The following is a 72,089-nucleotide window of genomic DNA, read 5'->3' as shown; positions in this document are numbered from 1 at the left end:
ACATTGCCATGTCCACATAGTTCAAGAAACAGAACTACTAGTCATCTTGCATTGTAGTCGTCTAACGTTTTCTATGCGTCCATCTTTATAGAAAACTCCGACCAGGGACCATTCTCAACTTTTGATATTCAAGTTCACTTGATAGACATTTCTTAGTCACAGGAATGGTCCTGACAGTCTATCTTGAATATATCGTCAAATTGAAGTGACTCATCATTTAATACTAAACCAAGATTAAATGGAATATGAAAATACATTTCATATATGATAAATGTTCAACCCCAATGTTTTACAACCATGGGCCTCGAACCCATCTTTAAAACAACTAGTGGAATTCAAAACTATGCTTTGATTTCCAGTGCCACAATGTGAGTGTTGTTTCTCACTTGTTGCATAGGTTTAGTTATCATGCTTTGCCAATCTTAATATCCTTATCATTGAATGTTCTTCGAGACAGGACGATAAGATCTTTTGAGTTTGTTTATTAAGTGATCTAGTCTTTCTTACTTCAAGAGTGGTTCTACGCATTTTGCAATGAAGAACCATAAAGTTAGCAGACATGTGATCTACCCAAGTTCAGTGAAGAACACTTAACGTAAACAACCCTGTTTTATTGCTTCTTAGGCAATACGTACTTTTACTTCAACTGTTTAGGTTGCTAATGATGCTTTGTTTGGATTTTACTTATCCAAGCAGTTCACAGATATGTGGAAGACTTTCTAGCTGTGTCTTAGAACATAAAAATTAATATTTAATTTCCCACGCAACAACTCATGGTCTCCAATCCATGTTGCCATTTCAAAACACGATGCTCTATAGCTCGTCTTTGCCAATGGTTAACTCCAAAGGGATCTTTCTTGATCATTTGCCAGTGTTTATGCGTGTAGCATCAATATTTAGCATATCTTTATTTCCTTGGGTCAAGAACTGTTCCTATGTACGTTTTCAAGTACCATAAGTTTTTCTTGGTCTCAATCTAGTTGATCTTCACTTAGATCAATAGAAATTGGTATATGTTCGTCATGCCTAAAGTCATACGATACGTTTTTGGAGATCCTCATATTATGTCATGCATGATAAATTCTTTTGCAGAATAATTCCCAATTGAATTCTATTCATGTAGCTTTAGCTCATCTAGTTTCAGTAGATACTAAATCCAGCTAAATTCTTTGACATATAATATAGGTTAAGAATCTTACTTAGATCCTTTGATGTTTAACTTAGTAAATGCTTATACATAGTTCAAACATCTTTTACTTAGATTTATTCATATAGGTCGAATATCTCCAATGGAGTCTTTCGTGTTTGATTTAGTAAATGCCATTACTTAATCCAGAACAATATCATAAGATCTTTGTAATAGATCTTAATACCTAGTATGTACTAAGTTTCGCCATGGTCCATCATTGAAGAATAATTTCAAATCTAAGTCATTAGCATTTGAATGTTATTTCACAATAGAGAGATATGTGTGTGATACACATAGGACCAATTAAGTTTTACGTACTCCCACTAAACTTCTTATATATCTATAAGAGTCATGTACATTTTATGAAACTAAAATACTTATTAGCTTCACTAAAATACATTTCTAATTCCCAATTGCTTGCTTAAATTTGTACTTAGATTTCATAAGCTAGCTTTCTTTTTCAAGTATTTATTTGGATCCACAAATCCTATGACATGTCATGTACATAGTTTCTTCCAACATTTTATTGAGGAATACGTTTTGTCATCCAATTGCCATATGTACCAATATGCAATCATTGCTTGAATTATAGACTTAAGCATTACGATTATGCATGAGGTTTCAACACAATCCACGCCGTGAATTTGCTTGTAACCTTTAGCAACTAATCTAGCTTTGTGTGTGAACACAATTTCATGTTTGATGGTTTTTATCCTTAAAACAAACTTGCAACCAATAGGTGTGAAACTATTCTTGCAAATCAACAAAATTTCAATTTTGTCATCAAAACATTGAGTATGTTTTATGGCCTCTAACCATTTAAAACATTTGAGTCTATATATGGCCTCTAACCATTTTAGGGAATCTGGGTTTCGTCATATCTTTCTTACAGGTCACAAACTCATTAATCTACATGATAATAGTTTGACTGCAAGTTGTAGGTTTCTTCACTATCTAATAGAAGAATCGCATAGCTTCAGTGACCTGAACTCCATGTTTCTTCACTATCTAATAGAAGAATCTCATAGTTTCAGTGACTTGAACTCTATGCCTACTTGGGTATAGAACATCAAACAATAGAATATCAATAGCCACTTGAAAGTCCTTTGAATATTCTGTTCTCCTTGAAGCACTTGTAAAGTCTTCTAAGAGATGTCTATTCTTTATAGCCACTTCTAAAGTCCTTAAGAATATGTGTTCAGATTTTCTGAAGAACTTCGAAAAGCCTCCGGAATGTCCGTTTATGTTTGTTGTTCGCCTCGAAGACTTTCGAGGTCTAGTTTCTCCCACTTGTCATTTTGGAAACGAATCTCCAAAAGGACATCATTTCGAGCAAACAAACATTATGTTCTCAAATATTCGTGGTAGAAACAATACCCTTGTGTCTCATTTGAATAAATCACAATGAAACATATATCTATACTTGGGCCTTAGTTTGTTGAATAACAAACATTAAACTCCCACTGAGTTTAGCAACTCTTTAGATATATAATTATGAAAAGATATTCTGAAATTACTTTTCAATAGCTTTGAAGAATTTGGTTTAGTTTGGTGGTAGTTGAGCATTTTGTTTTAGAAATTATAGGAAAAGTCTTTATGATTCATCATTGATCGAATCAAGTACTAATTGACTTCGATCATTCCAACGTAGATATTTCATATCTTATGGAGCTCGATCGTGAAATCACAACGCACAATCATTGATGATTATATTTGGTCTTAAAGTAATCATCGTCATGATCTAACCTAGATCTTTATGATTTCTTGCCAAGTGGATTTTATACTTCTGAATCTTTTAACTAGCCAAACAGATTCAAATTTATATCACTCAAATCCAGGTGAAATAATAAAGTCATAAAATCTTTCTTTAGCTTTGAACTCTATTGTCTAGGCGTTCTGATAATAGTTCGTATCTTTTGTTACTTTCAACAAGTAAGACTAGCTTGTCTTGAATTGATCTAGAAATCAATCAACGTTCAAAAGTCCATCGAAATAGAACTTATGAATGTTAACTTGTTGATATGGTCTAAGCAACAATGCCAAAGATTAGTGGAACTCAAATCAAGGGGTTGATTTGAACCTAGTAAAGTTTTTATTGTTAAAGAGTTGTTTGTTTTTAATCAAGCATATTGACTCAAACCGTAAATGACCATTTCATTCAAATAAACAAACAAACAAGCATTGTTTTCGTTCTTCTGAATGTGAGTCTTTCTGTGTTTGAAGCAGAAATTTAGGTATGCTGATTATGGAACAAAATAGCCATTAAGTTCCAGCCTTTGAAAGGACTTAAAACAAACTAGATGACCCTACAACTAATGTAGCATTGTCATGCTTCATTTCCCACTTGTAGGTCATTAGTGTATCCTAGCTTCCATTGTTTGAGTTATTACCGAAGTAAGAACCTCAAGCGCACTAGTAGAAAAAACCCCTGTTGCAGCTCCCTTGTTGCAGCGTACATGTATTAATACGCTTCAACAACCAGTAGGTCAACGCGGGTCAAACCCTTTAAAGGATTGTTGCAGCGTACAAATTAATTACCCCCTGTAAAAGTGCTTTTTGGCAGCGTACGTAGTAAAATCCCCTTGTAATAGCCTTTTATTTTGCAGCCTACAGGTAAAAGCCCCCTGCAATAACATTTCGCTGCAACGTTAATTCAGACCAAACATTTCATCTCAAACCTGAAGACCAATTTCGCAATTCATATCCTGCGCTCAGTACTCCCTTCTTCTTCCCTCAGCATTCCCTTTGTCTCGCCCGTCGGCGGTGGTTCTCGCCAGTTACCGTCACCGTCGCCGCTGGGTCTCGCCCGTCGCTGGTGATACTCCAGCAAGGGTCTATTTCCTCGCCTCCTCACCGGTGGTTCCCTTCTCGGAAAACCACCGCAGAAGTTATTCCCTGTTCGAAAAACCACCGGTGAAGTCATTCCCTGCTCGAAAAACTAAGCTGCTTTGCTCGGTTGCTGGTTTTAATCTCCGTCATCCTCCTCGCCGCGGCATACCGGTCATCTTCCCTGTCCCATCAGGTTTGTTCGTTTATCTGATTTTAAGAATTAGGGTTTCCTTTAATTCTGCAGTGATAATTAATTGTTGTTTTGTTTCTTCTTTGGCTGAGTCTGTGAGTCAAATTATTGTTGTTGATGAATTGTAGATGCCTTAGAGAAAGTGGTAAACTAATAAATTGTAGATGCCTGTAGAGAAATTCCATAAGAAAAAAAACATGCCTGTAGAGAAAAGTAGGAGCATTCAGATTTAGAACTCAGCGCTGCTTTGTCATTGCCTTGTCATAGATTGTCACCTTGTGCTTTACTATGGGGGGCTTTTCCTAATTATCTATGAATGCCATATAGCGTGACAGACGGCCTTAACTATATATTATAGGATTATACTATGCTCCTGCCTCTTAATCCTCTACTTATATACTTTCAGGTCGCTTTGACTTAATGGATGTCTTTAATTTTGGGGTTCAATATCGTATGAATATAATCAAGTCCAGGCTTATTTTCTTTGTCCCTTTCATTTGCTTCTAAAGTCTGAGGTAGTTATGTTTTCCAGTTGTCGGGGATTCATCAACTTGCTTTTGTTGTTTTTTACATCAGAGTGCTCTCATAAGTCATGGCAATCCTGACATCTGAACAAACAGATATAAACTTGGCAATCCGTGGACTATGGACCATGGTGCACATAGAGCATGGTGCACCGTGTGCACAAAAAGAACACATGTGCATAAGCAAAAGAACATGACACTACGACAAAAGAACATACAATAATGTTTTACTTTTTTGTTATAAAAAATTCACAATTTATTAAAAATAATAAAAAATATATGTCCATGTTCTTTTTACGTAACCATATGTTCTTTTAATTATATACTAATGTTTTTAAGGTGCACCATGCTCTATGTGCACCATGGTCCACCTTCTAAATTGCGTAAACCTAGCCTTGGATCCATTTTATGAAAGGAGTTGGTACATTAGCCTTTGTATTGATACCAAGATAACCAACATCACATATTCTGGATGTAAAATCAAAATGAGAAAAGAGGGTCTATAGTTTCTTCACATTAAACACATAGAGCACAAGGCTCACTATTCTCCATACTCCTTGACTTAATCTATTAATAACCGCCAGACTCTGTAACAGATCTTCCACATAATTGTCTTCAGATATGGCTGAATATTCACGTACACATAAAGTCCTAATTAACAGTAATTAATATGGGAAAAGTGCATGTTCAGACTTGGATGTTCCACACTTTTAGTTTGTGGCGGGATGTATTTAGTGAGACTTCAAATTGAACTCTTTTGAATTTGTGGGTAATTCAAATTATTTTTTCTACTGTTTTAGGGTGTGTGTTAGTTTTTCTGATTCTGCCTTGTTGCAATTGTTTGTAGGATCCATATTTGAAGTATAAAGTCTGTAATCATATATTACTACGATGCATGTTATATGTTATAGCCTTAGATGTACACTACACTCGGGTGTATAATGAAAATTGGATGCTTGTTTTTTGTTTTCCGGGGTTTAGTGATTAATTTTTCATTTTTATCGTATGGTTGTTACATTTTTATCAGAATATCTTTTTCCTGATGTACATATGATTTCGGGTTTTTTTGTCTTATAGATACGCATACAAGTATTGTGGAAGCTCGTCCTTTTCAACTGGTGCAAGAACGGCAATGATGGTTTTGATTTAATTTTCAAGGGGTGGATTGATGAGCAGACTCTCTCCTTCAACACCTGAAACTGGAATGGCTGTTTCTTTGAAGAACCTTAAACCTGAAGGTTTCCAGGGTGACAAGGACTACTGGGTTGGTAATGTTTTGCTACCTTTCTATATTCGTTCATTTGTCATTGACTCTTCCTAGCTGGTCTGTTTCAATTCCTTATAGCACGTACGCTTATTTGATGCAGTCAGAGTTAAACTATGTTGGCCAACTGCATCATCCTAATCTGGTGAAACTATTTGGATACTGCCTTGATGGCCAAGATTGGTTTCTGGTGTACGCGTTTTTGGCCAAAGGAAGACTAGAAAACCACTTGTTCGGAGGTAATTAAGTAGCTCACTTCTTGTTTGTTTTATGACTGTATTTATGCCTGAAAAAGTTGCATATTTTTTGGTCGTATGACAGGATGTATCCTGCTCCTTGTGTCATTAGGGGTGGCTGTAGCGGGAATCGGAGGTTTTAGATTGTGCTGTGTGGTTGTGTAATTTGTTCAGGAACTTGTGGATCCCAATAATTCTTAGAACAGATATTGGCTTTGTAGTTGTCAGTGCTGTATGATTGTTGATAACAATTGTCATTCTATGTGCTGCATGACTTACAGGTCTTGGTGATTTTTTCTGCGATTCTCTTTTCCTGCTAATTGTGTTTATGATATGATTCATATGAATAAAGTTTTCAACTTTACGTGCTATTGACTTACTGAAAATACTGAGTATTCTGGACCTTCAGGCTTTAGATCTAGGAAGAGGTGCAAATCCAAAGGGGTATATGGTAGAGGAGATCTAGCAGGAACTCGGAAAATGAGTTGGTTCATTAATGTAGGGACAAAAAGTGCTCATAAGTATATAAAGAGAGATATCTGAAGGACAGTGATTCTCCCATATATGTTCAACTCCAAAAAAGAACTAGCCTCGCAAGGACAGTGATTCTCCCACAGTGAAAGTCCTCTGGTTTGATCGGTGATTTTGATTTGGCTGGTTATTAGTAGTGCTTTATGATCTTGTACATCTTAATCCATTTACATAAGTTCTAGCGTTCTATAAACAGCCATTTTTGTTTACAGTTGTCTAAGAATTTTTGTGGATGTTGAAAGTCTGACGACTCTCATGTTATGAAATTAGCCAAACTTAAGCAGAAAGTGTTGTTGAGGAACTTTTTACCTTTGGAATTAGTAATTTCTTAGCTCATGACCAAACTATATGTTTGAATTCATTTTGAAATCCTGACTTTTTTTTAGAACCATTTCCAGGCGTAGGTTCTGGAGCTGGAAGTATTGTATTCATATCATCTGTTGCAGGTGTTACAACTTACAAGTATAGGTACTGGCCACTAAAGGTGCGTTATTACTTACAAAGAAGTATTACTTAGTAGAGGGTCTTTTTCTTGAAAAGGTGAAGATTCTTTGTTAATCATATCATGTTTTCTATTTTGAGCTGCAATTAATCAGCTGACTAGAAACCGGGCATGTGAATGGGCAAAAGACAATATTAGGACCAACACTGTTGGACCTTGGTATATCAGAACCTCACTTGTGGAACATGTAAGACCCTTTAACATATCCTCACTTTACGACTGTCTACTTTCTAGTCTTTGCTAGTTGTTCAGAAATAATTCTTGTTTCACCTCCTGTACACATTCCATATTTAGGATATTTAGTTGAAATGGGAAGGGTAGTTGGAAACTGGAGTACCCCCTTAGGCGTTAGGAGTGTCTCTACACTGTTATAACATGGCATAGTTAGGACATAAATTAATGGAAGAATAAAGAAATTTTGATTTATAATTCTAAAAATACAAAATACAAAATATAGGCCGTATAGTTTTATCAAACTAAGCTTCAATAACTAAATATTTTGGATGCCTTCTTCCCCTACCCTCCCTTATTTATATTCATTTCTGCAATTATTAGCTAGAGTATCAAGTAGAATCAAATTATGACCATTTAGAAAACCTGATATATTCCCTTCTGATCATATTATTTTGGTTTGCTCTTTCTCTTTTGCATTATATTAAAAGAATTATATTGAACTAACTATATTCCCCTCCCCTTAGACCGGTTTATTACAGCCTCTTTTGGAGTAAAGGATTATCTTTTAGAGAAAAGGATTAGCTGTACAAAATTTACAAAAAACCACTAAAGAATATACGACTATTGTAGTTTTATCAAAGATCTGTCTCTACTTAAAGATTTAAACCCGGAATAGGTTGAATGCATGACTACAAGTAGTACTAATGAGTTATGACTTATGAGTTATGAGTTATGTTATAGGTCACTTTCACCTTCACTACAACTCTTAGGCATCGATGCTACATGCTTTTGAGCAAGTACAGCAACACATAGATGGCGTTGAGGATTAGTGAAAGTCCTCTGGTTTCAACCACGATTTTCATATGGTTGGTTATTACTTATTAGTAGTGTTTTATCATCTTTTACATCTTATTCCATTTACGTAAGGTTAGAGATTAATAAAAATCTCATGGATTAAATTTTACTTAACACACGTAAAATTCCCAGAGATATACCCAAAGTTCACATATTTCTAATTATATCACTCTTGTTTCCCAAACAGGGGAAGGCCTAACTTAAATACAAGCTCCACTTCCTTTTCCTGATAATCATCTTCCATTGTATGATCACTTGCCATAAGAATTTCTCTCCTTGCATTCATCTCAGCATCTAATAGGATATTACTAGCCTTCACATCTCGGTGAAGGACGACTTGTTCCCACTCCTCATCAAGGTATAAAAGGGCAGAGGCCAACCCTTTTATAAGTCATATTTAGGCTAAATGACATTTTCGCTCCCAACTTTGAACTAATGAACCTAAGGAATCATTTCCTACTTATTACATGATTAATATGATTATTTTTAAATTTTAAAGACTAATTCCAATCTATTTATGCACATTTGAGACTTGTTTGATTGTTATAGGTCATATTTAGGCTAAAATGAGGCATTTTCGCTCCCAACTTAAACTAAAGAACCTAATGACTCAATTTAAACCTTTTACATGATTAATATGCTTAGTTTTAAGTTTTCAAGACTCATTCCAATCTACTTATGCACATTTAAGTCTTGTTTGGTCGTTATATGTCATATTTAGGCTAAAATGAGGCATTTTCGCTCCCGAATTTGAAATAAAGAACCTAAAGACTCATTTTAAACTTATTAAATGATTTATATACTTAGTTTTAACTTTCCAAGACTCATTCCAATCTACTTATGCACATTTAAGGGTTGTTTGGTCGTTATAGGTCATATTTAGGCTCAAATGACATTTTCGCTCCCAACTTTGAACTAAAGAACCTAAGGACTCATTTTAAACTTATTACATGATTAGTATGTTTAGTTTTAAGTTTCCAAGACTTATTCCAATCTACTTATGCACATTTAAGGCTTATTTGGTCGTTATAGGTCATATTTAGGCTAAAAAGACATTTTCGCACCCAACTTTGAACTAAAAAAACCTAAGGACTCATTTTAAACCTTTTAAATGATTCATGTGCTTAGTTTTAACTTTCTAAGACTTACTCCAATCTATTTATGCACATTTAAGGCTTGTTTAGTCATTATAGGACAAATTTAGGCTAAAATGACATTTTCGCTCCCAACTATGAACTAAACAACCTAAGGACACATTTTAAACCTTTTACATGATTAATATGCTTAGTTTTAACTTTCTAAGACTCATTCCAATCTATTAATGCACATTTAAGGCTCATTGGGTCGTTATAGGTCATATTTAGGCTAAAATGAGGCATTTTTGCTCCCACGTTTGAACTAAAGAACCTAATGAGTCATTTTAAACTTATTACATGTTTAATATGCATAACCCAAGGCTAGATGAGGTAATTGATTAATTTTTCTTACTCTTGATTCGTAGTCTAGACTATTAGGACATTGTCATTAGTTGCTTGAATGTTAAAATGTGATATTTAATTTGCATTTAATCTAATTTTTAATTGAAAATTTATGTTTTTGTAAAGGTCTATACTCCGAGGAATGCGCCTTATGCTAGTGAGGAAATTGATGTGGTTCATGAGCAATGGGCTAAGTTTTTTACCAGCAAGTATATATTATTGGTCTGAGCGCGCTTGATCGAGTTGGTTTAGATATTATAGAACAATCTTTTATATTAAAATGTATGCGTAAATTGAAATTCGAACGTACATATATTTAAATGTAGTACGTGCACTTTGGTTTTGGGATATATAATATACAAAACACCAGTTATTGTTTTTATATTTGTTATACAGGTTGCGATATTCTATTATTGTTGTGACGTGTTTCTATATTTAGCGCAAGGCACTATAGGTATCCCTAAACAAAACTAAAATTTTCCCGCCAAAAGTGCGTTGTTGCAGCGTACATATATATGTGTACGCTGTAACAAGGGTGTAAAATTTGGCAAAAATCCAGACCTGTTGCAGCGTACAAGTAGATGTTCCTTGTAACAGGTTGGGTCTTTTGCAACGTACAATAATTTGTACGCTGCAACAAGTCAAGATTTTGGCCAAATTTTTGACACTTGTTGCAGCGTACATGCATATGTACGCTGCAAAAACGCACTTTTCGCAGCGAACATTGTACGTTGTAACAAGTTCAGGCTTGTTGCAGGCCTCCCAGTTGCAGCATACGATGTACGCTGCAACAAGGGTCTAAAAGCCCGCTGCAATAAGGGTTTTTTCTACTAGTGGCGGTATATGACACCAAGGAAGTTTGATTGCTAGGTTATTTCTCTTTAAACATAAACTTTTAGATAGAAACGAAATCGTAAAATTTCTTTCATTTGTTCCTTGTTTTCTTATTTCTTGTACCCTTTCTTATAGTCTTAAGAATTGTATTCTTTGGTGTTGACTTTTATATTTTGTTTAGACATGTCCAATGTCACTCCAACAAAGTTCTTACCATTTTATTTATGTTGAAAATTCTGTTTCAACTAGATGATCTTACCAGAAGCTTCTAAAGTTCTCTAAGCATCGATCTATTCGAATGTCTAAGGACTAGACTCATTCGAGAATTAAATGGACAAGGATATTAGGTTGTTAACCATTGGTAAAGCTGAGCGTTTAAACTCAATGCTTTATGATCTCAAAACTACATTGTATTTTGAATTCACAAGCACCAATCGGTTTGCCATTCGACTTTGATACTCGAAAACAACCATAAAAGTCGCTAAAAGAAACGTACATTTTAAATTGCTCATTTTCTCTCATTTCCGTGAATCGTTCTTGGATTCACTACCAATCGAGGAAATTTACTGTTACCTTTCTAAAAGGTTTTATTGCAAAACAAGATATTTAATTATAACCAATAATTAAAACATACATTGAAGCATGCAAAGTCTAAACATTTATCATGAGTAATAACTTGAAAATTAAAGCATTCATGCAATTCAAACAAGTCATTAGCATTTTATTCGAATTTATTGTTCCGTCAGGTGTGAATAAAATGATTCCAAGATCCTTAAATCATTGAAGAATTAAGCACATTATGTATTTTGACTCAATTCTAAAATATTTTAGGTAAGCAAAAGCCTTTTGCTAATAGTCTAGAAACTACTCTTGGTTGATAGGTACGTCTAAGAACTTATTAGGTAAACCTATCGAATTTGCCACTACATAAAAGGACTCCTTACTTATATCGTTGAGTTTCACCAAAACTAACATGTACTCACAATTATTTGTGTACCTTACCCCTTTAGAATCAATAAGTAACACCTCGCTATGGCGGAAAGCTATTACTAAGATTGATGTAAAGGTTATCCAAGTAAGTGTTATTTTGGCATGGCACGTTTTAACTCAATTTTTAAGTTTGGAACATATATAAGGCTCTTACTATGTTGGTTAGATTTTAAGTGAACTAAAATCCTTAATCATGCAACATAATCAAGCCATAATCTCATGCATATTTAAGACATATTTAAAAGCAATAAATAACTTAAAGCATGCATAAGATAATTGTGATCTAGTATGGGCCGACTTCATCTTGAAGCTTCAACTTCAAAGTCCGTCTTGAAAATGGGTTGGAAACTCCGTCTTGAATTTCACCGTGGGAGGCGCCATTTTCTTCAAATAGGATCAGCTATAATTAAACTAATTACAACTATTTGATGGTACGCAGACCATATTTGAATTGAAAAAAAAAAAAAACTATGGTGCATTAGACCAATTACATTCAAATTAATGGTACGCAGACCATATTTTCTATCCTATTTGGGCCATACTAGTCACTTCATAACCTGCAAAACAGTACAGATACAATATATATCATTCACCCATTCATTATCATGAATGGCCCACATAGCTGGTTAGTAAAACATGTTATGCATCACATAAATATTTGCAGCAATTAATCAAGGGCACCAATAATCTACCAATTATTCAGTCCTTATTAATTCTAATCAAGTTGTTTAACCTTAAAGGATTTGTAGACCTAATCATGCGTTTATGACTAAAGGCTTCCACTTAAACCAATAACTTTATATGCTTTACTAATTTTAAACATAAAAATGTATTTCTAGTCTAACCGAAAACATACAAGTTTAATTAAAATTTAAAGCTCATATAAAATTATAATTGAATCCATTTATTTAATTTATTATCAGTTGAATTAAACGAATTTAAATTACTTCAAGGTTTAATTTTAGTAAAATAATTAGTATAAATTAAAATTTATAATAATTATAATAATCAAAATTAAATCCCGAGAAAACAATTTAAATTATTAATTTTAAAATTAATTAAAATTATTTCCGAACTAAAAATTCAAAATTAAAACCAAAACGTGCCAATCGTCGCAAGACGAGGCACTTGGGCTTGCGCCCAAGCCCCATCGAGCCACAAGGCCGCATCGCCCCTCGACTGACTGTTGCACAAGGCACGAAAGGCAGCAACCACGCGCAAACGTAGCAAGCCAAGCCACGCTTGCGCGCAGCCTGCTCGTCGCATCGCATCGCAGCTGCTCTCCCTCGCGAGGCATCGCTCGCTACACGCGAGCCATTGCTCTTTGCGCGAGCCAACGCTCGCTTGCGCGAGGCAGTGCGCGCTATGGCGCAGCTCGCTTGCTGCCCACACGCGACTGCTCGCATTGCCTTGTCCCTCGCCCATCGCTCATCGCATAGCACACACGGCCAGCACCTCTGCCTTGCGCGTGCGCCATTGCTATGTTGCTCGCTGCATTCGTACCGCACGGGCGACGAGCTCCCCTGCTCGTCGTTGGTGCCCGCACTATACAACACCCCTTAAGGGTAACACGTAGCGTCCTTTCCTTTGTATGTGCAACGTATATGAGCGTTTTTCATAAAAATTTAAAATTTTTAATTTAAAATTATCGACAATTTAATAAATCATATTGATTTCATAATTTTAGGGCGAAAAAATCGAAAATTTATTAAGCAATTAATTTCCGATTAACATGGATTCAAATCTAGGTCATAAAAATTTAAAATTTATCACAAATTAACAATTTTTATGGTGGTTTTTAATCATGGATACCTAATTAAATCATTAATTAATTATGAAAATCAAATCAATTCAAAATTATTCAAATTTCAACAAATTAATCATAATTACAAATTAGGTTGTATAATTAACAAGTCTAGGCATTCAAAATTGTTAAACATATACAGTAGGTCAATCAAAAATTCAAGATTTATCAACAAGAATCGCAAATATTCAATTTAACATCTTAAATTTACAAACTTTTGCGTTCGAAAAACTAAAACCTCCGAAAAGTCATAGTTAGACTTCGAATTTGGGAATTCTGGATTCGGCCGAAAAATAATCTTTTTGTCAAAATTTTAGAATGCCTTTTACATGCGGAATTGACACAAAAATCACTCGATTTGGTTGAGTAACGAATAAACTGCCGAAAAACTGCTTACATATAATTAAATAAACGCAATTTGCAATTAATTAACAATTACGAAAATTAATCACCCCTTTTCATTCTTTGCAAATTTGTAAAATTTAACCATGTCATGCAATTTAGATTATGTAAATAATAAGAGGATTGTGATACCACTGTTAGGTTATGATACATATGAAAAAACATAAATCATGCGGAAAAACCTTAATGTCAGGAAACATATTATTTACACATAATCAGTTAGAATAATTCAGATGCATACACTTTGTAGCGTGCCCTCCCTAGCTGCGCCCGAACCGAACAAGAACAAGTCTTTAGGACTCCAAGTGTCGTCCCTCCGTAGATAGTCCGCAGCACGTCCGGATCCGCCTTAAGATTGACCAACTAGAATCGCCCTTAAGGTACTATTATTTTCGGCTAAATGGGCAAGTAATGTGACTTATTTTTCTGCTCAAAAATCACAGCTTTTATTGTATGAATACTTGTTAAAAACTCGTGTATAAATTTATGACCCTAGGCATGTATTTATAGAACCATGGAAAATTATTTCGAATCCTGTTAGAATACTAATTAATTAATTAGAATCCTTTTAGAACTCTAAATAATTAATTTTATCTCTTAAGATTAGGATTTAATCATAGCACGAATTCCGATAGCTTTAGGATTCGTATAGCACGCACACGAGCACCGCACAGCCCGCGCGCATGCCTTGCGGCCCACGCGAACTGCACGGCGCCTGGCCAATGCTCGCAGTCCACCTGATCCGTGCGCGCGCGCCAAGCCTTTGCTGGGCCTGGCCTTGCGCTGGGCCTGGCGAGGCTTTGGCGTGTGTTGATGCGTGTGGCTTGCTGGGCGACGGCCTAGCTTCGTGCTGGGCCTTCGTCTAGCAAGCCTCGTCTGATGCTAATTCGTACGATACGCTTCCGATTAAATTCCCGATTCCGGAATTCATTTCCGATACGAACAATATTTAACATTTCCGTTTCGAACAAATATTTAATATTTCCGTTTCCGAAATTATTTTCCGATTCCGATAATATTTCCGATTCTGACAATATTTCCGTTTCCGGCAATATTTCCAATTCCGGCAACATTTCCATTTCCGATAATAATTTCCGATACGTACCATGTTTCCGTTTCCGGCAACATCTACGACTTGGATAATATTTATATTTCGGATACGATCCATATTTCCGTTTCCGACAACATCATCATTTCCGGAGTATTCATTTACTTGCCTTTGACGATCTTAGCTCCCACTGAAACCAAGATTCGTCGATTCCGAATATCCATAGATGGAGCATTTAATGCTATTAAATACTTGATCCGTTTACATACTATTTTTGTGACCCTACGGGTTCAGTCAAGAGTAAGTTGTGGATTAATATCATTAATTCCACTTGAACTGAAGCGGCCTCTAGCTAGGCATTCAGCTCACTTGATCTCACTGAATTATTAACTTGTTAATTAATACTGAACCGCATTTATTAGACTTATCATTAAATGCATACTTGGACCAAGGGCATTATTTCCTTTAGCCCGCACTATTCAACACCCCTTAAGGGTAACACGCAGCGTCCATTGCTTTGTGCGTGCAAGTTTATGAGCGTTTTTCATAAAAATTAAAAAATTTATTTCAAAATTAATGACAAATTAATAAATCATATTAATTTCATAATTTTAGGGCGAAAATCGAAAATTTATTAATCAATTAATTTCCGATTATCATGGATTAAAATCTAGGTCATAAAAATTTAAAATTTATCATAAATTAACAATTTTTATGGTAGTTTTTAATCATGGATACCTAATTAAATCATTAATTAATTATGAAAATCAAATCAAATTCTAAATTATTCGAATTTCAACAAATTAATCATAATTACAAATTAGGTTGTATAATTAACAAGTCTAGGCATTCAAAATTGTTAAACATATACAGTAGGTCAATCAAAAATTCAAGATTTATCAACAAGAATCGCAAATATTCAATTTAACATCTTAAATTTACAAACTTTTGCGTTCGAAAAACTAAAACCTCCGAAAAGTCATAGTTAGGCTTCGAATTTGGGAATTCTGGGTTCGGCCGAAAAATAGTAATTTTGTCAAAATTTTAGAATGCCTTTTACATGCGGAATTGACACAAAAATCACTCGATTTGGTTGAGTAACGAATAAACTGCCGAAAAACTGCGTACATATAATTAAATAAACGCAATTTGTAATTAATTAACAATTACGAAAATTAATCACCCCTTTTCATTCTTTTCAAATTTGTAAAATTTAACCATGTCATGCAATTTAGATTATGTAAATAATAAGAGGCTCGTGATACCACTGTTAGGTTATGATACATCTGAAAAAACATAAATCATGCGGAAAAACCTTAATGTCAGGAAACATATTATTTACACATAATCAGTTAGCATAATTCAGATGCATACACTTTGTAGCGTGCCCTCTCTAGCTGCGCCCGAACCGAACAAGAACAAATCTTTAGGACTCCAAGTGTCGTCCCTTCGTAGATAGTCCACAGCACGTCCGGATCCGCCTTAAGATTGACCAACTAGAATCGCCCTTAAGGTACTATTATTTTCGGCTAAATGGGCAAGTAATGTGACTGATTTTTCTGCTCAAAAATCACAGCTTTTATTGTATGAATACTTGTTAAAAACTCGTGTATAAATTTATGACCCTAGGCATATATTTATAGAACCATGGAAAAGGATTTTGAATCCTGTTAGAATACTAATTAATTAATTAGAATCCTTTTAGAACTCTAAATAATTAATTTTATCTTTTAAGATTAGGATTTAATCATAGCACGAATTCCGTTAGCTTTAGGATTTGTATAGCACGCACACGAGCACCGCACGAGCACCGCACAGCCCGTGCGCATGCCTTGCGGCCCACGCGAACTGCACGCGGCTGGCCCATGCTCGCAGCCCACCTGATCCGTGCGCGCGCGCCAAGCCTTTGCTGGGCCTGGCCTTGCCCTGGGCCTGGCGAGGCTTTGGCGTGTGTTGATGCGTGTGGCTTGCTGGGCGACGGCCTAGCTTCGTGCTGGGCCTTCGTCTAGCAAGCCTCGTCTGATGCTAATTCGTACGATACGGTTCCGATTAAATTTCCTATTCCGGAATTCATTTCCGATACGAACAATATTTAACATTTCCGTTTCGAACAAATATTTAATATTTCCGTTTCCGAAATTATTTTCCGATTCCGATAATATTTCCGATTCTGACAATATTTCCGTTTCCGGCAATATTTCCGATTCCGGCAACATTTCCATTTCCGATAATATTTTCCGATACGTACCATGTTTCCGTTTCCGGCAACATCTACGACTTGGATAATATTTATATTTCGGATACGATCCATATTTCCGTTTCCGACAACATCATCATTTCCGGAGTACTCATTTACTTGCCTTTGACGATCTTAGCTCCCACTGAAACCAAGATCCGTCGATTCCGAATATCCATAGATGGAGCATTTAATGCCATTAAATACTTGATCCGTTCACATACTATTTTTGTGACCCTGCGGGTTCAGTCAAGAGTAAGTTGTGGATTAATATCATTAATTCCACTTGAACTGATGCGGCCTCTAGTTAGGCATTCAGCTCACTTGATCTCACTGAATTATTAACTTGTTAATTAATACTGAACCGCATTTATTAGACTTATCATTAAATGCATACTTGGACCAAGGGCATTATTTCCTTTAGCCCGCACTATACAACACCCCTTAAGGGTAACACGTAGCGTCCATTGCTTTGTGCGTGCAAGTTTTATGAGCGAATTTCATAAAAATTAAAACTTTATTTCAAAATTAATGACAAATTAATAAATCATATTAATTTCATAATTTTAGGGCGAAAATCGAAAATTTATTAATCAATTAATTTCCGATTATCATGGATTAAAATCTAGGTCATAAAAATTTAAAATTTATCATAAATTAACAATTTTTATGGTAGTTTTTAATCATGGATACCTAATTAAATCGTTAATTAATTATGAAAATCAAATCAAATTCTAAATTATTCGAATTTCAACAAATTAATTACAATTAGAAATTAGGTTGTATAATTAAAAAGCTTAGGCATTCAAATTTGTTAAACATATACAGTACGTAAGTCAATCAAAATTTCAAGATTTAACAACAAGAATCGCAAATATTCAATTTAACATCTTAAAATTACAAACTTTTGCGTTCGAAAAACTAAAACCTCCGAAAAGTCATAGTTAGGCTTCGAATTTGGGAATTCTGGGTTCGGCAAAAATAGTAATTTTGTCAAAATTTTAGAATGCCTTTTACATGCGGAATTGACACAAAAATCACTCGATTTCGTTGAGTAACGAAGAAACTGCCGAAAAACTGCGTACATATAATTAAATAAATGCAATTTGCAATTAATTAACAATTACGAAAATTAATCACCCCTTTTAATTCTTTGCAAATTTGTAAAATTTAACCATGTTAAGCAATTATTATGGAATTAATTAGAGGCTCGTGATACCACTGTTAGGTTATGATACATATAAACGAATATAAATCATGCAGAAAAACCATAAACGCCAGGATTCCAAATTAATTGCCACATAACAATTAGCATAATTAGGATGCATACTCTTTGTAGCGTGCCTTCCCTTGCTGCGCCCGAACCGAACAAGAACAAGTCTTTAGGACTCCAAGTGTCGTCCCTCCGTAGAAAGTCCACAGCACGTCCGGATCCGCCTTAAGATTGACCAACTAGAATCGCCCTTAAGGTACTAAAATATTCGGCTATTATGGGCAAGTGTATGACTGAATTTTTGCTCAAATTCTTACCTTTGAATACTTCAACCTCGTTATAAATTTTGAGCCTTGATCTCATATTTATAGGCCATGGAAAAAGCAATCGAATCCTACTAGGATACGAATTAATTAAATTAGAATCCTAGCAGAACTCTTATTTTAATTAATTTATCTTTTTAGGATTAGGAAATTTAATCATCAAACGAATCCTATACGCTTTAGGTTTCTTATGTGAACGCAAACACACATGCACGCAAAGCAGCCCACGAGGGGCGCCATGCGCGCGCGCGCAGCCCGAGCTACGCAGCCCACTCGCCACGAAGCCCACGAGCTGCATGCCCCTTTGGCGCGCGCTGGGCCTGCCTTGCGGTGGGCCTGGTGCAGCCTTGGGCTGGGCGTGTTGTGGCGCGCTATTGCCTTGCTGGACGCGGGCCTGGCTTCGTGCTGGGCCTTCGTATAGCAAGCTCGTCCGATGCTAATTCGTACGACGCGCTTCCGATTAATTTCCCGATTCCGGAATTCATTTCCGATACGAACAATATTTAACATTTCCGATTCCGGAATTAATTTCCGTCTCGAACAAATATTTAATATTTCCGTTTCCGGAATTATTTTCCGATTCCGATAATATTTCCGATTCTGACAATATTTCCGTTTCCGGCAATATTTCCGATTCCGGCAATATTTCCATTTCCGATAATATTTTCCGATACGTACCATGTTTCCATTTCCGGCAACATCTACGACTTGGATAATATTTATATTTTCGATACGATCCATATTTCCGTTTCCGGCAATATCATCGTTTCCGGAGTATTCATTTACTTGCCTTTGACGATCTCTGCTCCCACTGAAACCAAGATCCGTCGATTCCGAACATTGATTAAATAGAGTATTTAATGCCATTAAATACTTGATCCGTTTACGTACTATTCGTGTGACCCTACGGGTTCAGTCAAGAGTAAGCTGTGGATTAATATTATTAATTTACTTGAACTGAAGCGGCCTCTAGCTAGGCATACAGTTCACTTGATCTCACTGAATTACTAACTTGCATAATTAATACTTAACCGCATTTATTAGACTTATCATTAAATGCATACTTGGACCAAGGGTATTATTTCCTTCACTCCCGTGCTCCCTTACTCCTTCCACCGCACACACCTCACACCTCACACCTCGCCGGCCAGCCCCAGCCCCTCGCCCACGACCCCTGCTCCAAAAAACGAAGGCCTCTGTTCCGACGACCCTGCTCCACCACCAAGACCCGCCGCTGCTCCAGCTCGACCCAACCACGGTCGGTTGATGCTCCCACCACCAAACTCTAGCCATCCCCTGCTGCGGCGACCCTGCACCACCACCAAATTCGACGCGAACTGCTTGGACACACGACCCTGCTCCGGTGCTTCCGTTGACTTGCTTGGACACGAATTCGACGCGAATTGGTTGTGGAATGCCGCCGAAGAGGTCGGAAAGGGGGTCGCCGGCCAAAGCTCCGCCTCCTACACAGTTGCGTTTGGTATGAATCGAATTTTTTTTTTAATTTTTGAGAGATGCCGCCTAGTAATGGCGATTGAAACCATGGTACAGCCGCCATTGAAAAGTGGTTGCGACCATGGTTCTGCCGTAGATCTATGGCGGATGAACCATGGAAGCCACCACTTTTCAAGGGCGGCAGTACCTTGGTTTCACCCGCCATTTCTAGGCGGCAATTCTGAATTTTGATTTTTTTTTTTTTTGTAATTACAATTTTAATTACAATGCAACATTGAATTCATAATTTAAACACCATTTTCTTAATTTTGCACATGAAATTAAATTACAAAAATAAATAACTAAATATATAATTACACATATTTAAAAATGTTATATTATAAGCCGTTATTAATTACACATTATCATTTAGTTATTTTCTATGCCATTATATAATTAAACATATAATTTACTAACATTTAACAAATAAACATGTCATTAATTAAACAATTATTTTAATTATCTTATTTAAACATGTCAATAAATTTAATAACTAAACATTTATTTTTAAATTAATTATATTTCATACATATAAAATAGGTTAATAATATTTTAACACATATTAACGTTTATAATTTTTAGATTTTTACAAAGAATTATTTTAAATATTAAAAAATAATTTTTTTTATTTTCAGATTTTTACAAAGATATAATTTAGGATTTTTTGTCATTTAACACCTTAACAAAATTAGTTTTTGTAATTAAACACCTTACTTATTTTTTATTATATTTAAACACCTTAAAAATCTAAAAATTTATAAATCAACACCGCTTAACGATTTTCATAAGAAAAAAACGTTGATTTTTAATCATGCTATAACTTCCAAAGCATAATTTGATGGTAGAAGGAGTTGTTTACCACCATATCATGCCTTGGGAACTTTAGCATAGTTAAAAACTAATGTTTTTTCTAACAAAAATTGTCAAGTGGTGTTGATTTCTAAATTTTTTTGTTTTTTAAGGTGTTTAAAAACAATAAAAAATAAGTAAGGTGTTAAATTACAAAAACTAGTTTTTTTAAGGTGTTAAATGACAAAAAATCCTATAATTTAACAAACTTATTTAATTTTCAAAATATTTTCAGAATATATAAATTATTTAACAATAATGAAATTTAAATTTAAATTTAATAGATTTTTTTTTTTATATTTTATAACTGCTATTTCAGAATTTATATTTTCAGAATTTATATTTTCAGAATTTATATATATATTTTTTTTATATTTTCATAATTTATAAATTATTTAACAATAATGAAATTTAAATTTAAATTTAAAAACAATTTATTTTGTAAAAAAAAATGTGAAATGCCGCCAAGTATAAGTAGGTAGCAGCCATGGTGGCTCGCCCAAAATAAGCGGCACCACCATGGCTCACCCACCCCAGATCTGCGGCTGAGCCATGATGGGTTCCGCCATATCTGCGCGAGCCACCATGGTCGCCACCTACCATTCCTGGGTGGCACTTTAGCATACACTAAAATAAAAAAAATAAAAAAATAATTTTGAACCTCCGGCGACGATGGTGCCCATATGGCCGACGACCACGACGGTGGAGGAGCGTCGTCGACCTTGGGGGAACGGCCCTTGTATTGCTTGTGGTGGTGTCGCGCTTCGTGGTGGCGAGGTGGGGAAGAGGATGGTGGTGGTGGACTCGGGAAGAGGAGGTGCGCGAGGAAGAAGATGGTGGTGCAAAGGTGGGGAACAGGATGGTGGTGGTGTCGGGAGGAGTGCCGGTGAGTTCAACCGCCAACGTGGTGGCAGTGGTCACGGGAGGGGTGTGGTGAAGGGGAGGGTGGTGGGCTTCGTGGTGGAGAGAGGTGTGGTGAAGGGGAGGGTGGTGGTGATGGGAGGTGGTGGCTGCCCGGAATTTTTGCCGGAAACTAAATTCTGATACCGGAGAAAGAAAGAGGGTGAAAATTTGTGGTAAATTGTGAATATGTGGGGTAGTTTTTATAAGGGCACAATTGTCCTTTCAAGTCAAATACGCGGGCGTTTTTAACGGATTAGGACGTCGAATAGCGATACACTTAAAAAATACGGAGTAGAACAAGAGCGTAGACGAATATCGTTATACACATTAATAAACCTTTCCTTAAAAAAAGATACGTTCCCTTTTATTTTATTATGAATGTATCTTGATAATACACATTATCTTTCTCTTCCATTTAAGAAAGATACTTTACCAAATATATGGATCAACTAAAACTTAAAATAATGTATTACTATCCACCAGTTTGGTAAGAAATTTTAGTGTTTCATGTATGAAAGTGAGGATAATCATAAATAAACATCCACAATTACACCAAAAACCTGTAAAAAGCAAGTTCAAATTTGAAAAAATTAGTTTTGTAAGCTACAACAAACATTAATCCTGGCTGGTCAAATTATAGGTCAGCTGAAAATACAATCCAAGTAAACTTGGAAACAAAACATTAATCCGCAATTAAAGTCGCTTACTAATAAGTTGAGAAAAGGTCGAAAAAAGTAGACAAACAGCCAAGGTAGTTGAGTTAGTTCATCTTCTTGAAAGTTGAAAGTATTATTATCCAACTGCAACTCGATCTCTTTCTTTCCAGTTCCACACTTCCAGTGCATGTTTCTGTTAAGTTAACTCTTCCTAGCTACCTTGTGAATTCAATCTCAATCCGCTCTCTCTTAATTATTCAATCTCAGGCGCCGGATTCAGGACTAGGAGGGCCGAAAATGACATCATACAGAATTGAGACTGAGAGTCTTTGTTACAAAGTCGATAGCTGGTGGAGTTATAAGTTTGGGTGGTTTTGGTATGGTAAAACTAGTAAAGATAAATGGTCGAGGCTTATTTTGAAGGATGTAAAATTTGAAGCGAAAGCAGGGGAAATCACTGCAATAGCAGGGCCTAGTGGTGCAGGGAAAACAACCCTGCTGGAAATCCTTGCAGCAAAAATATCACCAACCAAGATATGTTCAGGAAAAGTACTGATCAACAGCTTTCCTATTGATCCAAAATCATTTAGGAGGTTATCAGGTCACGTTACACAAGAAGATGCATTGTTTCCCCTTCTTAGTGTTGAAGAAACACTCATCTATAGCGCTCTACTGAGGTTACCAGGAGAAAGAAAAGGAGTTGTTTTGAGGGTCAGACAGTTGATGAAAGACCTAGGGCTGGATCATGTGGCTAAATCAAGGGTTTCTGGGATTTCCGGTGGGGAGAAGCGCAGGTTATCTATTGGAGTTGAGCTAGTACATGATCCTTGTGTTTTGCTTATAGATGAACCAACTTCAGGTTTGGATTCATTTTCAGCACTTAATATCATGTCAATGCTTAAAACTTTGGCAGTCAGACAAGGTAAGACAATAGTAATAACAATTCATCAACCTGGTTCCCGAATCTTAGACTTGCTTGATCGACTTGTTCTGCTCTCATCAGATGGGATTGTCGTCCACAATGGTCCTCTTAGCCTTCTCGAGAGGAAGCTTCAACTTGTGGGCCACCACATCCCTCCACATGTCAATGTACTTGAGTTCTCTATTGATGTTGTCAGCACCTTGCCTGTGCCTGTGCCTTTGCCGATCCAAATCCAAATCCAATCCAGACCTACAGAAACTCATCTGAATAATCCTATGGCTATGTCCTGTTACCCAAATTCTGGATATCGACAAGTTCAAATCCTCGGGGAAAGATTTTGCAAGAATATATTCAGAACGAAGCAACTTTTTGCAGGAAAGATAATACAAGCCATTGCAGCTAGTTTTATACTTGGAACAATTTACTTGAAAAAGGAACAAGATGATGGAGGAAAACTAGAGTTACAAACTCGTCTAGGGCTGTTTGCGTTTACCCTCACTTTCTTGCTTTCTTCAACAACCGAAGGCTTGCCAATATTCTTGCAAGAGAGGAGAATTCTAATGAGAGAAACATCAAGAGGGGCATACAGAGTTTGCTCCTACGTTTTAGCTAATACCCTCGTATTTCTTCCCTTTCTGCTTCTAGTTAGTCTACTGTATGCAACACCAGTGTATTGGCTAGCTGGTCTACGAAGAGATATGGCTTCTTTTTTCTACTTCTCTCTAGTGGTGTGGATGGTGGTGCTAATGTCAAACTCATTCGTTGCTTGTTTCAGCGCTCTCGTTCCAAACTTCATCATGGGAACATCAGTTATTGCAGGATTGATGGGTTCATTTTTTCTATTCTCAGGATATTTCATAGAGAAACAAAGGATACCTAAGTATTGGAAATTTATGCACTATCTGAGCTTGTTTAAGTATCCATTCGAGTGTTTCATCATCAATGAATATGGAGGTGAACAAGGGAAGACACGATGCCTACACAACGATTTGACTGGATGTAGTTTGTACGGAGATGGGTTCTTAAGGCAGCAAGGTCTGCATGAATCACAGAGGTGGACTTATCTGGCTGTAATGCTGGGTTTCATATTTGTCTACAGAATACTGTCTTTTCTTATTCTATGGTACAGATGCTACAGGAGTAGATATTAAGATTATTAAGCGATACATTAATAGAAAATTTAAAGAATTAAACTTTATTAATTATTGTTTTAATTTCTTTCCCTTTTCTGCATTCTTGCTCACTTTTCTTCTTCTTTTTCTAACAATGACCAATAAAATACCTAACAATTTATTTCATTTCAAATACTTTGCCTTTTATATTTCTTAAATAAATATAATTATTTTCCAAGGACTTTCTCTTTATTTACACTGTGTTCCGACTCTTCTGAGTAGGCGTTCCTAAGATCATTGACTCTTCTGAGTAGGCGTTCCTAAAATCATTATATCATACTCCGTACAGACATCAGGAAAATTACTCTATCTCAGGAAGAAACACTGGTAGGTATGGTTATTAAAAATCGCGATTCAAATCTTACGATTCTACACTTTTTTTCTTGACTAGCGAAAAATTCATAAATTTGAATCACGCTAGGAAAATTATTAATAGATAAATAACTTTAATTATTGCTTATTTAGCTAGAAAACAACTATATATTTCAATTATTAACCTTTTCACCTATAATGTAAGAGAATAAGATCTTGATTATACTTGATAACCTTGGTAGTAGGGACTAGGGAGTAAACCATGCTGCTAATTTAGTTAAGAGCAACACTACTTCAGTAGGCGGCGAAATAGGCTTCTTTCCTCCCCAGTACAAAAAGATAATCTTCAACTGTTGATCAGGATTTCTACCCAGAATTAACAGTACAAAGTGATTTCTTGCTATTTCAAGTTTCATCATACTATATATGTCACGGGGAAACGGGGACAAATACAGATAAGGAAAAACAGACAAAAAGGAAAGAGTGAGTCCTAGAAGAATTTTGACAATAAACAAAAGCAAACTGTATTGAAGGTTAAGGCCTTTACAGTTTACATAAGGCGGTATATATTAAAAAAATAAAATAATCTGAATCGATGAGATTGATAGAATGAATAAATCGTCATTTACTATAATTTCTAATTATCAAAACCATCCTGTATCACTTTTTACAGGCTCTCCAAAGAGTGTTACTGCTTATATATCTACAAAAAGATGGAGAATGAGAGGTAAAACAGAAACAGAAACAGAAACAGAAGAGCAAAATTTACCTGTTACTGAAATCTCAATCACTACGGGAACTTATTGATGTAAAGGTCATTGTGGGATAACTAGTGGGATTTGTCGGGTCTGATGGTAAGGAAGAGGAATCTGAGCTGAACAAGGAAGAAGAATTTTTCATGTCCGAAGCACCTGTTGCTGTTCCTGTTCCTGTTGCTGTTGCTGTTGCTGTTGGGTTTTCTTTTTCTTTTTCTTTAAGATCAAACTCTGAAAGTAGGCCTGGTCGTGTAATGGTCATTTCAGTAATATCTACCTCTCCCTGAAACATTCTAACCACAGTAGACATTGTTGGTCGTCGTTTCGGTACTCCTTGGGTGCAAAGAAGAGCTATCTTACAGAATCTGCTTGCCTCCTCAATATCAAGTTCTACTCTAAATGCTTCGTCAACCAACTCCACAAGTGTCTCTTTCTCAAGCATTCTCCACGCCTGCATCAGCTTTTATTCTTTAATCAAATATTTCACTTTTTAATATTATTAATGTTTTAATTTTAACATCTACCTGCAACAACAAATCTCTCTTTTCAATACCAATAGCTATATCATTTTTACTTTGGACTTGGGCGAGTGTACTATACCCGATAGGACAGTTGGAGTATAACATACTGGTGAAGACTAGGATTAGTAAGACAACTAGACATTGAACAAAGAGTTACACATACACATGTATGGGACAGTCGTAAACACTAGATTGTCAAAATTAAGGTAGACAGGACTTGCTTAAACACTACTACGTATATTGTTTGTCGATCATACATTGACAGTTAAATTCCCAACTCTATCAGAGAAAAAACTAAGAAATGAAATGAACACGCACATGCATTAAAGCACAAGCCCATGCACACGAACAAAATGGGCATTTTGAATAAAAATATGGATATCTAAATTTTAACTTCAAAATGGGCATTATAAATTATGATGCATCTGCATGGTTTAACTCATGAATTCAAGATAGACAAGTTCATATCTCAAAGAACCTAGAAGTTGAAACAACTCAGATCAGAAGCCAAGGAAAGGTGATATTTGTTATACTACTTTCGTCAGGATATAGTAGTGAAATCATAGTTCAAATATCACTATCAGTGGCAATTGTCCCTTGATATTACACACGAAAGAGAACATAAGAAATTCGTGTAGGCCGAAAATGACGCCTGTTGAAAACAAGGGGTACATAATGAAGCTCTTTGCAATAAATCAGGAACTTTATGTACGGAGTGTTAAATTGTCAATTAGGACACATTGAATGTAATTGAACACAGTAAACGTCACCGCCACGAGTCCACGACAAAGTCACCAACAAAGCAATACTCACCATCAGAAGAGCTCTTAATCCTTAGACATCCAAATTATTCCTATGCTCAGTGGCAAAATATTATCTGCCCTGACAGTCCAACAGCCATATGGCCATAGGTATAAAATTACATTCCTTGAGTAATGCAAACAAAACAATGCTACGAGAAGACAGACAAACTGCCCAACTACAGTATATCTGGTCACATCACCTGCTAACTCTAACAATAACTTGATATGAGTAAGACTAAGCAACCTATGCTGGGTTTAACAAATCCTGATAATTCATACACACTATCATGGAGTTATCATAGAGATTCAATCACTCCTAGTAAGTGCCTTGACATCACCATGTCCTCCTGTTTGAAGAATCACAAGCGGACCAAATGCATCTATTACCAGCCATTTCCCCTAAGCCCTAGCCCCTTTGAACCAACTTAGAATATCATATCTGTGTTGCCAGACAAAATGAGAAGCGAAATCAAAGGATATTGAACACAAAAGCGCTAGAAATAAATAATTTCCTATCTAATGCCCATTACATGCCAAGTATGTACCCCCAGTATGCTAGCTTACAAAGGAGCTGTTTGTAGCATGCATCAAAAGGTAGTCAATAACTCAAAACTCACCAAGTTTCTCCAGATGTGCGTATAAGACGGATCAACCCAAGTTTAACAGAATCATGTCTAAATAGGGGCAAAGAGGATCTATTGTAGTGGTTAAGAGCTTGGATGAGATAAATTAGAGAGAATAGGTGGATAGGAAGAGTAAGGGATCAATTTCTCTTCTTTTAGAATACTCCCTCCGCCCTTAATACTCGCCCCGGCTTGACCGGCATAGGCAATTTAATTGACTTATTAATTTATTAGGTGGTAGTTGTTAGTGGGGTACTTTTTAAAATATAGTTAGTGGGAAATGTGTCAAATAAAGGGGTGGGGGTGGTAGGAGTTGAATTTTTTAATGTTTCTTTAGGGGAGAAAATTGGATGATCAGGCCGACTCTTCGACTTTACCTACACACCGATTCCTTTCAACTACCGGTGTGGGTCCATGGTTAAGTGAGAAAAATGATATAATATTAGTAACAGTATGTCATTTATAGAAACGGGGCGAGTATTAAGGGACGGCTTTATAAGGAAAGCGAGGCAAGTATAAGGGATGGAGGGAGTACCATATCTTCTTTTAGTAAATGGGCAAAAGCAAGGGAAGGAATATGAAAGGATCTATTTGCCAAAAAAAAAATTGCTATCTATTTTCCTTCACTATTTTAATAGTGTTGGAAAGACTTGGAAGGGAAATGCAAGCCCGCTCCTTACCTCCCCTCCCCATGTAATTACCAATCAAATTCAATCTGTTTTTCATAGACAAACTTGAGGCTTCCGATCTCAGGCTCACTTAAAAAGTGTAACTACCCTAGTTGATGATGGGACACAAGTAGAGATGGCAAACACTTGGGTGGATCATGGGTTAGGAGTAGTTGACACACGACAGACACACTGAAAGTCAGTGTGTCGTGGGTTGTGCCAGAAAAAATGGACACAATACACAGTGGGTCGTGGATTACGTGGGTCGTGGCGGGTTGTGCGGGTAGAGCGATTCCGGTGGGTTTGAATGGTCCTGGAGCCTGTTGTGGTCTTGTGGATGAGGCAGGTGGGTTTAGGCGTGTCTTGGGGCAGATGTGGGTCAAGTGGGTCTGGTGGTTTGGACTTGAGAGTTAAAAAAAATTACAAAATTCATATGAACCTAAAATTAGTTAACTTTTATTTTATTGACATTGCTCACATAAACGTAGGCTCTGTTATATTCACCTTATTTCTACTTATTTCAGGAAAAATAAGATAAGATAAATTCAGGAAAAATAAGGGTTGACCAAATACAATTTATAACTAAAATAAGTTCTAATAAGTTCAGAAAAAGTACGTGAAATCTGGTGAATAGAACGCATACATAGTTATGTATATTTAAACAATAACATCAAAATTTATTTGCATATTAAACATACAAAATTGTTTAAATTTGGATGGTGGGTCGGGTGGGTCACACAGTTAGATGGGTTGGGTTCGTGTGTCGGGTATGTTGGATTTGTGCGACGAGTGGGTTGGGTTCATGTGTTGGGTGGGTTGTTCGTTGGTTGGGTTGGGTGGGTAGGGCGTGCCATGGTGGGTTGTGTCGGGTCAGGTGGGTCGAAATGGGTCGTGTTGGAAAACTTGGCCCACGACACATCAAAAAATATATCCAGGTTGGACGGGTTGTGTCATGGGTCATAAGTGGATCCGACACACGTAACCAACTATGGGTTGGGTCGGACCCGGCCCACTGGCCTTCTCTAGAGGCAAGTAACAACAATGAGAGCATTTGATTGACAAATAACACTTACTCTAGCAATCTAAGTGTCTACCAAGCTCATAAACTATTTCTCTTGTTAGAATTGCGCCAATGCTCAACATCATTCATGAGATAGACTTTAGAAAAACACGCACAACAAAACATCAAGTGCCAAAATTTCTTACCCTCTGAAGAAGATGTTGGTCTGCAGGAGGCAGCCGTCTATTCCTGTTGCATCTACCACAGACAATTTCCAAAAGAAGAACACCAAAACTATAAATATCAGCTTTCCTTGTCAACTGGCCTCTAAGTGCATATTCAGGTGCCAAATAGCCTCTGCATTTAACAGTCAGCATCAGGTCACATAGTAAAGAAATGCAAACTGATTTTATCTAACATAAATTAGAGGCACAAAAACTAATCTATCATTTCAAGTAGTGTCCTAGTGCAGCAAGAAATTTGACATGAAGTCATGGATCAAAAGTCAGAATACATAGAGCTAAATGATACCTCGCATAATTTGAACAATCACAGAGATGCCTTGTTATAAATTGTTTAACAATTGGATGTATCACTATCCATAGTTTAGAAGATTTGAGACTTCGCTATGATGGGTGGCATGGGCCTTATGAAAAGGATAGCAGCTCCATCACAAACACCTTCCATTATTTATTGACGACAAACAACAAGAGCTTGTAAACCAAATTGTATTGGGTAGAGGATATTCTTGGAAAAAGTGATTTAAGAAAACATATGGAGACAAAAGGCACACAGTTCAAGTAACACTGCAACAAAGATGCAAACCATTTACATCGGAATAGCTTTCTAGTTTCATTAAAAACAAAAAAACAAAAAATTAAGCTGTATCTTGCATTCCACATCTCTCCAGTTCAGTGCAATCATGCATATTGCAAAACAAGCAATTTGACTAACACAAAAACAGATTTAGTTAACTCACAGTGTCCCTGCAACCCTTGTGCTAACATGTGTCATGTTAGCTGGAATAAGTTTTGCCAGACCAAAATCTGAAATTTTGGCTGTCAGATCTTTGTCAAGGAGGATATTGCTAGCTTTAATATCTCTATGTATAATACGAGGATGGACTTCTTCATGAAGAAACGCAAGCCCCTTTGCAATGCCAATACATATATTTCTCCTTGTTCTCCAGTTGAAAAAAATGCTGCTGTTGCTCTGACCTAAAAGACAACAAACCTTCATTACAAATCACGCAAAAGCAGGATTCAATCTAGGTATTGGATCAGTAATGCAACAAAAAATTACCAAGTAAAGTTTGAGCAAGGCTGCTATTCTCACAATATATAGAGACCAAAATTCTATTATTTCCTTCTGCACAACAACCTAAAATCTCAACCAAATTTTCATGTTCAATATTTGCAAGGACCGTTAACTCTGTCACAAATTCGCGCAACCCTTGCCTTGATTCTGGTGAAAGCACCTTAACGGCAATCATAGTTCCATCTTTAAGCCTTCCCTGGTCAAAATCAAGTGTTCATCTACAGAATCAGTATTATAAAAGGCAAAACGTAATGACTCCTATGCTATGAATTCAATTCTATCTCAACATAATAGACCATCGCACGACATGTTTTATCAAACCAGATTGTTATATTACAACAGATGGCGCTACAACATGTAAATAAAGGCTAAGCATTTATCAATGCTAGTGAAATTCATATATCGAAATTTACTGACTCATTAACTTTTATAACTCATTTCTTCATAAGATAATCAAGAACTTTATTATAGAGAAATATAACTTACAAAGTAAAAAGAAGTATCAAGTTAAACTGAATTGTAGTACTAAAATTTCATTTTTCAAATTATATTCATATAAGCCATGATGGTAGCGGCTACTGATGTAAAGCCAGTTTTTATTATACTCATCATCACCAAAACTGTAGTATTTTTTATAAAAAAAGGACAGTGCTTGCCACTTGCCCACTTGGCTGCCTAGAATTGTGCAATCTCAGGAATTACCTTATAGACAAGACCGAAACCTCCCTCCCCAATTTTATTTACTTGGCTGAAGTTCTCCGTTGCAAGTTGTAATTCCCTGTAAGTATAGAACTTTATATTTTCTACACCTGCAACTAGAGGAAGCAAGGACTCAGAATGATCACATGCACAAAGCATAATGCGTGAACAGTCCAAACAATCTAATCATGTACATGCATCAGTATAATAAAAATTTCACATAAACGTTCAAGTTTTGGAATTCTTAGAAGAATTATCAAGGTTTCAAGCTCAAAACCCCTAATAATAATGTGCATCCGTTAAATTTGCACCCTACAACAAAAAGAAATTCAAAATGGAACAGTCCAGGGATGAAAACAATGCAGCAGGGATGCAAATTGAAAGAGGGTCAAATGAGCAGCTTTACGATGAAGTTGAAGATCAATTTATGACACACCAGTTCCCACAATCTTGAAATATCAAGTATAACCCCAAATAAAATTGATCTAGACAGCATCTATAAACTCGTGCAATTATGGACTGCACCCTGTTCGTGTCAACTAATCCTATTTGGATTGTCATTCATCAGTATCTATTTCTCCCTCAGATACCTCTGCAATCAGCAAGAGTTTTACCTTTTACAGAAAATCAAGTTGATGCTTCATAATCTACCTATAATTGAATTTACCAGTTTAAGCATCCTAGATTGAAGATTTCATAAGTCTATTCATCCATGATTACTCCTTGAAGTGGAAACTGAGTGAGTTCACATGCTTCAGCCGCTAGGTACGGTGTTAGATGTTATACCTCAACAATAATCAGAATGATTGGAGTAAAGTTTCAAAGCGAATGGATTGGCCATGGAATTCGTTGGATGTTGAGTTCTTGATAAGCAAATAATACCAGTCAATTTGTGGAAAAAGTAGATTGAATCTCTGTTCTTTCTGGTGATTCAGAAGGCTTATGCCTGTACATGGGTAACCCTTATCTTATCTTATCTCCCACCCTGTTGTCTTATACTTTCTAGCAATTTTTTGGGGATAAAAATGTCTACAGATAATAAAGATGGCTTACGAACTCAACAGTATGGTAGGAAATACGGAGTAACAAACAATCAAGAAATTTATAGATCATGAAGCTGTTGATAACGATCGTATGGTAGGAAATCGGAATGCTGTATTTTGATCTAATCCAGGGCCTTCTCTGCTTAGCTAAAAATAAACACCTAGTTTAATTGCAATGAAAAGAATGGTGCAGATAATTGAGGGGAAAAGGAAGGTCACAGAAACGTGCAAGGATGGTTACAGTGATGCTATGGATGGAAAGAAGATTGCTTCTAAGGCACCTTTTGAAGGTAGATTTATATGTTCATTATTTAAGTTATCGTGGGTGGTGGAAAGTATACTGACTTAGGGTTGTGGATAAATAGAACTATTGAAGAAAATAGGATGGCAAAATGTGTGTGTGTGTGCGCGCGTGCATGTGTGTGTGTGTGCGCGCGCGCGTGCATGTGTGTGTGTGTGTGTGAGAGAGAGAGAGAGAGAGAGAGAGTAAAAATTGTCAAACAGGTCATCAAGTCAAATAAAATCAAATGCTGGATTCTGAAAAACCATACTGGATTAGAGCCAGCAGAGCAATAGCCCTACTTACTAGTAAAGTCCCATTCCTTCGTCATGTATGTACCTGTTAGGTACAAGGGGAAAGATATTGTTGCACAAATGGAGTAAAGAGCCTATAGTTTAGCCATGATGAAGATGTTTCAGGATAGAACCTCAGTTTGAGATTTCTTTGTGGGTTTCCTACTCCTTGTTTTCTCCTCCATTCCTTACAAGTGGAATAATGATTCAGTTGGTCCTTTGAGACCAATTGATTTGTGCCACCAGGGCCTGGCCTGTTTGTTTGTGTATTAACAAGCTTTAAATCATAACCAATTCTAGCCTTCTAACTCGGAGTAATTTGTTGAGCGCTTTGTTTAAGCTCTTCAGCTTAAGGCTTTTGAGTAAGTTGAGATGCCTGTTATTCAACAACAAGATCGACCAGCAATCAGATCTTGTAGCACTTACCAATGAGGCCCTATCGATTAGTATAACACAGCTTAAATTTTTTGGGAATATCCAAGGGTGAATATGTTCAGTCATTAGAAGACATCCCTCTCAGCTATTTGCAACCCTTAACTTAAGTGATTTTCCCAGCCAAAGCCTAATTATTTAAGGAGAGAATCGTTGAAACTGCCTAATTATCCAAAATCCTTAGGTTTCTACTTTCTACTCTACTACTATAGGTTCAATAACCTATACCTATTGACGGTGACCCGAGTGCTGCCGTAATCAATATTGCAAGAGACTAACACTATGCAAACTATTTCCCATCAAATGCAAATAATTCACGATCAACTGCGCCAAACCCTTCAGCAAGAGGATTTCAAATTATACCAGTGTGACAGGGCTAGGAAATTCTTGTACAACTCTACTTATTAACCAAAGGAAAAACATACCCAATCATTCGGTCAAAGATGCAAGCAAGTAAGCAACTATATGAAATAACATGAAAGTATACAATTCATGTAAAAAAAACAAGTGCGACTAAGACATACTACTGTCATACTGTTTTGAGGAAATGCTTATACCTCCATCGATGTCTATAGTTGGTTCAGCAGCGGATACAGCTCCTTTTCCACATAATGATAGAAAGCAAGTCATCACTGGACTTGCTATGTATCACTCTTATCAACCGAAATCAGCGAACCCTTCCCTTAACTAAAAGAAAAATTATCAAAAAATCAGCATGTTTGACATGTTCTTCATTGTACAATCCAAACACTCCGCCTCACCAAACTGCCCGAATAACCAAAGTTTACATAGACACATAGGAAGATAATGCTAAAACTTAACAACTCTTCCCTCCTTGGCTCCTTTAACAGAATGTTGATAAAGTATGATCAGTTAACAATAAAAAAACCAAATGGTTTTTCTTCAAAATTAGATTAAGAAAAGAGTAAACAGCACTTTCTGGAATAAGCATATACCATATCTCCATAATTAATGATTCATTAGCAAACTATCAGCTCATATGGAAATAAAACAGAAAATAAAAGGAAAACACCAAAAAGAAGCTCAAAATTGACAAAATTTCACTTCATGTCACCTAAATTCAGTAAAAAATTAAATGGGTCTATTTGCAAATTTAGAATTTCCCAGTTTAACAGAAAGTCAAGTCAGCAACAACTTCAAGCATAAATATTCATACAAAATTACAAAGTTGAACTAAATTCCTACTACCCATGTTGAACAATGAAAAAATTCCCACAAAATAAGCAGAAGAAATAAATCAAAATCTGCAGCAAAATTCCAAAATCTTACCTTAGATTTGCAGGACAGAAAAACAAAAGTCAGAAAATTATTGGGGGATTATGGAAATAAATGTGTTTAAGCGGCACAAGAAATCATGGGTGAATAGGTGAAGGAAGACCCAAAGTTTTGATCAAGAATAAATTATATAGTAATATAATAATTCTGAATAATTAGAGTGTGGGAGGAAATGTTGAATAAGAGGAGAGAGAGAAAAGGAAATTATAGAGTTAAGCCGACCAAACAAATTTGGATAAATAAATACGAAATTGACTTTTGAGAAGATAGTCGTAGACCAGTAGCACACCAAGAGTCGTACTGTGCGTTTTGTTGAACTTTTGATTCTTGATTCTGAATCAATCTTTTACCTTTAGAATGGCAGATCGTAATTAATACGGAGTAGCCTCTTCAGTCTTGACACAAGAACTTTTTACTTCTTGTTTGATTAGATTTGATTTTACTGGATTTGGTCTCGGCATGTACGAATATTCTAAAATTATTAATTGATATTTTTTATAAAATATTTGAGTAACAAATGAATTGTTCAAAAATAAAGTAATACAAAGTAACAAAAGATGTGACATATTTTCAAAAGATTAATAAAAGTAAGATATATTGTATGACCGAGTTAAGGAAATAAAATAGGTCTAAATTATTAAATTTTTCACCGTTTGGGGTCTAAGTTTTATTTTTTCACCCTTTGGGGTCTATCTTCAATTTTATGTCAAATTAACCCACACTTAACTCACCATCAACCATACATGGATTTGAAAATAATAATTATATAATTTTATTAAATTTTATGTTAATTAATAAGACAAAATTATCTATTAATAATTAATAATTAATAGATAATTATGTGCCAAGATTCGGGCCAACATTTTGTGCCCAAACCCGTTATTTTCGGGTCGGGGGTACCGGGCTTTTCGGGCCATTTTCGGGTCGGGCCAAATTTATAACTAAAAAGTGTATTTTTGTGTTTCCCAAACCCGCCCAAAAAATAAAATTTTCGGGCCGGGCCCGGAAACCGGGCCGGAAAATTCTGCCCAAACCCGCAAAAATTTCGGGCTGGTCGGGCCGGGCTCATCTTGATCGGGTCTAGGATAAAGTAAGAGAAATGTGTAAAAAAAATGAATAAAGTAAGAGAAAGTGAGTGAAAATTTGAATAATAAGGGTAAGGTAGTAAATTTTTATCCAAAAATGGAATAAAATAATGTGTAAAGAACATTATGAAACAGACTAAAACGGAAATCGTAAAGATCATTTTGAAAAGGAGATAGTAGTACCTTTCAACATTAAAAGAAAAGTAAAATTACCCATTCTTCGATACGAAAGAAGCCTCCAAAACTTCTTCTTTGAGGTGCTCCATTATTTTCCCTCTTTGAATGGTCAGATTATAGAATTCTGAAGCCAAACTCATTCGATTCTTAGCAAATTTTACTCCAAATTCTTTAATTCTTTAGTTTTTTTTTTTCTTCTTATAATTGAATAGTGTTGTTGTCGTCGTCATTCTGCTATTTGTTAGGTTTAAGGTTCTCAATTTTTTGACAGTAATTGAAGAATAGATATTGGCTACAATCGTGAATAAAATTATCAGTTTCCCCTATTAACTTAAAACTGGCTACAAATGAAAGAATTTGCGTGCAAAGTTTTCTATTAATTCAAGCTTTGGGTAAAACACATGATACTTTATACTCCCTCCGTCCCATAATATAGTGCCCGTTTGACCAAAATCACGGTTATTAAGGTAAAGGATAACATTGATAATAAAAACAATAATGATTTGTAATTTCAAGATAAAGTACATGTTAGTTGGCAAAAATGGAGAGATAAATTATAGATTAAAGGTGTGTACATAATAAAAAGGCCTAAAAAGGACAAAAATCAAGCACATGGGTTGAATAAAAGTCAAAAAGTACAATTTTTAAAGTAAAAATTAATGGTTTAAAATAGAAATAGGCACATCATTTAGGGACACCATTTTAGGAAAACAGGCACTATATTATGGGACGGAGGGAGTAATTAACAATGAATCTATAGCCCTTATAAAAGCAACAACTTGAAGTTTGGAACAGTAAACTTGTGTGATCTACCAAATTTACCCCTACTTCTTTGCCACATTGGAACTTCTTTCTTTCCCACGTTTAACCTCCTATGTGCCAACTGCGTTCTTTTCTTCCCTCCCTCATTAATGGCGCCCTGAAATACCTCCTTTCTTTGCCGTATGCGATCTTCTCCTCTCCCTCAGTAATTGCACCCAAAAAAACTCACCAGCCCAGAAAAACTCACGAGCCAAAGCAAAAATTAATCTGCCCCTGTCTTCTTTCATTCTCCTCTTCTCACTAACCAGCCATGGGATTCGAATTCGAAGCAAGAACAAACGAAAACAATATATTGGGACCGTTTCAAGTAGGCGATCTTTTGATTGGGGTGGATCTTTTCTTTTGAATTGCAAAAAATGAAGCAGAGGATAGCCTGCAATCGTAGTCGAGATCGGATTTGTGTCGGCCTCTCCCTCATTTTTTGCAGAAGAAAATGAAAAAGGTCCCTGCAAAATCCCACCGTTTGAAGCAGGGTGGTGGATTATTTGTCCAATTAGGTTGGTACTTTGATTTTTCATCAATTTTTTGGGAATTTTTCGGGGTTTTGATTTTAGAAAACATATTTGTGTTTGTTCAACAGAAACCTAGGGTTCTACGTTTGTTCTTAATTTGAATTCGATAAACTTGCAATAATTTTGTTGATTATCAATAAACATATTTTTAGTGTTCTCAGGGAGACGAACCCGGTAGTATTGTTAACTTGCACTAATTTTGTTTTTCATCAAATTTTTGGGGTTTGATTTTAGGGTTTTTGGATTTGACAACAATTTTTTGGGGTTTTGATTTTAAAAAACATATTTGTGTTTGTTCAACAAATACCTAGGGTTCTATGTTTGTTCTTAATTTGAATTCGATAAACTTGCAATTATTTTGTTGATTATCAATAAACATATTTTTGTTGATGATGCACAATAGGTAACGGAGAACATCAACAGATTGGGGAATCCCAGCCATCTTTCTCTCTCTACTCCGCAGTGTTTGCTCATCCATCAGCAAAATCCGAAATCTGCGCCGTCTTGCTGCTGAAATCAGTCAACTTTTTGGCGCCGACGGTCTCATTTTTTTCAAATTGAAACTACCGCATTCCAAGGACCCAAATGTAGGGTTTTTCTTCCGGTATTTTCTTCGATTTCATATCTTTTCGCATTTTTCAATTCCGTGGTCTTTTGCTTTAATTCAAGGAAAACAGTACATTTTTATGTAGATTTATCAATGTGATGTAGAACTTGCAAAATTGCGACTTTTCCCCCTAATTCACAGAGAGAGGGAGTGAGCTATTTGTGTTGAAGGGCGAACATTTCTAGAAAGTTCGCTCTTTTCGCGTTTATGGTGGTTGATTGATTATATTCCCTCAAGAAATTAAACAATTGATTGATTATATTGAGTGTCCTGTATTTCAGTCGAAATTCCATATGTAAATGTAGTATTAGGGTTTAACTGTATGTGATTTTTTTTAAAAAAAATTGGTAGGCTGGGGAGGTATTGTTTCAGCAGCCGAAAATCATAGCAGGCGTATCCGGAGTTTACTCGATCTGCAGCCAATCAGGGTTGCGGGGCGTCACTCCGGCGTCATCTTGGTAGAAGTGACGAGGAGATAATTGTTACCTAGGTTAGCTACTGTTAGAGCCAAGATGATTATTTTAGATACCATAAAACTGGTTGTCAACCTTTTTCTGTCTGACATCCATTTCTTGTGACTTCAATTGTATGTCAATTTCAATTAAGGTTGTGTGTTTTCACTTGCATTTCACTTGTGTCTTCTTTTTAGAGAAGGGGAGAATAGGTGATCAAATGTTTTTGTTAACAGACATTTCAAAATGGTATTTCCTTTTCCTGGAAATAAGATGTTGCTTGCTTGTTCCTATATTCCTGTAAAAATGACACTATTCTTTGGTACTTTATGTATGAGTTTCAGAACAAAGATTGGTATGAGTTCTGGAAGTACTCATCTTTCCTTTTGTTAATTATTTGATCAATTCTTATTGAAATTGATTATTGTAACTATAACAGGAAGTGGAACGTGCGGTTCAAGTTCTGGAAGAGGTTAAAGACTTAAAGATGTTCCTGATCCGGTTAGTTATTTTTGTTTTAATGGAATATTGAGCCTTTATGTTTTGGTATATTCTTTGATTTCTGAAATGAGCGTTTGGAATTTGATATTTCATGAGTTTATGGTAAAATTTGATGAATTTATGTTTGGAAATTGTTATTTTTGAGTAGGGTTTATTGGATTATGGTTTACTTTGATGAATTAGTGCAATTTTAATTAGGGTATTTAGATTAAGGCATAGGTTTACTATGATGAATAAATGTAATAGGTTAATTAGGGTATCTCAGATTATGGTCTGAATGTCCGATTTGAATGCTTCTTCTTGGCTAAGTTACAACTTAGGTTGCTTTTTATGAAACTGGTCAGGTGAGTAGCACTTTTGATCCTTTTTGCTGATACTGGAAAATGGAAGAAACAATTAAGGCACACACATATAATCTGTAGAAAAAAGTATTGAGCCCAAAACTTTGGAGGATAAATTCGTACCTCAGCATGGCGCAACCGCACCCGAGAACCAGCTTCATCAATAAGATCAATAGCTTTATCAGGAAGAAATCTATCACTGTAGAACATTCAGATATATCAGAGCAAATCACACTTGTCTAAAGCAAGATCCTAGAAAAGAAAATGGCAGAATATAAGAAAGGCATTTAATTAAAGTTTATTGTCACACATGAAACTAAATTTGTCTTCCTTTTCCACCTGAGAATTGAAAGAAAGAAGCAAAAAAGCAGCTTCATACACAGTGGACTGCATGACAGGACCAAATCCAGCATGGTTTTACCGATCTTTATGATTAAGCTCAACTGAAAAGTGGATCTTTTTTCTTGAGACATAAGTCTTGAAGTCTATAGGTAGATCGAACATTCAGATATATCAGAGCAAATCACACTTGTCTAAAGCAAGATCCTAGAAAAGAAAATGGCAGAATATAAGAAAGGCATTTAATTAAAGTTTATTGTCACACATGAAACTAAATTTGTCTTTCTTTTCCACCTGAGAATTGAAAGAAAGAAGCAAAAAAGCAGCTTCATACATAGTGGACTGCATGACAGGACCAAATCCAACATGGTTTTACCGATCTTTATGATTAAGCTCAACTGAAAAGTGGATCTTTTTTCTTGAGACATAAGTCTTGAAGTCTATAGGTAGATCCATGCCGATTAGCTACTATAGGTAAACAAAGAAGATTCTAGAGATAGGGCACACTGTAAACATGTGTCTCATTAAACTTGATAATGTGGGGAACACAATTACAGGGAGAAAACATTGTTCAATTTAATGTTATTCTCAATAAATAGACGGTTGGCAAGCTAAAATGTCAAAGGACTGATATCACTCAATTCAAGTGTCAATTTAAACAAACATCTTTCAGTTTAAATGTAAAACGACAACTGAATTGGAAGGAGTACAAGGTCCATGTTGATGTAAGTATATAACCACTAAAAACTTATAACCAGGGATTTCCAATCATAGCAAACCATGTATAAGAATACTAAGTCTTTGTCAACGAACAAGTACAGCCCAAAACATCTGAGTATTCCCCCCCCCCCCCCCAACTGAAGAAAAGTAGAAAATATAATAAAAATGGAAGATTGGTTTTTGATGCTTGTATCTAATTTGGTCACTCACTTACTCAGTCACTCAATCACTCACTCACTCACTCACTCACTCACAGATTTGATATTTTCTCAACTCTTTTCTCTCTGTGTTCTGTCTTTCTATTAAATTATATGGTTTCAGTTTTTTGTGCTTCTTAGATTTTGGGGGGGTTTTTCTGGTTTTTTTAAGTTTGTGAATCATGAAAAGAGGGTTTTTGGATTGATCTTCTTATTTTCATGTAACTTCTGTAATATTTTAGTTGTTTTGCTTTATCTCTCTTGCATTTCCCGAAAGCTGCATTTGTTTTGGCCTTTTGGGTTTCTTCTGTTTTTACCATTTGTTTTTTACTGTTTTTTTTGTGTATTCTTCTTTTGGAGAATTAAACCATTTTGAAGTTTGAATCTTGTTTTTCTTGGGGATGTTTAAAGATGGGATATTTACAGTCAGTTTCATAGAGTTTTGAAGTTTGTTTTTGCTAATTTCTTAGTTCCTTGTTAAGTACATACTTCATTGTTTTATTTTAACCTGGGTACTGCAAGTGAGACGGTTATTGTTTAGTTGGGACCTTGGAAGAATCTATTTTATCATCATATTATTAATGCTTTACCTCGTGTTTTCTAGGAGTACCTATGAGAATCAGGCCTGAGCTATTTCTACTGCAGTTTTTCTCAACTCAGTTTCTCCGACCTGAAATTTTGCGTACAATTATTAGGGGTGGTCATTGGTTGTCGTCTACACACAACCTTAGAGAAGAAAAAACAGTCATGTTTCGCCATATTTCATGCTCTACTTTTGTTGATCTTCCCTACTATTTAGATAATTATTCCTCCTCAGGTTCCTACTCTACAACCGTTAGTCTTCTCTGCTATCGCTCCTTTACTCTAATCTGCCTTGCTTTTTATTGATTACGCCAGGTGCTGCCTTTTTTTTAATAACAACATATGCATTATGTTATTCACTTGTGTGGTCGTCTTATGCCTTAGTTCCCTCATGTTGTTTATTTTGTTCAGTGCAGTATAGTTTGCTCAACAACCAGACAATTTTGAGATCTTTCAGTCCTCATTCACTTGATTGAAGTTGGTTTGATATCATACATCAGTACAGCTCAGTCACAACTCAAAGGTTAATGGACTTGGACGACAGTACCAATTAAGCAGTATGTTTCATCACCGTCTGCAGTTGCCAGTTGGACCAACTGTGATGAATAAGAGCTCAGGAGATGAATCAGGTCTTAAAATCAGGTATGATGGAGGTCCCGCCTGCATTTAGTTTGCATGATTCAGATTAATTTCTTTGTGCTTTTAGCTGCTGTAATTAAATTGATAATCAAGTGTATGATAGTAACGAGTTTTGTGTTCTTCCGTTTATTGCAATGTTAGAATGTCAGAGGTGTATCTTGTAGACTTGCATTATATTTCATTCTAATGGTCCAATGTTAGTTTGGTGATTAGATAATTGTCTTTTTCTTATAATACTTAAACTAATAAATGAAGGCAATATTATCTTAGTTTCACTGTATTACGTATAATTCCCTATAATTAGTGAGGTTATTTATTGAATTAGCATGTAGTCCAACCCTACAACAAATTTCAGAAGTTCAAAATGTGCAAAATTCAGTCCAACCCTACAACAAATTTCAGAAGTTCAAAATGTGCAAAATTCAGTTTTCACAAGTTGAACTAGCACCTCGGGACATTTTGGATGGGTTTTTTGCTCCTACAAAATATCTCACTGCACAACTGTATTAAATGGTTTTATTGCTTCATAATATGCATAGAATACTGTATGTAACTATCTAGGAGGATTTGCGCCCGCATATTACTCATATCTAATTCTATATAACAGGAAAAAGAGTTAATTTTTTTTGGCACTTTAGCCTTCTTCTCACTGATATATTTAAGTGACAAATATAAGCTGATACAATTCATTTTCGCATTAAGAATCTAATGGCACTTTAGCCTGCATTGCACCATGAGAAGGCATACTCTTCATAATCAGCATTAATCGAAGGCCCGGGTTTATAAAATCATAAACATGAAGTGTCTGCAGTGTAGCAAGATGTTGTTGCTGATGAGGAAGGGTGGTTGACTTGATGTTCTTGTGTTCTCCTGTGTCGGCTACAAGAATAATGATGGACGCATTTCAAAGAACAGATTGTCCTTCCTCGAGTCTGATGGTAATAATCTATCACTTTCACTTCCCGTAGGGAGGTTAAAGCCTTATATATATGTGAAATGAACTTGGTTCTATTTGTTTCTAATAATAGTTGGTTCTTCCACGAAGTATGTCTTAATGCAATTGCTTTGTCAGATCAACTAGAGTTGTGTTATCTTCAATTTGCTTCCCTGCAGTCAATTTTTTGTGTCAAAACACTGATAAATTTTTTATTTTAATTTTTATGGAATATCAAACAGAGTAGAGAAGAGTGAGAGCTATGCATTTGCAAAAAACTTTAAAAAGCTTTGGCGGTCAATTAATAGGTCAAATATTTATTAGCTTTGGAGTCTCTTGGAGCATATGAGCAATGGAGCTTATGGAGCATCTGTCACCTCAAGGATTGCTTTTTTGGTTTGCTTCATGGATTTGGCTTTGACTTGTTTCAGTTATTGTGAAATTAATTGCATGAAAATGTAATTGAAGGCTCCTTAGATTAACCATGATGTTGCCTATTATTAACATCGGCTTTTTGGCTCAAATATACTGATTTGTGTTTGCAGTGAATCTGTGAGTAGAGCAGCGAAGCAATAAACAAATGAGTAACCGTTTCTCTCGTACCATCTATGTTGGTAACCTACCTTCGGATATCAAAGAACGTGACATTGAAGATCTGTTTTACAAGGTTTGAGTTTTGAACTTCTGTTCCTATGCCCCTAATGGATAAATATATCCCCTCATTTTTCCCTTGGCCTTGATATATTCCTATGCTGTTGTGGAGTAGACATTTGTTAATTTATTTTGTTGATCATGTTGGTTTATCTGTTTCTTCAAATGTCCCCGTTTTTATTTAAAAAAAATTGCACTTGTCTCTGCATTGTACATGCATGTTGATATTTGGTGCAGTATGACACATGCTTGTCTTCTTTGGTGCAGTATGGTCGTATTTTGGAAGTTGAAACTAAAGTTCCACCTCGACCTCCTTGTTTTTGCTTCGTGGAGGTAACCCTTGGCACTTATTTTTGGTTTGATCCAACTGTTTAGGTTGATGCTTGAGAATTAACAGCTATGTTGATACTTGGTCTTGAGAATTAACAGTTATGTGCTTTAAATTGATAGTTTGAGGGTCCCCGAGATGCTGATCAGGCAATAAGGGGACGTGATGGCTACAACTTTGATGGTTGTCACCTAAGGGTAATAATATCGTCGTTTACTTTCATTTCATTAGTTACACATTCGATTCCTTACTTTTATGTTTCACAAATATAGGTTGAACTTGCACATGGTGGACGGGGATCAGGATCATCAAGCAGCTTGTATATTCTTCAGTTGGATGACAATTCCAATTGCTCATCATTCTATTTGTTGTAAGTACTCTTGTACCAACTATTTTCTATTCTTTTCTTAGTTTTTTGTGTCATTGCCGAGTTCTTACAGAAACCATTTTTTAATGTAATCATTGCGCCCTTTGAATTGATGTACAACTATACAATCCATATACGGAGTAAGAATTTATCACTTGTACTAATACATATTACAATAGTATAGGACAATGGGTCATTTGTAAAGAATTTAAGTAGAATTGTTTTGGAGTACAGATCACCCCCCAGCTGCACTGAAGGTATATCTTTATTTAATATCCTTCGTTAAGATATCCCTGCTTGATATTCAACGCTTTAGAGTTGAGATGCTAAACAGCTAAAGTAACAAGATGGTTGTAGGTATGCATTTTATCACTCTCTACTATTTTGGCTTATGATCTCATATAACTAAAATGAATCCATTCACCATTGCAAACTCCTGTTTACACAATCGCTTCAAATGTCGGTGTTGAGGGAGCTCTTATTGTTGGAAAGCTATTAGAGGAGGATAACCAATATATTGTTTACGATCCTGCTAAAGGTATCAAACAGCTTACATGCTCCTTTTGTTTATGAATGAGCAACTGCTGGGTGGGTATAATGTCTTATGTTAATTGAGCAGGCGAATATGTAGACATGGTCAAATCAGGAATCATCGATCATTGAAGGTTATTAGGACAACTTGTCTGATTTTTCTAGGTACGTTTTTATTTGTTAAGAGTTTTCATATACGTAGTCTAGGTCATTAATGCAAATTTTTGAGAGATTTTTTTATTATTTGTTCTGATGATGCAGTGTGTCATCTTTGATGACTACGTCGGATGTTGTAATTGTCGAGGCACCCAAAGATGAGAAGGATGTGGCTCCTGCAATTGGTGGGGTGGGCGGTATTACTTACTGAGTGGTTGACTAAATACGCAAAGGAAACATTTTCTTCACTTTTGCTGGATTTTGTTAATGCCCTTGTTATGCTAGGAAGGAAATTGTATAAAACATAGTGGGAGAAAATAGTTTGTAGGTTTCCTGCGAATGCAACCAATATTTTTTATTGGGATTGTGATTGTATCTCCATTAATTATGGAAGATTTGGCCAAATTCGATGTTGTATTTATCATAGAAATATGCAACAAGTTTTTTATCATATTATTTATGTAGAGGTGTTTTACATATAAATATATAGCAGGCAGTAGCTATAGAAATGTACAACTTATTTTTTTAATAAACAAAGATGGAAAAGTTACAAAAACCGGACCAACAGGTCTAGAACCGAAAACGGTTCGGAATTTTCCGGACAGGACCATTCTTGTTCGGAATAATTCATGGCTGGTCTTAGGACATGGAAATAACCAGGTTTTGGATCCGGTCCATTTCGGTCCTGATCAGACCAGATCTAGACCGGTTTATAGTTCTATCTGTGTTGGCTATGAGACCATTTTACCGAATTTCTAAACCAATCAAGCATTGTCCTTATACCCATAAGATAGTAACGATGTCCCCATCTTATTTGTCTAATTATCCAACTCCTCAAACTCCAAACAATAGCTACGAGTTTTCATCATCTGTGATACAATGAGATCGATCAGCCCATTGAAGATAGCATCAACAGAGCAAAAAAATATCTTCTTTTCTTTAGTTTTATCATGTTTGATTTAGGAGACTAAAATTATAGTTTTTTTCGGTGGGCATCCGCGCGCGATAGCGCGCGGTCAGATCCTAGTTATATAAAAGTAATGTTGTATGCTTGGTTCCACGATTGACTTTCATACTAATTGTTGTAATTGATGATTTATTAGACCGCGTGGTCAATTAATTGATGTTGTATATATATACGACTAAGGGAACTTACTAACTATGTATGTGCAATATTTTGATCTGAGTTATAGAATAAATCTATTTTTTCTAACTGTACTGTTTCCCCAAATTCTATAACTCGATAAAATTGATATTGTTGTATGTTACAGGTGTTGATTACCAGAAAATCGCTACTCATCCTAGTATGAAACCAAAAGAAAGAGCACATATGATAACACTAAGAACAATTGCTACATATATTGTGTAGTAATCCAATCACAATAAGTAAACTAATATGCCAAATGATGTTTGATGATTTATTTTAACCCAATGATGTTTGATGATTTTTTTTAACCCACAACATTTGTTTATGATTGGATTACTGTACAATATTACAATGTACGTAGTATGTAGCAATTTTTCTTAGTGTTTTTTTTTTTTTTTGAAAAAAAAAAAAAAAGAAAAAGCAATTTTTCTTAGTGTTACTATATATAAATGCTCTTGTTTCTAGACAATTGGATTACTATGATATTTGATGATTTATGCTCTTGTTTGAGCGTTTGTTTTGTTTGATTTTGGTAGTTTTCTTGTTGTTAGCTTTTGGTTAATTAAGATAGAACTTAATTTAACTATATATATATTTTTTTTTTAAATATCATGTATGGTTAAGGGTGAGTTAAATATGGGTTAGTTTGTCTGAAAATTAAAAATAGATCCCAAATGGTGAAAAAATAAAAGTTAGACCTAAAATGGTGAAAAATATGATAACTTAGACCCCTTCTATTTCATTAACTCTTGTATGATCTTACAAATATTGCTTTTTGAGAAATAAAATTACAGCTGAAAATGTATATTGAAGAACAAATAAGTAGGGAGTAGTAGAATAAAACTGCTACGTTTGTGTAAGAACGCCTTACTGAAAAGACCACTTTGATTGTTTAACTAATTGGTTTCATTGCTTAACTAATTAGTTTCTTTGCTTAACTAATTGGTTTCGGTGTTCAACTAATTAGTTATAGTGTTTAACTAATTGATAACATTGCTTAACTAATTGGTTTCATTTCTTAACTTATATGACACCAAGCTGGTTTTTTATGTAAGACCGTCTTATATAAAAGTTTGTATAAATCTTTTCCATAGAATGAAAAAAGTGAAAAAAGTTTTGGCCGATTTTTTTTTCCACCAGGAAGTTAATTGTGTCCTTCCTTTTCTTTATTTTGGTAGAAAATGAACTAATATATAGTTGGTGACAGATTGATATTTAGACTTTGGGTGGTTTTTTTTACGGATTTTAAGCTCATAATGTGTTTTGAGAATATTATAGTCTAGAATCAGCTAGGAGTGGCAATTTGTGTTAATGGATCTAGTTTGTTTTTGAATCAGGTTGTACACAAAGTTATAAGAAATAAAGTAAAACTTAATATTGTTAGAAAGGATATACAAATAAAAATTCAGAGCGCTAAGCAAACAGGTTTTTCGAAAATATACTCATTTTTATACTACTGTGTCACTAAGAGAGAGAAAGTCTAGAGAGAAAGAGAGAGAGAAAAAAAAAAACCCTATGAGATACCTAAGGCTTTTCTAAAAAACCCTCAAACTAGCTTACACTTTTCCGCCTCCCTCCTTCTTCCCCATTCGGCTCAAAACCTTCACAAAGATCTTGCTAGATCTCATCAACTACACAACAACGGCTATATTTCGCATATTTTCCACACTAATTATTACCCTATACCCTATTTAATTTGCAAATTCGAAATTAATATCTCTGGAAAAAAATCTCCACCCTTAGATCCTCTTTCTTGGGCGGCGATTGTTGCTTCCGATCAAATCCTTGGGGGTTTCGAAAACAATAATGATGATTTGGTAAATTGCTGGGTTTTTCTTTTAAATCAAAAAGATTACGGGATTTTCTGGTCCAATAAAGATGGGCGGCGACCTCGATGGGAGCGAGCTGAGGGTTTTGCGTGTTGGTTTAAGCAAAGTTCACCGTTAATTACCCCAGGGAAGTCACTAATCTCGTCTTTAATTGGTTATTTTTTGCTTTACTCTTGTCGTTTGTGCTCTATCCTTTTGCTTGTTAATGTTTTGCTCCTATGGAATAATAATCGTCTGATACAAGCTACCTTGAGTAATTATGAGTTGTGGTTTTCTGTGAATCTTTGTGACCTTGGCCTCCAAGTTTCGAAATTGTTGGTGTTAATTAGCCCGTTTAATCTCCCTGCTGTAGACACCTACTTTTGTCCCCATTCCCGCAAGGGAAAGGTTCGATGATGAAAGCATAAAAACTCCACTTGACAACGCATCTCCTATAAAATAAACGAATCTCGATTCCCCATTTCATTTCACCCGAAACCAGCTATTTATGGAAACCTGCTAAAAATAGTAACTGCCGTAAAAGGTAGCTTCTAAAAGTGGCAAATCATAAAAGATAGAAACCTGTCAGAATTAGGTGTTGCATTCCAACATAAATCCTAAATGAGATAGAAAACTGCGAGAATCCTATTCCTAAAAGGATTCAGAAATAAGAGTTGCGTATTAATTAAAATCCTAACGAACCTAGAGTTCGTAACGGGCCCAGACGCATTCCGTCACAAATTGATACGCGCTAGGAGACTCAAATTAATCTCAAACTCTACGGATTTTAGAATCCGAATCTGACTAAACAAAAACTGCCCAGACCCTATTTTCAACGCCTGGCTCTGGGCGCCGAAATCTTCGGCGCCCAGGCCTGGCCGCTGAAAATACCTGGGTACGTCTATTTTCCTAATTCTTTGTGGATTAGAACTCTGCAATTCTATCTTTCCACGAACTCTTCCCTATAAATAGACCCCTAGTTTCGACGTGAAACAACACACAACAACACATAATATATTCTGAGTATTGACTCTAAACCCCTTAGCCTAAGCCTCTCGCTGCGAAACTGTTCACGCGTTCTGTCGCAATCGATCCATAAATCGAGCAGAACGTATCCTGTCCCATAATCGAGATTCGTTAAATAAAAATGAGAAATAGCAAAGTCAAAGTGGTTAGTTTTCTGAGAACCCTGACGCACCTCTCAAGGGTGCGTCGTAATGTGTCCCTTTCGATGATTTAACCGCTTTCCTCGCCCTTTTTATGAACTGTTAAACTAACCTAATATGATTGTTCTATCACGCCTAATAAATATAATATTTTTGGGAAATCGGATTATCATGCTAGGTCCCTTAATGATATTTAAATCAGATAATCACGATTGAATTAGTATTATATGCTGCATACTGCTAAAATCAATTCAGATTAGTTTAATAGTTAACGCATGTCCCTTCAATTATTTATGCTGAGCTAGTAAGGATATCCTGCCTCTGGAGTTATCGACGAGCGAATTACTCCTCTCGGTAGTTACAGTCCCCCGAACCCTCAATCTCTACCTTGCGGGTGTATATTGAGAGATCCCCACACCAGGGATCACAAGGGAACCTACGGCCGTCGTGGTCAAACATAATTGCACTCCCTTTATGTCACGATAACCGGGTTTTGTCAGTTTTTCTCATTGTCGTTAAAAACTGAATGGCGACTCCTATATTACTAGTCAATTGGGTGTATACTCACAGGAAATCCAATTACACTTGATTGAATAAAAAGAATCGTCACACCCACGAGGGACAGGTCACGCATTAGCCTCGCGCTTTTTCGACCCCCTCACAGTGGCGACTCTGCTGGGGATAGTGAAGGAAATACTCGTGCTTGTAGGTAATCAAAATAGCCGAAGGGTGAAACGATCCTACCCCGCGTTTATTTCCCCATCAAGTTGGGACGACCTGAAAATCAGCATATTAATGTGAACGGGCAGAACATCATAACGAATCTCGGCTCCCTCGGGAGTTGGGACTAAGGATACCTTTTTTCGCCAATAGGGGGGTGCATACGCCGCGCATGTTTCCCACTCGGTACTTGTGCAGGTAGTACACCCATCCCGAACCCAATCGCTCGCCCATTAGGTCCCTCTCGCCTGCATGCCCCCTTGGCTTGCACTTGCGGGTTGGCCTCTTGAGCGAAATTCGTCTGTTGAAGACACTACCTCGACCGGGGCATGTGTTGGATCTACGATAGAAGCGGTACCAAGCCAGGCGCAGATAAACTACCCATAGAAGCCTATCATATACTACGTGGCATATTTAATTTTCAAATCCATGTTTGTAATGTAGTTATGTGTAGCGAAATATGTGATTGTGTGTGACAAACTATCCTAGAAAACCAATGACCTTAAAAATTGCCCAAACATTAATAGACTAATTTGCCAAAGAGTTATACCGAAACACGTGTTCCGCAAACCCGAATAATCGCCACAAAATAAGCGACGCTCGGGATGGCCTGTAACGAATCCCACGAACGCTGTTACGCGTAAAGGACGTTATTAGGCAAGCACGCAAATCGAAGTCGCATAAACAGAAAACAGAAAACGAGAACCAAACAGGGACGCATTTTCAACGCCCCTGGCTGGGCGCCAAAATTTCTCACGCCCACTGCTGGGCGCTGAAGTTGCTGCTTGGCTTTCTGGTCAGGCGCGGCAGCCTCGGTGCCCAAGCAAAAAAGAAAATACGTAGCAAAAAATATCCATAAAAAAAAAGGGAATTGCTACGAGGGCGTAAGAAAAGCACTCGATTTCAAAAGCGACTCACGAAAAATTAATAACTCCTTGCGTCGTTGTTAGGCCTCCTACGACGGCAATGCTCGACACTAAAAGTCGACCATGCAAATAATCATGAATGTCACACGGGCAGAGATTTTCAAAAACATAAAGAGTTCAAAGTGCACACATAACAGTCCAAATACACTAGTCCGACTTAAGGGTAGTCATAGAATGCCTAAAAAAATGACTCACGAAACAAACTAATGTGTCTCCTACTCCACAACAATAATGCAGGGCCCCTGAGTACTTGCCCGTGATAGCCATCAAAAAACACGATGGAAGAAGCATATCCCGAACATCTGTACCTAGAGGTCGCACAAACCCAAGAGATGCATGCTCTGGGACACGACCCTTTACGTTCTCAAAGGCCACTCGCCCCAAAGAACCATGCTATGCCAAAAACGCTCCCCAACTCACATGCTTTTGGGCTATTGTTTGGGTTAGAAAAGGAAAGAGCGAAGAAAGAAACAGAAATTATGGCACTAGCTCTCCAAGATGAAGTGTTCGATCCTACTAAATTGATCGCTCCATCACCCTCAAAAGATGACCAAATCCAACGAGGGTGGCGAAAGACTTTCAAATGGACTAATGCTCGTGGGATGAAGTTCAAGATATCTGCAGGAGAGGGTCCGATGTACGAAGAATTAGAGTCTGAATCCGAGTCCGACTCCGAGTCCGAACCTAGCAAAATTGTAACCCCTCCCAAAAATAGTTTAGACCCGGAAATCTCTACTCCGGGAGATCTTTTTGATGTAATGCTTCATGACTTTAATAAGATAAACAAAACTCTTGAGTATGTGCCGCTTAAAAATCAGAGTAATAATGCAGAATGTCTCGCCACTAATGAGCACGAAAAAGAGCCAGAAGAGGAATATACCGAACTAATAAAAGCTGTAAATGAACAAGAACTCAAAAATCCTATAATTGAGGACACAGAATCGGTAAATATTGGAACAGAAGAAAATCCTAAAATGATTAAAATTGGCCTCACCTTAACTCCCACTGAAAAGGCCGGTCTAATCTCCACTTTGCGGGAATTCGAGGGTGTCTTTGCTTGGTCCTACAAAGACATGCCGGGAATAGATCGAGAAATCGCTGAGCATAAAATTCCGCTGGATCCCAAAATGACGCCAGTAAAACAAAAGCTACGGCGGCTCAAACCAGAGATAGCCTTGAAAATAAAAGAAGAAGTCACTAAACAATTAGACGCCGGCTTTATAAAAGTCTCCAACTACCCAGAATGGGTGGCCAATATTGTCCCCGTAGCTAAAAAAGATGGACGAGTGCGAATGTGCGTAGACTTTCGAGACCTCAATAAAGCCAGTCCTAAAGACGACTTCCCTCTACCTCACATTGACATACTAGTAGACAACACCGCAGAACACGCGCTCCTCTCCTTTATGGACGGGTACGCCGGATATAACCAAATACTAATGGCAGAAGAAGACATGGAAAAAACAACTTTCATTACCCCTTGGGGAACATATTGTTACACTGTAATGCCTTTTGGTTTGAAAAACGCGGGGGCCACCTATCAAAGAACAGCCACCACGTTACTCCATGACATGATACATAAAGAAATCGAGGTCTACGTGGACGACATGATCGTCAAATCTAAAGACCGGCGCGGTCACCTCTCGGCACTTAAAAAATTCTTCACTCGAATCTTGAAATATAACATCAGACTAAATCCACAAAAATGTGTGTTCGGGGTAACCTCGGGAAAATTGCTAGGATATGTTGTTAGTAGGCGAGGAATCGAGATTGACCCATCTAAGATCAAAGCCATTACCGAAATGCCCCCACCAAAAACTGAAAAACAGATAAGGGGCTTCCTAGGAAAGCTGCAATACATTAGTAGGTTCATTTCCAAGCTTACTATGACTTGTGAGCCAATATTCAAAAAAATTAAGAAAAGAGGAAAAGGCCGAATGGGATGGACAATGCCAAACTGCCTTCGATAAAATCAAAGAATACCTAAGCAAGCCACCCGTCCTCTCCCCACCTTTGCCTGGAATCCCTTTGCGCCTATACCTAACCGTCACGGATACTGCAGCAGGAGCTATGCTCTCACAGTGTGTACATGGATCCGAGCGAGCCATTTACTACTTGAGCAAGAAGTTCATACAGTACGAGACGAGATACACAGAACTTGAGAAAACCTGTCTCGCCCTCGTTTGGGCATCCAAAAAACTCAGACATTACCTATTGGCCCACACTGTTCATATAGTGTCACAACTAGATCCCTTAAAATACGTGTTCGAAAAACTCGCCCTGAGCGGTCGCCTGTCCAGGTGGCTAGTCATGCTCTCAGAATTCGACCTAAAATTCATGCCGGAAAAAACAATCAAAGGAAGAGCGGTAGCCGAATTCCTGGCCGAACATGCCAAGAATGAGGAAACCCCGGAAGCTTACCTCCTCCCCGACGAGGAACTTCTGATGATACAAGACGACTATTGGACACTATACTTCGATGGCGCGTCCAACCAAAAAGGATGCGGCGTCGGAGTTCTCCTAGTCAGTCCCGAAGAAGCCCATATACCAATTTCCGTCAAACTGGACTTCGAGGCCACAAACAATGCCGCCGAATACGAGGCCTGCATAGTTGGGCTAGAGGCCGCAGTTAGCCTCGGAGTCAAATACCTACAAGTCTTCGGGGATTCTTCCCTAATAATAAACCATATATCCAAAAGATGGAAGGTCCGAAGCACTAGTCTCTCAAAATATCAAGATCACTTGGACCAAATAGTCGAGCAATTTGAAAAAATCGAGTATACGTACTTGCCAAGAGACGACAACCAATTCGCGGATGCACTGAAGCTAGCTTCAATGCTCAACATCCCGAATGAATGGGACGGAATGACCCTTCGGGTCGAGCGAAGGAAAGAGCCGGCTTATTGTTGTGCCATAGACTCCGAACCTGAAAACACCGAGGAAGAACCATGGTACACGGACATCCTTCGTTACAAAACAAGTGGGGAATTTCCCCCAAACACTTCCCCGCGAGCACAAAAGGCCCTGCGCCTCCTCGCTTCACAATATAGCATAATTCTGGGAGAACTGTACAAATACACGCCGAATAAAATCAAGTTACTTTGTGTCCATCAAAACCAAGCCCAAAGACTAATGGAAGAATACCATAACGGCGTGTGCGGACCCCACATGAACGGAAAAATGCTATCCCGAAAAATATCCCGCTCAGGGTACTATTGGACCACTATGGAAACCGATTGCCATCACTTTGTAAAAACTTGCCCAAAATGCCAAATCTTCAGTAACCTTAACCATTTACCTCCCTCAGAACTATACACCTTCACTTCTCCATGGCCCTTTTCCACCTGGGGTATAGATATAATCGGCAAGGTAACACCAACAGGCGTAGGGGAACACGAGTACGTTTTAGTTGCAATTGATTACTTCACTAAATGGGTAGAGGCAGTCTCCTATGCAAAGTTAACAGCCAAACATGTCGCTCGATTCCTAGAAAAGAACATATTCTGTCGATACGGGGTTCCACATGAAATCATAAGTGACCAAGGTTCCCACTTCTGGGCCGAAGTCCAAGACCTGCTCAAAAAATATCATGTCAAACACCATAAATCCTCTCCCTACAGGCCGCAAATGAACGGCGCGGTAGAGGCGGCCAACAAAAATATTACTGTCATAATCGAAAAAATGGCCGAAAATTATATGGATTGGCCCAACAAATTACACTTCGCATTATGGGGCTATCGAACCTCAATCCGCACCTCCATTGGAGTAACACCCTACTCCTTGGTATACGGAATGGAAGCAGTCCAACCGATCGAGTTGGAGATTCCCTCCCTCCGGATCGTCCTAGAAAGCAAGCTACCCGAAGCCGATTGGGTTCAAGCTAGGTACGACGAAGTCGTCCTTTTAAACGAACGGAGGTTGAGAGCTCTACATCACGTGCAAGTGTATCAAAAGCGCATCGCAAGGCAATTCAACAAAAGAGTCAAACCTCGAAACATCAAAGAAGGCGATTTTGTATTAAAAGAAGTCCGCGCACCTACTACGGACCCTCGAGGAAAATTCCGGCCTAACTGGACAGGACCATATTTTGTAAAGACCATCCTACCTGGCGGAGCAGTCCAACTAGCCGACATAGATGGAGCGGAATTCGCTAACCTCACGAACTTAGACCAATTGAAAAAATACTATATTTAATTCAGTTCGGAGTTAAGGCATCTAATAAAACACATTAAAACTCATTAGCAAACATTCTGCGCATTTATTAAACGGCATAAAACTCGATAAAGTAGAAAAAGCGAAGGACAAAACTTCAACGCCCAGGACTGGGCGCTGTTATTTCTAACGCCCAGGCCTGGGCGCCCATATTTCCTTCGCCCCAAAACGGGCGTTGTTCTCTCTTGCCACCTACCCTCCCGCTTCTACAAAGTGTTCGTACTCCTTTTTCTAACCCTCAAAAGAACCACGAACACTTGGGGGGGAAGCAGACGAGTAATGAACATCCTTTCAAAAAAGTTTTTTCAAAAAGCTAGAACTACGCGCGACCTGATTCTGACAAGATACGTAGGCAATCCTTCTCAAGGATTCGGTCCAATAAAAAATTATAAAATAATAAAGTCATGCAACGCATCAAGAAGAAAAGATATCGCAAAGGGCACTCAACCCTAACCCATGCACAGGCAAGACCAAATAAAATGAAAAAGCCACAAGAGTTTCCAGGAAAAGCCCAACAAAGGAGTATGACACGAGTCGGCAAAAAACAAATACCCCAAGTAGTCGGTTAGTCTAAAAATATATGTGCACTCTTATATGAACTCATTATTTTTACGAAAGTCTTTTCCTTTTAAAAATTCGTCGTTGGTTTAGGAAGCTAATATTGCTGTAATATGTTAAAACAAAGCCCACGGAAGGCTCAAAATATTCTTGCACCAAAAATCGCAAAAAATATATATATACATGCGGAATACAAGAATGAATATGCATAAAACAGGAGGTAAGCCTAAGACCCGTCATCGGCTCCATGTCTCCAAGCCTCGCCGGTCCATCCGCTCCACTCCCCGTGGTATGAGGGACCCCAGCCAGAGTCACCCCAAAAATGAGGTTGCGACTGCAACTCGGGGCTAGGCTCTTGGGCCACCGACACGGAACGCCGCCTACGCTCCGGCTCGGACCTCTCCCCGGAAGAACTCGCCCCCGCATCAGAACGACGATGCCGTAGGGGCGAGTGCTGTGCTCTCTCTCTCTCACGACGACCATGTCCCCCGTCTGCAAAAAGGGACAAAAAAGAGATTAAATAACCGAAAGCCAAACCAAAGGTACAGATCAAAAGAAAAAAAGAGAGGGCACATTACCCGAGTAGAGTGGGGGCTCCTGCAAGAAAGTGCAGACCGAGCTCGAACCAACGCAGACTTCAACCGGTTGATCACCCCCACCATCGCATTGGCCGTACGGGCCGGAACCTAAAACAAGACTGTCAGTAAAAAAGAAAGAAAAAATATAAAGAAGAGTACACAAATGAAAGGTGCATACCGCCTCTACCCCCTCAGGGAGCGGAGCATGGAAAACCCGATCTTCCGGGAAAGTCTCCACAATCTCGGATCCACTCTCTCCGGTATACGAGATCCGAGCATCGGGAAGCACCCATCCCCCCAACAAAGGGTCAGGACCCTCCTGCACAAAACACAGTAGGCATAAGCACATGGGCACGAACATGAAAACACTAAAATCAATACAAAAAAGGAGCAACTTACAGCGCCAGGCTCCGGGAGACGAAGAGAATCCTGGATAAACTGGTAATAGCTAGCTCCCTCTATCACCAACTCTGTCGCCGGCACACCAGTCCTCGAGTGGACCCTCCACGACTCGCCTATCGAGTGAGTAGACAGCATGGTCGCAGGCGGAGGCCTGGGCACCGAAAAAACCCCGACCGTCTGCATACGTACCCGCTCTCCCAGGTACCAGACAGGGTCCCGGCGGCCAACGAACAAGACCCGCATCTGGCTCAGGGCATAACTCTCCCTGACCGAAGCATGGGTACCCCTAAAAGAGAGCCATGGGGTCCAAACCACCTGTTTTCGTACAAAACGCAGTCAGATCTCGCACATGAAAAGAATGACGAAATACGAGATAGAGGATGAGATTCTGTACATGCTCAGGGTTCCCGTCCCGGATAAGATCCCACACGGTATCGGGCGGCGGACGCACTGTCAGCTTCTTCTTCCAACCCCAGCGGCGAACGGCAGGGAACTCCAAAGGCCTCTGCCCCTTTCGGGGAGCCTGCCAGGGTAAGTGCTCAAAGGCCCACAGCTGCAAAAGAAAAGGATAATAAAGCGTTAAAAAAAAAAGAGGCCGGATAAAAGCAAGAAAAACAAAAGAGAGTCTAGGCACATACCTCGATCAAACGCGGCACTCCCGCTAATGTAATCACAAAGTAACGTATGCTCGGGTCCGAGACGCGCACCGACAAACTCATCTGGCCGACAAGCGTCGCATAGCCCAAATCGCCCCAGCGATAGTCACCTAGTGTAGACACGTCCTCCACCATGCCTATCCACCTCGGGTCAAAGGTGTCAGTCGGACCCGATAGAAAAGTGGAAGTGATAAAATGGAGGTAGAACAGCCGAGCCTGTCTCGAAGGCGACTCCTCTACCCCGTGCTCCAAAGCCCACATCAGGTCAGCGAAAGGTATCCCACGGGGCTGGTACGAAGGTAACCTACTACCCATCCACGAGCCCAGGAGCCTGGTACCCTCAGCAACAGTCGGCGATGGGCCGTCCGACCTCAGACGAACGGGGTTCCCTGTAAAGGTCAAACCCGTCAAAGCTGTGTAGTCCTCAGGAGTGATCGTCATCTCGCCCCAAGGAAAATGGAAGGTGTTGGTGGTATCCCACCACCACCTCATGAACGACCGCAGAAAGGACAGGGAGATGTTGAGCCGCAGTATCTCCCAGAAGGTCTCAACCACCGGAAACAGTGAGCTCGCCCTCACCAAGGCCTGGGCGTCCAAGCTCAGATAGCTGAAAATGGTCTCACTCGTCGCGGCGCCATAGCCGCGAACCGTAGTCTGTCTCCTCGCGTGAAGGGGGGAAGTCACATGGTGCTCTAGGTCGTAGTGTAGATCACGACCATCGTAAAGCTCAGGGCCCACCCATAGGGGACCCGGGCCAGTCGACTGACGCGTCATGCCACGCACCTCGTGGCCGCCAGGCGGGGGTAACGACTCGTCAGACATGCTGATCAACAATACAACAAGGCATTATACCTTTGACAAAATCGGCACTCATACCGATCCCTAAAAAAGAGTGCATTTCACTCATGAAATGGAGTCATACAATTTTTTTGTTCCCTAAAAAAACATGATACTAAGTTCATACTTAGCAAAATTCCCTAAGAAAAAAATTAACTCCAGCAAAATCAAAATTCTCCCATAATTTGTCATTCATGAATTATGAGGAACGCAAGCAATATACCAAGAACACCTACATTATAAGAAAATACTAGATTCGTAGGTATACTTGGGGGCTAGCACGAAAATGCCCAAATTCAACAAAAATCAACATACTTGCAAAAATTAACATGCACAAACTAATTAACATGTTATGTGGAACATTTTCAACTATCCAATTGAAGAAAAGGGGCACAAAATCAAAAACCCCCAAATCAATTTCATGCACAAAAATACTTGACAAAATACCGAAATTGACAAAAAAGCTCGAAATTATTGAAAATCACTTACATTGGGAAGGTCAGGAAGTGATTTGGAGTAGAACTCGTGAAAAAAAGTGAAAGAAACGAGCAAAGATAAGTAGAGAGAAGTGGAGAGCTTGAGCAAAAATGGCGGAAATGGGAAAGGAAAGAGACGGTCCGCGAATTTAAAGACCAGTCCCCCTTTCGCATTTTCAACGCCCAGCTCTGGGCGTTAGAAATCCTCGCGCCCAGGCCTGGGCGCTGAAAATGCTTCCCAGACAGCGAATATTCGTTGTCGGGCACGCGTGCTCCCCTACTTTGTGTAAAGATATCCGTTATCTTATTTCTATCCCAAAAAAGAAAAAAAACGGTATTTTGAAAAAATAATAAATAAATAAAAATAATAAAATAAAATATCGTTAAACAAAAATATACACAATGTGGACCCACTTATAGGACACATCTAATCAGGAAAAATTACGACCCACCAACAGGTTGTAATCACAAAAGCCCTTCTACATAGGCAAAATAAGAAAATCAAAATGGGCTCGCCCACCCTCAGCGGGCAGGGTCTGTGTCACTAGCCGCGCAGGTCCTCAGTTTTCGAAAGAAATAAAAAACATCAAATTTAAAATAGGCTCGCCACCTTCAGTGGGCGGGGTCTACGGCGCAAACCACGTAGGTCCTTATTTTCAAAAAACAAAACAAAATAAAATTTCAAAACAGATTCGTCCACTTCAGCGGACGGGGTGTCCACCCTCAGCGGACAAGGTTCGCCACCTTCAGTAGGCGGGGTCTACGTCACAAACCGCGTAGGTCCTTATTTTCAAAAAAAATTTAAACAGATTCGTCCACTTCAGCGGACGGGGTGTCCACCCTCAGCGGACAAGGTTCGCCACCTTCAGTGGGCGGGGTCTACGTCACAAACCGCGTAGGTCCTTATTTTCAAAAACATCAAACAGATTCGTCCACTTCTATCGGACGGGGGTTCCCCTCAGAGGACAGGCTCGCCCACCTTCAGCGGGCGGGGTCTGCGTCACTAACAGCGCAGGTCCTTAGTCGCTGCAGCGATAACTCTTACTGGATTTTCCTTCGTTTTACTTCCTATAAAAACAAGGGTACTGGATTTTCCTTCGTTTTACTTCCTATAAAAACAAGGGGGTTTTCTCGTTTAGCCAGCCCTGAAAATGAGAATCTTTAAAAACGTTTTACCTCGTGATTGGGCTTGGCCAGGCCCAATTACACTTTACAGCTTTAATTTCGAAAACATCTGTAGTTACTGCCAATGACAAATTGAGGGAGTTTCTACGCATCTTTAGATCCTTCCAATGACAAAGTGAGGAAGTTTCTATACTATCAGTTGACAAATCCCAATGACACGTGAGGGATATGTCGACACTTCAAGTGATGACCCTTAAGTCAAATGTTATCACTCGGGGGCTCGTGAGACCCTCGCAAAACAGATCACATACACCATGGCTTGTGCGACGCACTCCGTCTAATACTTTGACCATCGTCTTACTCCAAGACTCAGTCAAAGTGGGGGCTAACTGTAGACACCTACTTTTGTCCCCATTCCCGCAAGGGAAAGGTTCGATGATGAAAGCATAAAAACTCCACTTGACAACGCATCTCCTATAAAATAAACGAATCTCGATTCCCCATTTCATTTCACCCGAAACCAGCTATTTATGAAAACCTGCTAAAAATAGTAATTGCCGTAAAAGGTAGCTTCTAAAAGTGGCAAATCATAAAAGATAGAAACCTGTCAGAATTAGGTGTTGCATTCCAACATAAATCCTAAATGAGATAGAAAACTGCGAGAATCCTATTCCTAAAAGGATTCAGAAATAAGAGTTGCGTGTTAATTAAAATCCTAACGAACCTAGAGTTCGTAACGGGCCCAGACGCATTCCGTCACAAATTGATACGCGCTAGGAGACTCAAATTAATCTCAAACTCTACGGATTTTAGAATCCGAATCTGACTAAAAAAAACTGCCCAGACCCTATTTTCAACGCCTTGCTCTGGGCGCCGAAATCTTCGGCGCCCAGGCCTGGGCGCTGAAAATACCTGGGTACGTCTATTTTCCTAATTCTTTGTGGATTAGAACTCTGCAATTCTATCTTTCCACGAACTCTTCCCTATAAATAGAACCCTAGTTTCGACGTGAAATAACACACAACAACACATAATATATTCTGAGTATTGACTCTAAACCCCTTAGCCTAAGCCTCTCGCTGCGAAACTGTTCACGCGTTCTGTCGCACTCGATCCATAAATCGAACAGAACGTATCATGTCCCATAATCGAGATTCGTTAAATAAAAAGGAGAAATAGCAAAGTCAAAGTGGTTAGTTTTCTGAGAACCCTGACGCACCTCTCAAGGGTGCGTCGTAATGTGTCCCTTTCGATGATTTAACCGCTTTCCTCGCCCTTTTTATGAACTGTTAAACTAACCTAATATGATTGTTCTATCACGCCTAATAAATATAATATTTTTGGGAAATCGGATTATCATGCTAGGTCCCTTAATGATATTTAAATCAGATAATCACGATCGAATTAGTATTATATGCTGCATACTGCTAAAATAAATTCAGATTAGTTTAATAGTTAACGCATGTCCCTTCAACTATTTATGCTGAGCTAGTAAGGATATCCTGCCTCTGGAGTTATCGACGAGCGAATTACTCCTCTCGGTAGTTACAGTCCCCCAAACCCTCAATCTCTACCTTGCGGGTGTATATTGAGAGATCCCCACACCAGGGATCACAAGGGAACCTACGGCCGTCGTGGTCAAACATAATTGCACTCCCTTTATGTCACGATAACCGGATTTTGTCAGTTTTTCTCATTGTCGTTAAAAACTGAATGGCGACTCCTATATTACTAGTCAATTGGGTGTATACTCACAGGAAATCCAATTACACTTGATTGAATAAAAAGAATCGTCACACCCACGAGGGACAGGTCACGCATTAGCCTCGCGCTTTTTCGACCCCCTCACACCTGCATGCTTACTTAGATTAATTAATTTGTCTTTGCCTCACTTTTGTTCTCCCAAAGGTTGTTTAATTATCATGAATATTTGTTTTCATTTTGCCTTAAGTTGGTTAAAGAATATTATTTTTACCACTTTAACCACGACCCTTCCTATGCCTCAGCTGATGATCAAATGCCTGCCTTACTCACCCCTGCACTATAAATACATGCACTATTTGATTGTTTATGATCACACCAGCCCTTTCCTTTGCATCTCAAAATCTACTATACTCTTAGACTCTGAATTACCTTCCAACTACATAATACCTTCTAATCATCTCAGCTCCTTAATGTCTGATATTCCTACTGAAACCAACTATGCCTCAATACTCTCGAAGAACATTGCTACAATTTCCTCTGAACCTCAACATCCGAACCTACTTGATAATTCAGGTGATTCCTCTACTTCAAGACCCGAACCAATGGGAAGTCACTGTTTTGTTAATGCTCCCCCTACCCCACCTCAGAACACTCCACACCCTTCTGATGCAGAGGTTCACAGTAACTCTGGCGCTGTAATCTCTCTTCCTTCCCCGACCTTAGTTAGTTCTGAGGTCCAAGTCATGGAGTCTACATGTTTTTATGGAAAGGCCTGGGGTGAATATGTGCCTCAAGCTGCTGTCATTGCTAGATTGTCTAAGGAATGGTCTGCTTATGGTGGTCAGGTAAAATTTAGATACTTGGGGAATGGGTGGTTTCTTATTCAGTTTGCTAACCCTGATAACAAACTTGATATTTGGAATGATAGACCTTGGTTTGTACAAGGTCTAAACTTTGTTCTCCTTCCCTGGGTTGCGGGGTTCCAAGCTCAGTCTTTCCGTATTACTCGTGTGGATCAGTGGGTTAAAATCCCATTTTTACCTACGGAGTATTGGGCTTGGCAATACCTAACTCAAATTGTAAGTTCAGTGGGCCAGCCTATTAAACTTGACCATTATACTGCTGAAAATGTTGAAAAAGGCCAATTTGCTCGTGTTTGTCTCAACCTTGATATTTCAAAACCAGTTCCGCGCTCTATTTTACTTAATTTTGGGGCCCGTAAGCAAGAGTTTTTTCTCTCATATGAAGGTGTATGGGAGGTCTGTCCTTTTTGTGGTGACTCAAGTCATACTATGAATGCTTGACCAAAGAAACCTCCCCCCTTGCCTTAGTGGCCAAAATGGACTCTACCTCTCTGTCAGCCCCTACTACCCCTGAAACTATTGCTGCTGTTGAATGGTGTACTGTGGTGCCTAAAACAAGAGCCAAACCTCGTGTTACGGTTAGAGGAAATAAGACTAGGTTCCACCCTTTTGTGCCCCCTGTCTCTACCAAACAGAAGGCCTCTAAGGCTGTTGTTGTGGCTGGTGATCCTCTTCCAGCTGCAAACCCCTTTCAGACTCTTGATGATTTTAAGGTGTCAACTGGTGATACTGTAACTTTGAACCCTCCTACCATAAGTAATTGTCTGGCTGAGCTTGTGAATGATATTGACACTACAAGAAAATTTAGATACAGAGGCAACACCTTGAGGCATTTCATTTTTTATGGCCTCTAAAAGTACCTTTTAGCATTAGTTAATTATGGTAGCCTCTAAAAGTTATTTTTAGGGTCGGTGAAATTTAGCCTGCCCCAAAAAGTACTTTTTAGCATTAATAAAATAATGGTTGCCCCTAAAAAGTTTCTTTAGCATCAAAAGAAATTAAGTTGCCCCTAAAAAGTGCCTTTTAGCATTAATGGAATAATATTTGCCTCTAAAACTGTTTTTTAGCGTCAATATAATTTACGTTGCCCCTAAAAAGTACGTTTTAGCATTAATGAAATAATGGTTGCCTCTAAAATATTTTTTTAACATCAGAAAATAATGGTTGCCTCTATAACTTTTTTTTTAGCATCAATGAAATTTACGTTGCCCCTAAAAAGTACTTTTTAACATTTACGAAATAATGGTTGCCTCTAAAACAATTTTTTAGCATCAGAAAACAATGGCTGCCTTTAAAACTTCTTTTTTAGCATCAATTAAAATTTTGTTGCCCCTAAAAAGTACTTTTTAACATTAATGAAATAATGGTTGTCTCTAAAATATTTTTTTTAACATCAGAAAATAATAGTTGCCTCTATTACTTCTTTTTAACATAAGTTAAATTTTAGTTGCCACTAAAAAGTACTTTTTAGCATTATTTAAATAACGTTTGCCTTAAAAACCTTTTTTTTAGCATCAGTGAAATTGAAGTTACTCCTAGAAAGTACATTTTAGCATTAATGAAGTAATGGTTGCCTCTAAAAAAAATGTTAACATCAGTGAAATTTTAATTGTTCCTAAATTATATTTTGAGGCAAAGATGTATGATCGCCTCGAATTATATTTTGAGGCAAGTATAAATGGATGCCTCTAATTATATTTTGGGGCAATAGTATGTGGTTGCATCTAATTATATTCTGAGGCAAGGATATATGGTTGCCTCTAAATGTATGGGATTTTAGAAGCAAACACATTATGTTGCCTCAAAAGGGGGCCTTTAGAGGCAACCAGTAATTAGCGACAGACTTATTAGAGGCATCCACTTTTTTGCTTCAAAAACTCATTAGAGGCTAAATCCCCATTTTTAGAGGCAATTATGACTTGTCCCTGTATTCGATTTTTCTAGTAGTGTGAAGATGTTATTCCCTCTCCTCGTTTTAAAAACTCAAATTTGAATAGCTATGATGCTGCGCTTAACATGATTGATGAGGAGATGGATAGCATTAATGATCACATGGATTTTTTTTGATTCCGACATGTTTGAGAAACCGGGGGATATTCCAAAAAGAAGGAAGAGAGACTCCATCAGCATCTCTCCTCCTGCCTCTCCTTCTGGTTAAGTAATGATGAACTTGCATTGGCTTTTTGTGAACCTTCTAGCTTATATCCTCTCCAGCCCAGCTTTTTGCTCCTGCGTTTGCTCTTCTCTGAAGTTAAAATATCTGGTTATGCAGGCTTTTGTAACAAAGTGTTGTAATGTTGCTGCTAATTGGTACTTTGTTGTTTGTGTCTTTAATTGTAGTACTAGTACGTCCCTTTTCGCATTTTGCTTATGTTCTAATTTTAGTGTATGTATTCTACCCCAGTGCAGGAATATTAATGAAAATGCTATTTATGTTTTTAAGGCTAAACTGTCCCTGATTCATGATGATAATTTAAACTCTGATCTTCATGTTTGGTTTGCCCCTGTTTGTGAAATGGCTAATGTTCACGGAACAGTTCTTCGTTTGTTGCTCCTTTGGTTAACTAGGAACCCAAATTCTGGGAAGCTAGTTACAAGGTTGAAGCTCATTCTTGTGAGACATTCAATACATAAGCCCAAACCCTATGATGAACCCATTGCTTTCTCTTGTATTGGGCCTGAGGGTTTTGTCCCTGTTGCCTCCATTCCAGCAGCGAATGATGCTGAGGTCTATTGTAGTTCCCAGAACGTTTTCTCGTGCTCTTCCATTACCAGAACTTCCGTTGTTGTTGTCATTAGAACTGGTTTTATCTCTAATTTTTTACCACACTTGTATAACTTTCTCCTGATTACTTCCTTCATGATCGTACCCTTGATATATTTTGTGTTCTGTCCAGGAACTCTTGTAAGTCTGCATGGGGGGTTTTGTACTACAGAAAAGGTGGTGCTACCGTTGGAGCTCCGGTGTTACAAATACAACATCTTTCTATTTGTCTTAGAAAATAGAACTCAGCATTTTTATTTTTTTTCGGTAGTTTTTACTCCTATCAGTATAATTTGCTGTGAACAAAATATATGTATTCGGATCATAAGATCGAACAATGGGACATTTTGTAACAATTTAAACGCACTTTGGTTTGAAGATGGGAATTTTCAAACCGTTAAGGAATCGCCTAAGAACGTATGTTCTTATCGGAACCGGATTTTATTATCCGCTAAGGAATCGCCTAAGAATGTATGTTCTTATCGGAACCGGATTTTTATATCCTCTTACTTTTTGTTCTCCTCCCTTGTAGAAATCTGTTTCTTCAAACCATGGACAAATATAGCAAATGCCCTATTCCGGAGAATAGGTGGTGAAAAATATATCACTTATATAGTTTTAATATGAGAATTTGTTCTTGGAATATTCAAGGAGGAAAACGCGATCAAGCAATCGCCGAACTCCTACTTATAAAACATAAATTCAGACCTGGTATTCTTTTTGTTCTAGAAACAATGACCAATAATCAAAATAGTAAGAATGTTATAAAAACATTGAAATTTCAACATAAACTTATTATTGACCCAATCAACCACTCCGGAGGTATTTGGATTTTATGGAATGATGATAATATAAAAGTTACGAACACCACTCTTACAAATAGGTGTGCTCACCTAACGGTCCATCACAAGCCAACCAACATCACTTCATTAGTGTCCGGTGTTTATTGCCCGGCTCAGAAAAATGAAAAGGATTCTTTCTGGGATTCGTTAAAAACTTTTTATGACAACATTTCAATGCCATGGCTCCTTATAGGAGATTTTAATGAATTGCTATCTCCATCTGATAAACTAGGTGGAAACCCCGTCTCTCAGCGACAATGTCAGCGTTTCCCCGACTTTATGTTACACCTTATTGCGATTGATATCAATTGCATCCAAAAATCTTTCTCTTGGAAATCAAACCAAGACGAATCTCTTCTCCAACGTTTGGATAGAGCCATTGTTAATTCGCAATTTGCAAATCTATATCCCCAGGCTATAATCTCTTATGGAATATTCTCCATCTCCGATCATGCCCCAGTTTTCTTCGAAACAAAGTCGCCTAATCTTCATCAAAATAAGCTCTTTAGGTTTCAGAATCTTTGGACCTTGGACGGTGAATCTCATGATATTATCAACAAAATTTGGAAATCAAGAAAAGAAGGATCTCGCTTCTTTAGAATCAAGGAAAAATTAGCAACTGCTAAAAACTCTCTCCAGAATTGGTCGAAGAGGAAATATGGAAATAATAACTTCAAACTTCAGGTGAATAATGATAAAATCAAAGAATTAGAAATCAAAATAATCCAACAACCTCACAACCCAATTTATAAAGACCACATTCAAAGAATGATTAAGCAACGTGAAAAATTGTTGTTGTTTGGGCAGAGCAGTTGGAAGAAATTCTACAGAAAACAGTGGCTCACGCAAGGTGATAGAAATTCTAGCTTCTTTCACCAAAAAACGGAAACAATTATAGCACGCAACACAATCTTCAAACTCAAAAATGAGGTTGGTCTATGGGAGTCGGGCCCAAAAGATGTCTCTGACATGCTTCTAACCTCTTTCAAGCAGAGATTTAAATCAATTCATGCTCCAAATAGATCAATTGACCTCTCCTTCCTTCCTTCTTTTGTTTCAGAACAAGAACAGGAAAATTTGGTTCTCCCATACTCTGAAGAAGAGATCAAAAATGCTTTCTTAGATATGAACCCTGATAAATCTCCGGGTTCTGATGGCTTTGGACCTAAATTCTTCCAAGCATACTGGCCCATTGTGGGGAAAGAAGTAACTTCGGCAATACAGGGCTTTTTCTACCATGGGAAAATCCCGAGATTCCTTAATCATACAATAATTGCTCTTATTCCCAAAAACGATAACCCTGAAAACCCCAATCACTTTAGGCCCATCAGTTTATGTAACACTATTTATAAGGCTATTGCTAAGCTGATTGTAAATAGACTAAGCCCGATCCTTAAAAATCACATGAGTCCTTTCCAAAATGCTTTCACGCCAGAAAGATCCATCCACGACAACCTTCTTATTGTGCAAGAAGTTCTTAATACTTTTCAAAAATCTAACTCAAAAATTGGATGGTGTGCATTAAAACTTGATATGGAAAAAGCTTATGATAAGATTGAATGGGATTTTCTCTGGGCAACGCTTGAGGCTTTTGGATTCCCCTCTCAATGGATCCAATGGGTGAAAGCTTGCGTCACATCAGTATCCTATTCCTTAAAAATTAATGGTGCTACTACAGAACATTTCTCCCAGTCACGAGGAGTTAGACAAGGGGATCCGCTCTCACCTTATCTTTTTATTTTATGCATGGAGGTTTTTATATTCATGCTCAACTTAAAAACCTCGAACCCAAAAAATGGAGTGGGAATTAAGGTGGCCCCTGGCTCACCAAAAATTCTGTGCCTCCTTTTTGCAGATGATAGCCTCCTTTTTTGCAAAGCTACAAACTCGGCATGCCAAATACCGAGGAACAATATTAATGACTTTTGTACACTCTCTGGACAACTTGTTAATTTTCACAAGTCCGCTATCGTTTTTCAAAACATGTGCCTAATAATAGAAAAGATAATCTGGCAAATTTTTTCTCCATGACTAAATCAATGTCACTAGGGAGGTACCTTGGGATTCATTTCTCAGCCTATAAACCTACTAAACGCGATTCTGCAGCTATTCTACAAAAAAACGAAACCAGGATTAATGCATGGCATGCAAACTATCTCTCAAAGGCTGGAAGGACCATTCTAATCCAGAGTAACCTCGAAGCTCTCCCAGCTTATGTATGTTCTTCCTTCCTGCTGCCCCAAAAAACTTTCCAAAATCTAGATTCGGCACATAGAAATTTCTTTTGGAAACAAACTTTCAAGTCGAACTCCACCCCGCTCATTTCTTGGGATACTATATGTAAACCTAAATTCCTAGGTGGATTAGGACTTCGTAGAACAAGGCCTCTCAATAAAGCTTTCCTAGCAAAATTTGGTTGGAAAATTCTCCAAAACAACAATAATCTGTGGACCTATATTGTTAGGAAAAAATACCTATCAAACACGTCTTTTTTCAATTGCAAACCAAACCCGCAACAATCGCAGATTTGGCGAGATATATTGAAACAACGGGATATCCTAAGGAAGGGAATTAGATGGAAAATAGGAAATGGGAAGGATATTAACTTCTGGTTGGACAACTGGGCGATGAAAAAAAACCTACTGACTGCTCTTAACAAAAGTGTAGACATTGTTGATATAGAACTGATGGTGGCTGATTTCATTCTTCCTTCAAAAGAATGGGACTTGCCCAAACTTCTTACTGTTATACCTCTCTCTTTGGTTCAAAAAATTAAGGGAATCCCAATCCCTTCCCTTGACATAATTGACACCCCAATCTGGGGACCCACGACCTCAGGGGAATTTTCAGTCAAGTCAGCAACCTGGATAGCTCATGATATACCCGATGACCTTGCTCGCTGGGAATATCGGTGGATTTGGAAGCTTGACATCCCTCCGAAAATACAGATTTTCCTATGGCAAATCTGCCACAATAGTATTCCCACTAGAGATATCATTTTCCAACGAAACATCCTACCTTTTAATGTTTGTACGCTTTGCGACACCTATATCGAAAGCATAAACCACCTCTTCATCCAATGTCCTACTGCAAAACAAGTATGGAATCTTGATCATACCAAAAAATGGCTAGATTTTTCTATTCCTTTCTGTGACTTCTTTGAAACTATTGGCTACTTGAGAAAGTATCAATCAACTCTTTGCAAATTTCTATTCATCATTTGGACTCTGTGGAAAGAGAGGAATGACTGCATTTTTAATAATTGCAATTTTAATACCTTTCGAGTATTCTTTAAAGCTAATTTTTATTTCAAAGAGTGGCAGGTAAGAACCAATATTGACCAGCATCAACTTAAGGGTACCCCCACTCACTTCACACACCCACACAAAGATTACTCACAACCCTCCGGTGCTAGTTCGTTGGTACCCTCCCCCTCAAGGTACCTTCAAACTCAACTTCGACGGCTCTTGCAATTCTTCATCAGCAGCGGCTGGGTTTATCATTCGCGACAATAACGGCACCGCTATCAGCATTCGTACTTACAACCTAGGACTTACGCAAGCTTTTATGGCAGAAGCTTGTGCCCTCCACAAAGGCCTCAAAGAAGCGAAGAACCTCAACATCAAAAACATCTATATTGAAGGTGATAACCTATTAGTCATCAACGCAGTCAAAGGAACTTGGAACATCCCTTGGAAACTCCAGTATATTATTCAAGACATCCAGGATATTCTCAAATTTTTCGACACTTGGGATATCAAGCACGTTTTCAGAGAAGCAAATCGAGCAGCAGATTGGATAGCAAATGTAGGACATCTAGTTAGTAACACTATGGGTTTTGAACCTTGTAATAGTTCCCAATTACTGTCCATTTTAGATAGTGATTACTTAGGGGAACTCCTCGTGCGGAGGGGCTCCTAAGGTACTTTTCTCCTTACCTTTCAAAAAAAAAGAAAAAAAGAAAGGATATACAAATTCTTAGTTAAAGGTGATGTGGAATAAATATTGTACATTAGACTACAAGTTAAACCAAATTTATAAAAGCTATTATGGTATAAGGTAAAAGTTACTCCGCATCTATTACTTGGTGATAAAAGTTTTCTCTTTACTAAAAATTATCCGTTCAAAATCACTAGTAGATAGTAATGTACAAAAGGTAACTATACAAGCCTTTAAATTTTTTCATTAAAAAACAATTACTCCGTATAATATAAAAGTTAATCTAAACATGTTTAAGTTACAAAAAATTGGGTAAAAGTGTACAATAAATTCATTGTACACATGATGCGTGCAAGACCTTTTGTAAAAGATATTAAATGGTCAAATTGATCGGATTTTGGTTGTTGGGGATCAGTTCAGATCGAGTGTGGGTTTCTTTCTATAACTTCAGGGCTGGTTCAAGTTGGTTGAACCAGGCTCGTTCGATTTGCAACAAGCCTGCTCAACACCAACTCTATTATATGATAGTAAATTATGACTGATTCCCGACCGCATGATGTAAGAATTGCGGCCTCTTACTAGACATATATACATGTAACTGGACATGACAAAATTGACTAGAACTCACAATTGATCCGACCTGTAACCCAAATTTGACCTGAAAAAACGACTCGAAGTCAACCCTAAAACCAAATAGATCCGATCCGAAATCGAAACCGACCCGGATGTGATTTGACCTGAAATTAGACATCCAAATAACCCGAACTGAAGCAACCCGACCCGATCTCCACCGAAAACTGAATCAACCCGAATCTAAATAACTGTAATATTTAAATCAACCCGAACCATCTGAATCGAAGACCATCAATCTGAACTCCCATACCATAAACCATAGAGTGCCTAATTTATCAGTTTACTTGTAAAAATGTGAAAATGTAACCCTTAGATTATTGTTTACTTTAACTCTCATATCGTAAGCCATTGAACGTAAACCATTCTACTTCGAACGGTATATGTTTAAGTCTTAACCCTTAATTATACACATAATAATAATAATAATAATAATAATAATAATAATAATAATAATAATAATAATAATAATAATAATAATAATAATAATAATAATAATAATAATAATAATAATAAAAATAATAATAATAATAATAATAATAATAATAATAATAATAATAATAATAATAATAATAATAATAACAATAATATTTCTCTCAAAAAAGGGGCGATTAGGGCATGCCAGTATGGCTGATTAGGGCAGTTTCCACGGCAGCTTCAACGGCAGTTTCAACGGTAGGGATGTCCGGCAGAGTGTCCGGCGAAGGACAGGGTGAGGCGGCGTATTTTCAGGAAGTTTTAAGCGTTGGTTTTGTGATTTCGGAGTAGTTTCTCGGTTTTGGTATAGGTGCAGTTTTGGTTCGACATCGGTGCAAATTCTCACTATTCCGGCAGTCAGTTTCGGCGAGTTTCTCCGGCTTTCAGGCAGGTCGCGGTGGTTTCGGGGTGTGTGCGTTTCACTTGTGCTTTCGTGGTGGTTTCGTGGTGGTTTTGTGGGGCTTTTGTGGGGCGTTTCATCAGGTTCGACAGGGGTTTTGTGCGGCGGTTCAGCAGGTTCGACAGGGGTTGTTGTGGTGTTCAGTTGTGCTCAGCAGTGTTCAGCGGTGTTCGGCAGTGGTGGTGGTGTCACGGTTTCAGTGTTGCTTCGTGGGTTTCTTGGTTCAGCGTTGTTCACCGTTGGTTTCTTGTTCCAGTTGTTGTGCGGTGTTTGTGTTAGTTAGTTTTGGTTCGGTTGTGGTTCGGCTGCTGTTCGTATTGTGCGGTGATTGTGTTTTCTTGCTTCTTGTTGTTGTTCGGTTGTTGGTGCTTGTTGTTGTTGTTGTTGTTGTTGTTGTTCGGTTGTTTTGCCTTGAATAAGTGCTTTGATATGGCGGCTTCCGTGGAGAAGTTTCATTGCCCTTTTGTGGGTCTTAGCGGGTGCCATGATGGAGGTGGGCGTGGTTTGGTGAGGAGTTCTCTGATCACTCACTTACGGGATCGTCATTGTTGCACTGGTGTGCGGGATGTAACCCGTCATTCCCTTACTACCAATTTGCAGGTTTTTTCTACGGCTGAGGTGACTTTTCGTCGTATGGGTATTTGGCTATGTGGAGATTGTTTCAAGACACATACTCATCGTACTAGGTGTCGACATGGCAGTGGTTCTAGTACTGTTTTTATGGACCCACCTAATTCTGGGGATGGTATTATTCGTTTTATTCTCTACGGTATTCAAAAACCACAAGCTCTTACTTCCGAGCTGTCTTCTTCTGATGCGCCTCGAGAACATCATTTTTCTTTTGATGTTTCTCTTCTAGACTCTTTATTGTCTAAGCGGTTGCGTTCTGTGAAATCCATCCCTCCCAAATGTCGTTTGGGTTTTTCGTGAGTTCTGAAAGGGGCGCTTGATAAGGTGATTTTCAGACCAGATGACATCGCTTGTTGGGTTCAGTTGCTCGTGTTACCTCTTTGTGTCCTCACGACTTTTTCTCCCCGGAGTAATCGTGAGTGTTCCTCAGGTGTTAGGCGGCGACGACAGGAAGAGAGTATCACCTCGGCTATTCGTTCTTGGGGTGTGCCTGGTGGTTCTGAGCAACTTGTCATAGACACATTGGCTAGCGTGTCTCCCCCTCTATTGGATATTGACGAAGACCATGATTTGGCGGAGCGTAATATTAAGCAATGCAAGAGAAAGATTTCTGACGGTCACTACACTACTG

The 72,089-nt window shown here is 37.8% G+C and overlaps 3 protein-coding genes and 1 long non-coding RNA gene across 17 annotated transcripts; 3 read left to right on the top strand and 1 right to left on the bottom strand.

Moving 5' to 3' along the window:
• The first annotated feature begins 6,093 nt into the window (after positions 1-6,093).
• LOC110788523 (probable L-type lectin-domain containing receptor kinase V.3) lies at positions 6,094-8,258 on the top strand. The gene is made up of 4 exons (XM_056842107.1): positions 6,094-6,235; positions 7,162-7,247; positions 7,360-7,452; positions 8,181-8,258. The coding sequence occupies exons 1-4, from the start codon at positions 6,094-6,096 to the stop codon at positions 8,250-8,252; spliced, it is 393 nt and encodes a 130-aa protein (XP_056698085.1). The 3' UTR covers positions 8,253-8,258.
• A 13,379-nt stretch (positions 8,259-21,637) lies between these two features.
• Positions 21,638-24,743, top strand: LOC110788519 (ABC transporter G family member 10). Its single transcript, XM_056842106.1, has 2 exons — positions 21,638-21,940; positions 22,633-24,743. Exons 1-2 carry the CDS (start codon positions 21,638-21,640, stop codon positions 24,595-24,597), a joined length of 2,268 nt encoding a protein of 755 aa, XP_056698084.1. The 3' UTR covers positions 24,598-24,743.
• A 754-nt stretch (positions 24,744-25,497) lies between these two features.
• Positions 25,498-34,906, bottom strand: LOC110788526 (cold-responsive protein kinase 1). Of its 2 annotated transcripts, none has more exons than XM_021993164.2 (7): positions 34,655-34,906; positions 33,922-34,051; positions 31,320-31,426; positions 30,603-30,813; positions 30,280-30,517; positions 29,507-29,657; positions 25,498-26,136 (listed from the first exon to the last, which is right to left on the bottom strand). In XM_021993164.2, exons 2-7 carry the CDS (start codon positions 33,992-33,994, stop codon positions 25,714-25,716), a joined length of 1,203 nt encoding a protein of 400 aa, XP_021848856.1. In that variant the 5' UTR covers positions 33,995-34,051; positions 34,655-34,906; the 3' UTR covers positions 25,498-25,713. The 2 variants fall into 2 exon arrangements, with proteins under 2 accessions (XP_021848856.1, XP_021848855.1); XM_021993163.2 differs by having other exon boundaries at positions 31,320-31,432; positions 34,655-34,903.
• A 1,865-nt stretch (positions 34,907-36,771) lies between these two features.
• On the top strand, positions 36,772-45,052 carry LOC110788528 (uncharacterized). Of its 13 annotated transcripts, XR_008932284.1 has the most exons (14): positions 36,773-37,241; positions 37,660-37,860; positions 38,755-38,816; positions 41,018-41,230; positions 41,412-41,637; positions 42,437-42,572; positions 42,811-43,026; positions 43,114-43,235; positions 43,487-43,552; positions 43,670-43,744; positions 43,820-43,917; positions 44,149-44,452; positions 44,534-44,610; positions 44,707-45,052. It is a non-coding gene; the product is annotated as an uncharacterized lncRNA (long non-coding RNA). The 13 variants fall into 13 exon arrangements; XR_008932281.1 differs by having other exon boundaries at positions 37,660-37,843; positions 41,018-41,247; positions 42,337-42,572; positions 42,811-42,964; positions 43,820-44,452; XR_008932287.1 differs by having other exon boundaries at positions 36,772-37,241; positions 41,407-41,637; positions 42,337-42,572; positions 42,811-43,235; positions 43,820-44,452.
• Positions 45,053-72,089: the final 27,037 nt, after the last annotated feature.

Source organism: Spinacia oleracea, chromosome 4, assembly GCF_020520425.1.
Source record: "Spinacia oleracea cultivar Varoflay chromosome 4, BTI_SOV_V1, whole genome shotgun sequence".
NCBI lineage: Eukaryota > Viridiplantae > Streptophyta > Magnoliopsida > Caryophyllales > Amaranthaceae > Spinacia > Spinacia oleracea.
This window is presented reverse-complemented; position numbering and strand designations above follow the sequence as displayed.

Bases quoted from the DNA above. Each gene is read 5' to 3' on its own strand.
- LOC110788523 (XM_056842107.1), top strand. From the start codon at position 6,094: ATGCAGTCAGAGTTAAACTATGTTGGCCAACTGCATCATCCTAATCTG. The intron at 6,236-7,161 runs GTAATTAAGTAG...AACCATTTCCAG, and splicing joins AGAAAACCACTTGTTCGGAG to GCGTAGGTTCTGGAGCTGGA. The intron at 7,453-8,180 runs GTAAGACCCTTT...GTTATGTTATAG, and splicing joins GAACCTCACTTGTGGAACAT to GTCACTTTCACCTTCACTAC.
- LOC110788526 (XM_021993163.2), bottom strand. From the start codon at position 33,994: ATGACTTGCTTTCTATCATTATGTGGAAAAGGAGCTGTATCCGCTGCT. The intron at 30,814-31,319 runs GTAATTCCTGAG...GATTTTGACCAG, and splicing joins GTTTCGGTCTTGTCTATAAG to GGAAGGCTTAAAGATGGAAC. The intron at 30,518-30,602 runs GTAATTTTTTGT...GTTGTCTTTTAG, and splicing joins CCTTGCTCAAACTTTACTTG to GTCAGAGCAACAGCAGCATT.
- LOC110788519 (XM_056842106.1), top strand. From the start codon at position 21,638: ATGGTGCCCATATGGCCGACGACCACGACGGTGGAGGAGCGTCGTCGA. The intron at 21,941-22,632 runs GTGAAGGGGAGG...TAGTTGAGTTAG, and splicing joins TCGTGGTGGAGAGAGGTGTG to TTCATCTTCTTGAAAGTTGA.